Source organism: Seriola dumerili, unplaced genomic scaffold, assembly GCF_002260705.1.
Source record: "Seriola dumerili isolate Sdu_G_001 unplaced genomic scaffold, Sdu_1.0 BDQW01000147.1, whole genome shotgun sequence".
Classification (NCBI taxonomy): Eukaryota; Metazoa; Chordata; class Actinopteri; order Carangiformes; family Carangidae; genus Seriola; species Seriola dumerili.
Genome location: NW_019174402.1, coordinates 241,896 through 308,918, shown reverse-complemented (window position 1 = coordinate 308,918; position 67,023 = coordinate 241,896). Strand labels below are relative to the sequence as shown.

Below are 67,023 nucleotides of genomic sequence, written 5' to 3'. Positions count from 1 at the left end.
GGGTGGTGAAGGGAGTTGCATAGAAAACAGCATCGGCATTAAAGAATCAGCAGAGTAATAGAGACAGTTTATAAAGACTGCCTTAAACACTTGTATAAATATGAATGGATGATACTGGTGATGCATCAATAATACCAATGATAAGTGGTGGTCAGATATAAGACAAGAGTGTGCCGGAGCTAACGCTATGTTTCATAGTGTTCATAGATATGTATAATGATACACACTTAGCTCAAAACATAGCAGTATTTTGACAAATGTACATCAAGTGTGAATTCAAGAAAATTTAGTGGTCAAGAAAGCAAGTAGTCAGCAAGTGTTAGGACAGACCAGAAACCTTTTTTCTTCTTAAATAATGTCTATTGAAAGTCCTTAATCAATATAAGTATAATAGTAATTAAAGTGGGGTCGATAAATAATCTTCAGATTATTTTTTTTTATATTGACTGATTCATTGTTCAGTTTGTAATATATCAGAAAAACAGCCCAAAATTAAGTCTTGAAATAATTTGTTTTGTCCAATCAGCAGTCCAAACCCAAATATATTCAATATAATAAACATATAAACCAGAGAAAAGCAGCAAACACCTTTGAGAAGCTGAAATCAGTGAATGTTTCATGTCAATAAAGTCTCTTTGAATTTGAATGTTTCACATTTTGCCTTGATAAATGACTTAAATTACTAACCACTTATCAAAATTTTAGGTCATCATTAAAAAAACAATAGAACAAAACAGAATAGAACAGAATTTAGGAACAGACAGTATCCAATAGTACACAATTACAGAGCAGATCTCTGAACTAATCCTATAAAACATATCATTGTTTAGTCAGTGAGGCTGCCTGAGTAATTACTGGAGGTTCAGATGCATCTGAACAACTAAAGCAACCTGGCACTGAAGATGGCATCATTTAAAACAACTGACACTGGCATACATCCATGCTCTGAGACACAGGCTGCCAGTGGCTTGAGGTGATGCCTGGCAGACTGCCACTTGTATTTTTTTTCTTGTCCAACTCTCATTTTTTGACCATCTCTCATCACCCCGCCCTTTGCCCTTCTCTTTCTCCAAACTCACACTTCATCTTTCTTTCTCTGCCTTGCCAAATTTCTCCTTTCTTCTCTATTCAATCTACGTCCTCTCATTCCCTGACACGTTTTTCTGTCTGTGCTTCCCTCTGTGGCTCATTTTCTCTTCAATCTTTTTCTTTCTTTCCAACCTCTTTCTCACTTCCCTCTCTCTTTCTCTCCCTCTTTGCAGCCGCCTGGTGCAGTGTGAAAAGGGACTGAGCATGAAGATATTCAACTACACGCCAAGACTCCTGGTCGCTCCCCACTTCCTCTTTGATTCCCCCTCCGTCCCTGAAACTTTTTCCTTCTGCATTTCACCCACTCTCACTCCCTCTCTTCTCCTTTCACTCCTCACATTCCTCAACTCTTTTTGTAAGTACATGTTTACACAGTACAAATGAATGGTGTCAACTGCAGTGAAAATTGAACAGTGCATTTTACAATGTGAGATTACTTAAACGCATTTGCATCTCACCACGGTAGTTTGCTGGCTCAAGATTTTGGATTATTTCATGTTCATGTTTCAAGTAGCTTTGAGCCACTGGTGGTGGAGTTTGTCATGTAGCAAGGACCCCGGGGTTGAGTTTTTCATGTAGCAGTAACTGTTTTTGGGTAGTGTATTTGGGAATATTTCATTTTATTTTTCCACACTTATTAAGATTGAATTCACTATAGAAAGCTCATCTATGTAGCTGTCATTTCATAGCAGCTGCTCATTCCAAATTTGTTCACATACCTGATTGTTCTAATAATTGCATTATTTTGTTTTGTAAATGAAATGCTTTGGACATTATTCTCACATCAGCCATTCTGAACTCACATCGACATGTTGAGTAAATGAGGAGTACAGACAACAGACCAAGTTGCCAGATTAGCTTGCAATCTCAGGAACAAACTGAATGCTTGAATTTAGCTTGAAGGTTAGCTAGCCCACTAGCTAGCTGTAAGAGACTATTGTCCCTAAGTAATTGAGTTTGGGTTGTGTCAAAAAAATTGTTACGGTGAAAAAAAACTAAAACATGAAGGCTTTCCAAGGAGTGAATGGGTTTTTAGAAATGAATAAGTATAAAATGTGTAGTTTTAGATTTTCTGCTCAGATGTGGACAAGAGCTAGCTAGAATCGCATGTCTTGGCTCAGAAACCTGATGTGTAAACTTGGTTCTTAATTTATATTTACTTTATAATGTACTTTATTTGTATACATTTTCAACTTGCAAACAAGAGTTTCACACAAGAACTTAATGACGTCCACCGCTGTTAGATTCTCATAGCTGGCTGTAGTAGGCTAACTACCATATTAGCCTTAATTTAAGCTAACCCTTATTTTGCGACCCCATTTTTTGGGGGGAGGGTGGGCAAAAACATTTTGAAGGTATAGGACCTTGAGACAAGGGAGGCAGATACATCTGACATATTTTAAATGTATTTAATTTAAAAAATCTAATTTCTCCAACATACCAATGAAAGAGTGACATAGCATTAGCTTGATACATTCCCCTATACACTCATGCTATCAGAAAAACATGGTTGTAACCTTAAGTTTTAAATGCCTAGTGACATGTGTTGTCCATGAATGTATGATGCTATTTTTCAAGTCTAATTTCGGGGTGGGAACTAAACATTATCTTATATACTAGAAGCCAGTATTGTTATACAAAAAATGAAAACCTTTATTCCTTCAGTTTCTCATTTATTTTATTGTGTGATTAGCTAGTTTCTGCATCCCAAGAACTTCACAATGGCTGCTGTGGGAGTAATGTCTATGAGGGTGTCTACGTATATAGCATGTGTTAAATTGAACACAGCAGACAATTGTCATGAGCAACAAAAAACCCACGCATATTCCGACACATACAGAAACATTTAGAGTTATATTTCTTTATGTAGCTTTTATTTTGTCACTGGGATTTAGAGTTGAATCTCTGAATAGACATCAGGGTAATTAAAGAGGTGAGATGAATCTATCGTTTTGCTGTCAAAGGATAAATTCTGACTTAGAAAAGAGTCTGCTGCTACCTTGAGACAAAAGAGACTAAGTAGTGAGGAAAAAGGCAGCGCCACTGTTCTCCATGCAGCTAAACATTGTTTTATTTCTGTCTGTGAAATCTTGTCTAAATTGGCGATGGGTAGCCTATATTAGCCGTGTAAGTCTAGTAGAGATTGTACATAATGCAAATGTTGTTCTGATTATTCTGATTATATTTGTATTTATTGACATCTTTTAGTGCTATGGTGCACATTTTTCCTCAGTGGAAGTGGCAGTAGCTTTATAGGTGCTGTATAGCTTCTCTTGACAGTTTCTTTGAATCAGAATACCTACCATCAGAAACAGATACAAACATCTGAATGACATTGAATATAAAGCCTTAAACATCACCACATGCTAGAGGAGGTTTTAAGGGTTTTCAAAAGATGGCTTTCCTTTTTTTGATGTGGTGTCAACTCCCAGTAAGCAGGGAATTACCCACTCGTGGTCTTTCAGTACAGGCCTCTTGGCATTAGACTACGCAACACCAGTCTAATATATTGACATAATACAGCTTCACATTTCAGCATTAGATTTCTGTACACCAGACTTATTCAGTTATCAACACATCACTGAAAAAACAACCTTGACTTCAAAATAAGACTTCACACCACTTAGCGTACTGTAGCTGATAGATCAACCACCTTAGCATCAATACTTCTAACACACAACGATGATGTATATTGCCACGATTGACCCCAACACTAAGTGCAAAAAAACTAAGGGAAAGAAGGGTCTCACAACCTATAACTCAACAGGAAGACATTATAGAAAATCCTCCTTAACCTGTATCCCAGTTGATGTAAATCCAGGTCATCAGAATCAAATGCGGATTGGGTCTGATCACCAGGTCGGGTCTTTCAAATAATTAGGCATACCATCTTCATGAAACCCTACTGATCATATTATTCTTATGTGACCAATAACAATATTGTGTAAAGAAGGTCTTCTGCCTCTTCTGAGTTTTTATGTTGGCCTCAGTTTCTTTCGACAATCCAAATACATGCAAGTAGATTGAATTCGCTGCATGATCATGTGTCTTCGAAACAACTAAACTGGCAACCTTTTCCTGTCTTCAGTCCATTACATAGTAGGATAAATTGGATTTGTTCGAAATTGATCAGACCCACCTTTGCATCTGTTCTGACCTTTCTTGATCTTGATCCAAATCTCACCCCTTCACCCCAGGATGAACTGAGGTCAAAATCAGGTCAAAATCTCCTAGATGCCTCACGTGACCTCACTACCTAACACCACTATGAGCCCACCATACAACAATCAGACTCTCATTCAGAAAGCACAATGTAAAAATGAGTGAATATTGTGACTTAAGGATACAGTATATTAGAGTTTATTGAGTATGATGAGAGTATTTAGAGATATATAGTATTACTGTTTATCTGGTTAAAGATTTGTTGAAGAATCACTCCTTTATAGCTCTTTATAGCTACTTTCAAAGGTGCCATCTTACCATCCGCCTCACTGTTGGCTCTATTTTCTCTCTTATCATTTGTGAATGACAGCCAGTCTGTCTTCTGCCAGTACTGTGGTAGCAGTGAGTGGGGATTACAGCGACACTGATACAAATCTAGCACCATGACCTTCTTTTAGAGCTCTGGGCTGCACTCAGCAGGGCAGGACTGTGTGGAATGTGGAAGTGTTGAATATTATTACATATACTATATGATAATTCGTATTACAGTAGGCTTGTAGAACAGGCATGCAAAGGCGTTGCTGCTTCATCTGTGAAATGTCTCTACTAATCTCTGAGTGTACTCTGTGGAGTTTTTGACCACTAGTAGTGCTTTGGAGCAGTATTTTTATGAGTGGGCCCCTGTTTTTGTTTGTGCATTACTTACATAGACTTTCTTTCTTCCGCATTCTTGCATGCCATTTTGTTAATCAACAGTTTGTGGTGGTAAAGCGCCAAGAAATGTAGCAATGCACCTGCAAAGGCAAAGAAGACAAAGGCTGCTAGCTAGTGAATAAATGCAGGATTTGAAATATAAAAAAGTCATGCATAGAAATGCATCCAACATGTCTGTCAGACCTCAAGGATAAACACGATGGGGCTGTTGCTCTGTTGCTTGGTATATGACTAGCTTAGTTGCGGTTTTACTGCGGGTCCAGATAAACCGGAACTTGCAGCTGCATGCTCAACTGGACCTGATTTCTTTGTCAAAACAAGCTAACCTGCAGCTAAAATCAGATATATGATGAAGTTACCTTAAGACCCACCAAAAACAAGTGTTGACCGTTAAAAGAGCAGTGCGTATCAAGAGGTTAAGAGTTAGAGGAAACATCAGAGAGACTCAGCCACATGTTTGAGCCTCAGTCAGACCCAGACTCATGTGACGAGTTTGTTGTGCATTGAGTTTGGCGACTAGCAGACTTATCAGAATGGTAAGCGACATTAGCATCTTTAGCATCACTCCAGTCTTTAAGTGAATTGAAGCCCTCCATGGTTTGTTTCTGTTATAATTAGGGATTTTTTAATACCTTACTGTGCACTAAGGCACTCTGGTTAGAGCTGCTTGTTGTGTATTTCCTATGCGAGTGTGGGGTAAATAATTAACATCTCTGAATTATTGATTGTCAAAATTGCTTGCTTTTATTATTTTTTCCAGTTAGAAACATTTCAGATGTATTTAATAACTCATATTCATTGCTGCTTCTATAATACCACATTCTGCAGCTAAGCTAAACTCCACAGGGCACCATGAACCTTTCGCTTATTAAAAAATATAAAACTACTTGCACTCCTGTGCCACTGAAAACTGTGTCAAATCTCGTTTGCGTTCGAGAAGGAGCTGCTGTATTCTGAATAGAAACATAAAGCCATATTGCATGGATTGATGTTTACATGTCAGTGACTTTACTACACTGATAGCCATAGTATTACAGTACCCGAGCGCCCAGCTGAATGCAGCCCACATGCTCTAATCGAGGGTTTCTTTCCTGTACATTGTGACCAGCTTGGTTGGGTTGTGTATATGAGGTAGATAGTGAGTGAACTGTATGCCAATACTGTTACCTGTTGATACATTCCTGAATGTCCCTCAGACTGTGCAACCTGTTCTTTTTCTATCCTCCTACTCCTCAGTGCAACCTGTGCTTCGTCATACAATGAAAGAGTTATGCCATTGAAATGTAGTAAGACAGGCCTTGATTGAATGTTCCCGGGCAACATGGAAAGATTTAATAGCAGAGGACATCAGAGCATGTGGAGATCAGACCTCCTGTAGGGAAGCTGGTGAACAGGAAGCGTGTCACCAAGTTTACCTCAAGAACAGTTGTTACATGATACCAAGCCAATCAGGAATTTGCCGAGTTGACCAACATCAAGGCCATAACTCTTCCCTTCTATGGCTGTGTTCTTTTCTATCCTTTAACTGAGTGCATGTCAACTGAATGTCCAGTAACTTCTTTGCTGTAGTATTAGGCCATGCTACTCTTCAATGGGTTTTGTGCTTTTCTTACCTTCTTCTTTCTTTTCTAGTATTCCTATGAAGGAGACAGAGACTAAAATCTATTATATAAAATATATATGACTAGAAAAATGGCATACATGAATGAAGATTCACTTTTATGGCAATGTTTAATGAAATATTAATTCTTAATGTATGTTTCAGTAAAACAGCTTTCTCTTCTTAAGTGTAGAGACTTATTGCAGGGATGCAAGTATTATATTTGGTCTTTAAAAAATATCTTGTTGAAATTCTAGATGATGTAGAGTGATGCAATTCAATAAAACTATAAAACTGAAAACCGTGCTTTGTGGCTTTGATTTTAAATGCAGCTGGCGCTCGCTTCATGCTGAAGGGTTGTCGCAGATCGATGATTAATTCTGATGACGTTTGTGTCCTGATGAAAGTCTAATCACCCGGCACGACAATCCTCAATTCACAAATGTTTACTTTATGGTTTGATGAGCATTACAATTAGGTAAATCATAAACAATCACTTTCGCCTTTCATCTGATCTCAGTCCAACAGAAGTATGTGATCACTCTTTGAAGTCAAGGCTTTTGTTTTTTTAATTACAAGCTGGGATATTCAGAAATGCCATATGCCAATGGTTTTGCTTGTATGTCAACAGCTTTTGACATGGGACAGATGTATTTCTATGATTGAATTTATGAGTCAAACAATAAAGCTAACATTAATGGATTTTGTCATTATCTATTCCCACTATTTCAGTTTTTCCTGCTCCTACTTGGAAGATAATCATGTTCTACGTTTTGGAACTACACATTTTGGGGGATGCAAGCAGGAATGGATTCAGAGATACTTGAGCCCCACTTTTTTTGCCTGTATTTGTTTACACCATAAAAATTTATCTTGTTTGGATTATTACCGTAGATGTAAAGATAAAAACCATAACATTACTTTTAATACTGAAAAAAACTTCTAAACTTGATTATTGTTTGCATTTGATTATACAAATTCATCCACAGTGTTATTGTTGTTGATGGTGATATCCCAGCATGCAACTGACACAGATTTGACAAATATCTGTGTTCAGATTGAACCGAGTTATGACACATAATGGTTTAGGATGAAAATTAATATTAAAAAATTATTAATAATAATAGTAATAATAATAATAATGGAGCTCTAAACCCATCTGATTTCTGTGACATTCTTGTCAATAAAAACTCTCTTTTTGAGATCACGATCGATCATACATACATTACATACATAAACTTATTAAACAAAGGTTTCATATAAAATTATTTTATTTAATTATCTTTTCATTGACCCAATAATATTCACTGTCAACACAACTACTTTACACATCATTACTAATTTATCAAAGATCAGAAAGCAGCTCTTCTTTTTAAACATACAAAATACATATATAGATATAACTTATTTACACACTCATCCAAATACACACACACAGAAACATGAAAACATCCTCCCGCCCCACCACTTGTGTCACCCTCAAGTAACCTGTCATTTCAGTCTTGTATGGCAGTGGAAACCAACAGGTCCTGGGAATATTACCAATCAGACCTCCATCACATTCTAGTGGTTACATGATTGTGCAAATGATAAGAGAATCTATACTAAGGAGAGCTTGAAGCTTTCCTGGACTATGTTTGGCAGACATGATAATATCTTTAATGTTATAATTTCATATTGGAGCAATGTTCTAGGAGTTTTTCTTTTTATGTTACTCTACTGATAATTTAATATTTTGGCTACCGCTACCATTTCAGAGAAATATAGTTTTCAAGAAAACAAGGGAATAAAAACTGTGACAACCGAAATAACACCCTGCTTAATTAGTTCATCTCACCCAAAGACTGAATACAGGCGGGTAGAATACTGATATGCACAATTACGCACTGATACCTGTGACAGCAGAAGATCGACTACAACACAAAGTGCAGAAATACCTGAGGATTTCAATCAGATCATCTCAGCATGGCAGGAGGCAGACAGAGCTTGTCATCAGGGTGCAGCTACAAAAACAATTAACCCAAGTGAAAGTAACATATGGTGACACTGAAGGAAGGAGGGAGGGAGGGAAGTCTTCTGGGTGTCGGCTGTTGTTTTAAAGATTATAGTAGCAAGTTCTGAGGGGTCTTTTGATTGTTCAGGCGTCATGTTCATTTTTATAGAGTCTGTGGTGGCCATAATTCAACATGGGCTCTCTAGAGGACAGGGGAAAGGGGAAGTACAAGTTGAGATCTGGTCACCACTGCCTCCATGAAAAACACCTGGATCAGCGAGGGAAAGTGGAAGAGTCAGATCCTTCCGAGGAGCTGCATGACAGCAATGGTGGTGCTTTGGCCAAAGATGAAGGCTCCAGAGATCAGGGTCACTACTCCCCAAACTGTGAGGACAACTCTGGAGAGAAGACGGCAGAATAAGAAAATAGAAATGGAACTGTGAATAAGTTGTCTTGCTTTTAGTCTACTTTTCTTATTTTGTAGACCCACACCATCACTCCAACTCAGTGTTAGACAATGGTTCACTGTTTAGCTTCTGTTATAGCTATAATAGTGTCCAGATGGAGCCACTACTATCCTCTGTAGCTAGGGAAACCATGGTCTTACACATAAGGATGCAGGGGTAAAGCATCACTAACTGCCCGAATCCAGTTCCACACAAGGGTGAGTGAAGTAGGGCATGACACACGCAGCAGTAGATAGGTAAGACACGTGACTATATTCAGGTATAAGAGACCAATAGAGTTGTCACACGTACAGGTTAAGACTGTGGACTAGCCTTACTTGGGTATGGTACGGAAACGTGTTGTAACCACGTGATATATCCCGTTGGACAAGACATCTTCAGGAATTGGTGTTGGCACTGATCTCATTCACTTGCTGATATTGTATTGTCTCATCATTTTCTTCTTGGTGCATCAAGGCTTCAGTAAATACTTCTGCCTCATACATCTGAATCTTAACTCCTGGTGAACATTTCCTCAACAGTAACAAGACACGCAAATGTTGCAAGCATCTCTGAAATCAGTCAGCACAAAAGGCATCATCCCTTCAGTCTAAGACCCTCAGACTGAAGGTGAGGCAGTTCAGAATTACAGCATCCTACTCAGCTTGTCAGTGTCATTTTTAGCCAATAGCAGCACAGCTCTAGCAGTGTCAGTTTGTCAGTCGGTCCAATACTTTGACTGAAATATCTCAAGAATTATTGGATGGATTGCCATGAAACGTTGTACAGACATTCATGGTCCCCAGAGAAAGAACATACACGAGGGTCATTCAAATAAAAGGTTAAGAAATCTTCCTTTTCTATTGTGAGATATCAAGTAAGCAAAGTTGAAAATCTCACCTGAGGGTCGCACAACAGGAAGTGTGCAAATGTGGAGGGTTCATCCTCAGGGAAGCATGAATTTGCTCAGAAAATGTCATTCTGATTTACATGTTAAATTTTAACATTTAACATGTACACGTGGAGATTCTGTATGTGGAAATGTATATGGGCAGAGGGTTGTTGCTGGACAGAACCTCTCTGTACATGTGATTCTCCCTACACTAAGGAGACAGAACAACTTAATCATAAAAAAGGAAAGATTGTGGCCTGGGTGTGGGAAAACATGAAAGAAAAGAAGATCAGAAAACTCAAAACTCTGGGGAGCAAGAATACACGCAGTAAACTTTATGGAAATCTGGCCAAATGTTGTAGACATATTTTTGATCTGGCCCAAAGTACTGGTGGGCACACTAGGGGTCCAAGAGGCAGGAAGATCTCGCCATCATCAGGCAAAAACAAATTTAATGAGAGTTTTTTTAAGACCTGGTTTAAAGGTTTTTATCAGATTAAAAATTGTACACGTTGAAGGTTTCTGTAAGAATGGACATACTGACAAACTCACTCAGGCAGTCCAACATCACCCAGATGTATATTTACATTAACACTGAAGTTTTCTCTCACCTGGTCTTACAGGACACTGGCTCAGACTGCATGGCAAAGATCAAACACAGTCCTGTCCAAACACAAACACAGGGTGTAACGGTTGCAATGCGTTTGACAGATTATGAAGCAGTGAGCAAAGTGTTACCTGGGAAGATGAAGATGAAAAAGGCGCTGATCCCTCCAATGACACTGATGACCTTGCTGATGTCTGGCACAAAGACGGCGATGAGAAGTGTCACTGTGATCCACAGGACTGTCAGCGCATAGCGGCTGCGGCTTTCAAACTCCACCGTCACCACGCCATAACGCCTCCGCCGCCAACTTAGCAGGGGATCCTGGATCACTGATCTGTACAGAGATGGATGTATGACCTATTTATTTATTGAATAAATCCTGTACTCACATCAGGTCAAATATTACTTTCCATGGGGAAGGACTTATTTGAATTTTATCTTAAAAGGTTCTGTAAATGATCGTCACTGCCACTAGATGTCGCACTAGACCACCAGCATCTCAGACCAAAACAAATGCTTCGTTGGCCACACATCAGGTCTCCCTTCGCCCTAATTTAGTCGCTCACTCACATTACGTAACATTATGTAGTCATTAAGTTACTTACAACATGAGGAGAAGGAAGCTTTAGCAGCTCGTAGGGTTCTCCATCTTGGTAAAGCCAGACTAGTATTGGCTTCGCAGTCGGACCAAGAAAGAAATTCAGCCTTGGACTTACAACTTATCCGCTAGGACTGGCCGCATGAATGACACTGACTGAGTCGGTTTAAACTTTAAAAACTTTATGGCTGTTTTGACGATCCTCCAGCCGACTGGAATTTGAGCCGGTCCTCCCCATGGCCGCTCGTGCTCTGGTCTTATCTCTTTCTTTGTCAAAGGCCTTTTAAAATGTGGTTTCTTCAGTGGAGGGAATTCTGGTATGTTGCTTTCAACCTGAACCCTGCGTACTGCACTGTGGCGTCTCGCGTGTGGGTGGTCCCTGTGTGTTTATAAATGCGCGGAGGGCCAAAAGTTTAACAGGAGGGACTCTCATGCACTAACATGCACACGCTGCCATCCTGGATACCAAAACAAAGAACAGAGAAACTCAGATTACAACATATACAGAGGGGTTGTGACTTTGTGTTCTGTTCAGGACACCATTACTCCACTATAGCTCTGCATGGAAAACAGTTGTTTGCTTCATTATTGTTGTTTAAAATCTCATTTACAGAACCTTTAACATTCCAGATACACTTCAATTGAATTTTAAAGTTTAACAGTCGTCAAGGTCATTGAGTGTTTTAACACTGAAGTGATCTAACATCAATGCGGCCGTGTCCCTGACCTGCCCAGCAGCAGGATGATGGGATAGATGGTGATGATGGAGACTCCGAACAGCAGCCTGGCAATGAGCATCAGAATGTCATCCCCAGTGTACGACATCAAAATGTCGGCCTTCACGTTCTTTCCAAATGTCAAGTACCCATAAACCCCTGCAACAGAGAAAGAAGGGTTATGCTTCCTGTAGCAATGATGACAGCATAGCTGAAGCCAAATGGTGAATCTGACATTTTCATTCACAAACAATGGACAATGGAGCTGACTCAGCACAAACACAATGTGACATGTGCATAGTAAATGTTATTGTGTTGTGCATACAGCTACGCCCAGCCCGCATGAGCTACGAGCCAGATCCATAATACAGGGTATGCATGTTCAAAAATACTACAAAAATAAATAAAGAAATACCTCAAATTATGATCATCTGTGCGCGCACCAGAATATTTCAAGGTTTTGTCAAACTATACTTCAAAAGAAAACGAGTTTCACTTTCCATTTTTCCTACAGGCAGCTTCACACTGCTCACATCTGTATCCGCATCAATATTTCTGAATCTGTCAACCTCAATGACCGGAGGAAGAGAACCAGTTCCCAGCTGTGAAACTGAAGCTCTTTGGCTTCTAGATAAACTAAATGTAACATCATATTCTGAGACTAACCTAAGATTGATGTACGTATACGTCTTTAATTTTGGCTTTGAGGAAAAATGGTTTAAAATATCTTGTCAAAAGCTTAGGTTTAACATCATGTCACAAATTATTCCTCAGTAAATATAGAATATCCACCTCCTCACAGACGGAGCAAAGCTCTACTTTCATGGAGAAGTGTGTGTTTTACTCCACACGAACACATTTTCATTATTCCATCTGCCAACATTTTAATTAGACGACTCCACAGTCGAGAATATTTCACATTTCACTTGTACTGACCCTGATATCCAGCCAGTGTCTCCCTTAATTACCAGTAAAAGAGCAAATTTATGAACCCCCAGAAAACATCATATAGCTCTATCCTGTATAGAGTCTGCAGCTGTAGTTCAGAACTCCACACATATCTCACCGTGTCACCACTTTCAAAGCATCCTCACTTCATCTTGGACTAAAAAAACCTCCTGCAGCCTGTTTCACAAAGTTGATCCAACCAGCTTGAATCACATTCAAATGAAAGTGGTGAAGTTCTTAATTACAAGCAACAAGAACAGAATAATAAGATGTAGAATCAGTGGGAATAACATCCACATTTTCAAAGTAAGGCTAAGGTGTGTTCAGTGGTCTAGAGTGAGAATGAAAAATAATGGTATTACATATAAACGCTAGAATAAGAGCGGAAAAGCATCTGCACCGTCAAGAATCCTGCTGGGAATGAAAGACAGGATCATCTACAGCTACAATCTCCATCCACTATGATTTTAGTGTGTTAACCTGCATGACCTTCTCTTCAAAGTGAGCCAGTTTCATGATACCAGAAAACCTGAGTCAAATCCAATGATAGCCGATAACCCACTACTCCTGCTTCATATCACATGCCCCTGGTGTTTCTTCTGGTGCTTTAATATTGCACTGGAAATGTGCGGAGACAGGTGTGGATGCGTATTAAGGAGGCACAAGAGAGGAGGAGCAGAACCCTTCTCCGACCTGTGAGGGAGTAAATGACGAGACAGAAGATCATGGAAACCACGGAGATGAGGACCCAGTGAGAGAGCCGCTGGTTCGCCATGCTGCTGTAGATGGTGATGGACGCCTCGTGGCACTGCAACACACAGAGATGAGAAATTAGATCCCACATTTGCAACCATGTGCAACCAAAGGCGATGATAATGTAGGTTTTTTCAAATCAGCACAGCAGCTCATTTCATGCACTAGTTCCTCCTCTCTGGTTGAGTGCACCATTAACTGTTAGTATCTAGTGGGAATGAAAACCAAATTCAGACAAACTGCAGGTCCGTTGACAAATAAAGTAGGACATCGCACAGGGACTAGTTGTTGGTCGGACAGATTGTGTCTCCCTCCAGCCACTAACGTTGGATTTTTCTCATCTGTGTGGAGCTCGCAGGGAAGGGTGAAGATCTAAAGGTCTTATTATCTCTGATCTCTCTGTCGGTGTGATGAACCGAGATGAGATAGGGAATTAAATGAAAGCAATGGAGTTAACCCATCGCAGAGGTCAGGATACAGACTCTTGTCCCCACTTGATCCCAGCTGCCATCGTCCGGTTTTAAATCTCGCTTCATCTTCACTGCCTTTGCCCTCTTCCACTGCTCTCAGGATCTCATCAAGTCGCTTTTCAACCCCTTGCACTGCAATCACTCACCCTGAGGGAGCGCGTCTGCGTGTGTGTTTGTGGGAGAGGACATGCATCAATCCTTTCGCACTTTCCCCTCCTTTTATTAGATTCCACCAGCATCCTTCAGGGGTTACCTTGGCAACTTGGGAAGTTACACATCAGTCTGTCCTGCTTTAGATTGACAGACTGATCATTTTCCCGCACTCTAACCTGCTATTAAATATGAAAGGCTCACTCTGCCGAGCTCCTGTGGAGCACAGCAGCCTGCTGACCTTTACACTACACTTAAACACACTCTCTTGAGAAAGCTCATGTCGTAAAGATTACTGAAAATACCCACAATGTACCACTTCTATATGTACTTCATTAGCAACAGAGAAATATGGTGAAGAATGAGATTAAGACAAATATTTTAACATTTTTTCAGTTTTGCCAGTGGATAAATGTAATTTGATTTGTCAAGATTTTGAGATATGGGATATTTCTGCATCCACCCCTGTGCAGTGAAGTTAAATGGAATTACATTATTTGTGGTGCTCGCAGTGTTATAAAATGACATTATAAAAAATTCAACAGCAGTTTGTCTCTCCAGAATCAGACTCTTTTACTCTGGAGTAATCCACAGATGTCGCTGTAACCACTCCTCATCGGATATTTCTACTTCTGAAGAAAGTAGTTCAACTGAAAACTGTTCAAAGTGAGGTCTAGACTATCCAGAGTAAAACCGACGCATCACAACTTCAGCGTTTTCAGCGTTGTGTTTGTGGGTATTTTTTTTCCTTGGCACAATCCTGCTCTGCTGTGTGCAGCAGCCAGTGAACTATAGTGTATGTACTGTAAGAGCCATGATTAAAGGACTAGCTCAACATTTTGGGAAATACTCTTATCAGCTTTCTTGCTGAGATGATGTAAATAGGAGGCTAGAGCCAAGAGGAAATTAGCTCAGGGATGGTGACTTCCTGGACTCTTGTCTTTACCATGAAGTTGCCAGGCAACCGGCAGACTTAAATAAAATTCAATGAATTACTATTAAGAAGGTCAGGACAAATGAATAATATTCTATATTCAAACTGTAGTGGTTTGTTCAAATTCAAATTTACAGGCTATAAGCTCAACAGACTTTTCGAAGTAGTTCGACTAACAGGGCCACCAGAGGGCGCTCTTAAAATTCACTCTCAGCTTAATCTATCAGCGCATGCAATAGAGCTGTCAAAGTAAGCTACTAAATAAAAATGGAGAACACCAGCGAACAAAGCTGTGCTGGATAATCACGACACTGGAGCATCTGAGAAGCGGTGTGTCCAAGTATTTTGGGTTCTTTGTAGTAGATTGGAAAAATACAAAGACGAGCCGTTTTCTACATTAACAAATCTGAGCACCCACCTGCTGGACTGCCACCCATTAGGTGCCTTACACTATATGGATTCCATTCAAATTAATCTGAACAAACCACGTGTAAGAAGAAATTCATTTGAACTTCACATTTTAAAATAGTGACAGCAGTCCCACAGGTTCAATTCTATTCACCTCTATTGTTTAGGAGTGGAGGCAGAAATCTCAGAGAACAACAAGCACCAAGAGGTGAGTGAGAAAAATATATTCTTTATTATTTTTTTAATTGGAGTGAACTGACCCTGCGTGTACTTCGAATTTCGCAGCCACGACTGAAATGTTTTTAACTCCTGAACAGTACATACATAAATACATAAACCCTCCTCCCACACACAACTGCACTCAACTGGCCTCCAGCTTCACCTCGCCATGGCAACACAAGTTAAAGTCTAGACTGGTCCTACGTGAACGCAACTCAAACTGTTGCACTCACTTGGAAACCAAAGCAGATGGTCGGGATGACGCTGAACATGGAGGCCCAGGAGCTGATCCTGCACACAGACAGGAGGAGACACACACAGGACAGTCGTTTTCAGAAGTTCACAAATGCCACAAGAAGAAAAAAGAAGACATAAGATATTATTAGGGCATCATTCGTAATGACATGGCATTTAGGGACGCTTTACCATAATGTTCATCCATCAGTCACAGGCACACGGCTGACAAGGGCAACCGAGGTAAGCCAGTGAGGCAGACAGTGTCCAATCAGAGACACAGGGGGCTCAAGGAGAGGGGGGAGCACAACGGTTTGATCTACTTTGTCTGTCCTGGATTCACAGCAGATTCATGGATAATCTTCATGGACTCAAGACAGTCATATTTCCTGGAGCAACCTCATAACATTGATTAGCTCTGTTAATTAAGTAGATTTATGACATAGAAAAGAAACTAGAAGACAAAGAACTTTACTTTAAAACAAAGACTTGCTGTTTAGCATTTTGTTGTAATTATTTTTTTCCTTCTTTCTTCACTTCCATGGAAACAACTGAGGTGTGAAGGCAGATTATACACCTTGTATCAGTCATGCAGAAAACAGTAAACACAGACTGTTAAGCATATATGCACAGTAAATTGATTCAGACTGAGCACACTCATTAAATACATAACAGAAAAGTTTCTTTGTGAGTTTTAGGAGAAATGTGCAGGTACAAAACCTGTTGCCACCAGATCAAACCACAGAATATTCAAAGGAATAGTTTGACATTGACATTTTGGTAAATACCCACATTCATCTTCTTTTGCTGAGAATTTGATGTGAATATTTGTCTGTTATAGAGACTATTTTCCACTATCATGACTTGACAGAGGCGCAGGAGACCAGCAGCAACACCAAACCCAGAAGATATTCAACTGACAATAACATACAACAGAAAAGCAGCAAATGATCAAGCTAGAAGTATGTTAATCCATTATCAAAATGTTTAGTTGGTCTTAGCATAAAGACTGAACAAAACAACTAGCGTGGCTCCGTTAGCCTTCCAGCACCTCCACAACTCAGGAGTGATATGTATATATGTTATATTTTGTTTGTTATATCAAAGTGTAAAAACCACAATTTGTGCTTTCCTGTGGGTTATCCCTTTAATAATAATAATAATAATAATAATAATAATGCTAACTTTAGGACAACAGAGAGAAAACATACAGCAGAAGGACTTAAAACAAGTGAGTTAACAACAATTCAATTCATCGCACTGTTGTGTCTTTGCACACGTACGTACCCGCTGCTGTAGAGAGGGGTGACTTGAACCAGAACAGAAGGCATGGTGTGGTATTTGATGATGATGGCGACAGTCAGGTAGGTTGCAGCCAGAGTGCCGAGAACACTGTGAGAGGACAGAGGCAGAACGACTGCTTCAGACAGACATCAGACAAACAGTGCAACGGATGAGTGGATTACTGGAAACTGACCACAGGGGTCAGCGCTTTCAGTAGGATCACGTCAACCATTCATCCATACGCAGTACATGCATAGTCGTATTTATGCATGTGTATAAACAAAGGCTAAGGCGGTGTGACACAAACTGAGCATTTGTGACATATAGTAAAAGCTTTAGCAGCACTGAGGGGAAGAAAAGGTAAAGCCTGTCCTGAGGATGGTGCTTGAGAAAAGGTCCTGGGGTCAGTAAAAGCAAAAGGGTTTATCACTATATAGGAAATTATAGTTATCTTGGGAAATTTGATGGTAACCCGACTTGATATGAGGAGTCTCATGTGTAAATTTGACATTTTTGGGGCTGCAGGTGACAGCAAAGGAAAGCTTGTGGCGTTTTCAAAGTGAAAAGGTTTCATCTTCTGTGGAGCAGGAACCTTCTCAGTAAATTCGGTAGCAATCTGCACATTAGATTTTAAAACGGATGGTGGCGCTAAAGTAAAGGAGTCAGCAAAATCATACATGAACATCAACATATTATCTTGCTCTGGACCAACTAAACAGTTTAATCCAAACCAAAAAGTAAAAGTGAGCACAGTAATTGAGACTACAGCTGTAACTGGGTTAACATAAATCTTGAAAAACCTTTATTATACATAGAGTATATGATAAAACTGGTGTGAACCTAAATATACTGTGGTTGCATGTCCTGGTGTGTAGACATGCAGTGTGACTGCACCTGACCTGATGTATTTCTGAATGCTGATCTCTTTGGGGATGGACAGCGGCAGGATGAGGAGGAGGCAGAGCAGCACCAGGGCGAAGCGCTGGTCTGTGTAGAAGTGATACGGCATCTCCGAGTCCGGCAAACCGGTTACCAGCTCGTACAGGGAGCCGCACACTGAAAGACACACAAACAGGAGTCAAACAGGAAAACACACACAACATGCACGCAGAAATAAAATGCTAAATAATCAGAGTTTTAACGCAAACTGTATCTGTTGCAAAGTTAATAACATGAAAAGTCTATTTTTAATAACAGAAAAAATCCTCCTGCTTCAGACCAAATATCTGCAGGCCAGAAAAATTTCACCACAACCTGAACTATTTGGTTGCATTCAACCTGATCCGATTCAATGTGACGAAGCACAGAATATCATTTTGCCTTCTGAGAGGAGAGAAAAAAGCCAAGCAAGGTTACAGGAGAGTCGTCCACTCCAACATAAGAAGAGGGGAGAGATCGTCATCGACTGGATTTCGATTTCAGAGAGAAACGGCCATGGGTTCCACCGCAGCTCTTTTCGAACTCAAGGGGTTATTGACAAAAATGAACATGAATGATGAAGTTCAGGAGGATCTGACAAAAGAGCAGAAAAACTCACACTTCTCCAGTTGGTCGTCCACTATAACCAGAAAGGCCACAGATATCATGAAGAGGTTGAAGACGAAGCAGATCTCACACAGCTGACCGATGGCCGGCCCGCACACCTCTTTCACCACCGCCTGGTAGGTGCACTGGCCGCTGATGGATGACGCGTAGCCCAGGATGATCAGACCACTGACCAGGAACACGAGAGAGACCTGAGTGGATGGAGGGAAACACACTTAAGCTTTGACCTTATAGAATTAAAGTCGAACTTTGCCTCAGTATTTTTTTTTTTTTAAAAAGCTGAAATAACTGCAGACCAATCAGCAAACTTTTGATTCTTGAGCAATGGTTTTCAGATGTATTGTGGTTAATTAGATGACGATGATCAGCTGTGGCAGATGGAGGAGGTGGTGGAGTTTACCTGAGCATGTTGCATGTAGGAAATAAGTGTAGAGCGGGGCATCAGCGCAGTCTTTGACCTCTCGTTCGACTCAGTGATGTTGTCACATTTTATTTTGTTTTAAAGTGAAAATAAATCAGCTGAAATGAGGGAAGCAGCGTGAGTCAAGAAGACGAGCCCCAAGAACAGGCCACTACAAAGTCAAAGAGTCCGGGTCCCCTGGAATCGCAGCTCTTTATTAATAATATCTTACAGCCTCTTCATGTAGGAGTTTTATGTGATCAGAACATCTGCCTAATTATCTTGATGGCTTAAATTTGTTTGTAGAAATCGAGGAACTGATGCAGCGTTGTGTTGCTTTTAGCGACGTGTCGTAACGTGTCGTCTCTGTCTGATGTCCTTTACTTTGTAACGTGAACGCTGTATTTCCACCGTCTACCTTACGATCGTTGCTCTGTTCGACTGTGTTCACCATCTTATTTTAGCACGTTAGCGTGCTTACATTTGCTGACTCGGAACGTTTGACCTGATGCTCACCTCAGATAAAAAAGTCGGGGAATCATAGAAGCTTTTATGATAAATAAATCTGTCCCAGAATATGTGCCAATCCATCCAATCGTTTCTGTCTGGACCAAAGTGACTGAACAACAGAGCGACATTAGCCGAGACGGTTATTGACTCACAATAATCATTTCACTTACTTTTACTTTTATCTTGGCAAAGTTCTTGTTTTGCGTGCTTGTATTTAGACAACATTCAACATTTGAGAATTTTGTCCTCTCCTGTTAAATCATTAAAAAAAAGTATTGTTTAGCATCAACACACAAATGAGCCCATGGCCTGACCACTGGATGGTGCCAAAGATACACGTCTTTAAATCCTACACAAATAGTAGAGGCTTTAACTAAAACAGCTTTGTTCATTCTCGACTGTAGAGAACAATTATTGGTTATTTGATGGAACAAATCTTGGAAACAAAGTTTTAAGTTTTTCCTGTAAATTTACATCTTCCGCCGTCTTCACGTCTTTTTGTTATTCCTCATTTAAATTTCTGGCATCCAGCTTTGATTAATGACACAAGTAACACTAAAAGGAGTATTGAACGCCTGGATGGATGAGTCATTTTGAGGCTATAAGGCAGTGTGACAAGTCTATTTAATGAAAAGCACTGTTGTGAATGAACCTGATGAGAGTGAAAAATGACACTGAGGAAAACAAGACAGGAGAAGGATAGGGACTATCTGAAAGTCTCCCTAGAGGAAAATGCAATCAAAAAGGTGATATAGGTTTTTTTTTTTAGAAATGACTGCTCTGGAATCAGGAGGCCTGGGACAGAGAGGAGGGAATGGTTGCAGATGAATTGACAAAAATAACTTAACTGTATTATCCTTGTCTTGTATTTTCCACAGCTGTCATAACGTAACGTCAAAAGGGATGAGGATGACCATCTGTGACCGTCTTGAACTTTCCAGTCAAAACTTTCAAACCCTTTTACCCTTTTTATGTAAGAGGTGTGCCAAGCAATAATCTTCACAGCCCGAGAGGTTACCTCTGTATCCCTGCTGCGTGTCAGGACATGTCAGGGTCTTCTGCTGATAAGGAGCAGTGACTTACTGCCTGCTAATGAAAGGAGTGGAAGATAGTGTTTCTTCAATGGCTGTAGGAAAACCAGCTACACAACCTAAACAGAGAGAACTGAGAAACTGTACAAAGGAGGCGTCCTTCAGGGTTATAGATCCCTGCTGAACGGCTTTAAGGTCAATTAGAATTAGTCGGCAGGGACGTACGAATGAATGCAATTATTCAAATTAGGTCTATAAAAGACCTGAGAGGGAAAACACCTGGAAGTGACTTTGAAAGAGTGTAAAAGAGCAAACTCTGACACAAACACACAGAAGTGTAAAGTTACTGTCCAGCGTGCACTCAGGTATTCGGGATCACTGCAGTGTAACGGGCACATTTCGCCTTATTGGGATGATTCAAGATTCAAGTTTCTGGCCTCATTTAGCACCAATTACACTGTCCAGAAAAAAAAAGTAAAGGAGATTAGAGGAGGCAGACCACATCAGAGCTCTTTAACAGTGCACAACAAGCTTACAGTTCACTGGCACCAGCAGAGATGCTCCATTACCAATTTTTATTGCTGATACTGATTAAATATATAAATTAAAATTAGTAATTAATAAGAGATGAGCAGTGCAGGGCATCATCCAGATCAAGAGGCATCATGTGCCCCCGACTGTGTGGTGGACGGTTTGAAAGCAGTGTTTTCTCAATTTGCATTACCATTATCAGTTAATCAAGATATTATGTTTTCAACTCAATATAAATGCCTTTTCCCCGTCACAAGTTCCAAAGCGATGCATCAGATTTCTTATTTAGTCTGAAAAACAGTGCCAAACTCAACAGCATTCAATTTAAAGAGACACGAAGCAACCAGGTAGCAATTGTTTTGGGATTTTACAGAATAAATAATATGAAAATAATCAAACCTGCATTAATATTTGTGGTGACACAGAGTTAATGACTGCAACGATGATGACTCATTCAACTACCCGTTAACAATGGCATCTGTTACGTTTGTCAGGTCGGCAGAAACACAACGCTAAATTAATGCTAATTTTGCTACATGTAATTAAGCAACACATTAGCCATGTTAACGATTAAGCCTGTGATTTGTTGTGGCTGTGCATCTGTCAGGCTGCTTCATTTTTCTGCCCCCTAGTGGCCAAAAATGAATCAATGTAGCTTTAAAGACACTATTAAAATGTAATCGCATTGTTTCAACAAAAGATAATTCACTTGTTTTGATTTCACCTCCATCTTTGGAAGGAAGAACCCGTGTGGGTGTGAAATCAAACAGCTGAAAGGCTGTGAGAAAACAGTCCTATTTGTCCTACTTGAGATGAAAAGTGACAAAACAGAGGACAAAGCACTTCAAAACCCATTCAAGCCATGTTTTGTCAGATGTCTGCAGGAGGACAAGTGATAAGCAAAGACACATCAAGACACTGCAGACAAACTGAACTGAATACTTTTCGAGCAGGAACAGAATAGGGGGAAAAATATTGCCTGATAAAACCCCTCTATTTCTTCTGCATTGTGATTTATCCAAAAAGCATGAACAGGAGTTAGAAAAGAGGACAGGTAGGGATAGCAAGAGAATAAAAGAATTGCTTATATTTTCTATCCAACTCTTCGGTGGCAGCATTATTCAAAAAGAAGTAGAACAAGAACACATAGTTTGTCCCTCTTAAAACTGGAGTAAAGAGGTTCCCCAGCAGAATTGCCCCTCGCCCACATGGGGAACAGAAAGAAAAAAGACTGATGCTGAGGTTTATGGGGACTTTGCGAGCTCTTTACACATGAATAAAACAGAGATGACTCAATCAAGTCCATTTCCAGGGTCAGTGTGATGTGATGACCAACTGGGGTGAAAAAGGCTGCACACACACAATGAGTTCAGGATTATGCAGAAGGGGGAAAAGACTGACTGTGTCAAGTGTCAAATAAAAATCCAACACTCAAAAAAAAAAAATCTGCCTTATAGTGGTGTCAGTTACAGAGAGGAGAGAATAGCAGAAGAAAAGTCAGAGTGATAAGGATCAAGTGAATCTAAAATGTGCTGAGGTCAAGTCTAACACGGCCTCTCCTGTCAGGTGGAACAGATCACAATCTCATTAATTGATCTCAGTAGACCTCCGCCCTCAATAGATAAGATACATCTCTCATACGACCAACTTCCAATATAAATAAATATTTAAAAAAAGTTACTTCTACTTATGAGAAATAACCTTTAAAAAGAAGTTTGGCAGCAACAACTTTGTCTATCTCTGCCAGAGCTCCGTCATGCAGAGAAACCCTAACTTTTCCCAGTAGATACAAGCTATCCTCCTTTAATCTTAGATTTATATTTATTTTTAAATGCCCACCAGCTCCACGGTGACTGCGCTGCGGATGCCCCCGGCTCTCTCGAAGGCCCAGGGGAAGTTGAGGAGCCCGGCGCCCAGGGCGGACTTCAGCATGATGAAAATGGCCCCCATGGAGCCGAGCCGAGGAGCGGCGGCAACGTCCAGCGGGGGCTTGGCTGAGGCTGAAGCCAGTAGGCTGATGCTCTCTCTGGCTAACTCCTCCATGCTTCACGGCGGGACACACTGGCGCACACACGGCTCCCAACTGCTCCCCGGGGCACGGCGCTGAGGTTTGTGGGCCGCGCTGGGGTTGGCTGCTGCCTTCAGGTGCTGCTCGGAAAAAACTAAACTAAGCTCCTCAGATACGTGACCTAACCACAGACTTGATTGTGCTACTTTGTAATGAACTTTCAATCCAGAAATGTGAATAAAAGTTTAACTGCTTCATTAAAGTGCAATGGAGTCCAGTTACGAATAAAAAAATTAAATGAAAAGGTGGTGTTTTATGTTATCTCTCAAAAACAAGGTCGGCCAAAACACGGGATGCAGGTAAAAACTATACATTGAAAGGGCGTGAAAAGTGGCAGACTACTAAAAAAAATGTTTTTATTTTTTTTTTATAAGAATTAAAATACTTCACTTTAACATAACTAAATATCACAACAACATTGCACTAATAAGCTATAAGCTTTTTCCATCATCGACTTAATAGCCTAATTATGGTATTTCTAACAGTACATGAAGGCAACATCATTGAGAGCAGTTCCTTGGTCCTTGATTTTTAGTTTGACAGTCCAGTCGCCATTAAATGTGACCATTATAAATTAGGCCAGTTTACAACTAACAGAACATGTGTGCTAAGGAAACAGGTGATTTACAGGGATTTTCTGTATGAGAATTTAAATTGTGAGGCATTTGTTTATCTAAATGTGAGGGAAATTACAGTTAAGTCTTTACTGTATCACAACTCTTTTTTGTTTGTTTGCTTGTTTGTTTGTTTGTAAACGTTTCAGTGGCCACTATATTGAATTTGGTTTCCAAAAATCCTGATTGTTTTCAGAGAATGTATTTTTCGTAATTTTCAACGTTCTTATGTATGTGTATGTATGTTTATGTATGTGTCACCAAATCTGGTGATTTTAATACATGAGGGGGAAGGAAATGAGGGGGAACAAGAATGAGTTACAGGAATGAAGGGAGGTGGATAAACAGTAAAGATCAGCTAAGACGTGTAAAGTTCAATCGACCAGAAAGCCTCATCATAGTGTCACACTCAAGTACAACGAGTGAAGCGAGAGATATAGCAGAGGGAGAATCTGAGGGGAAAGAGAGAGAGAGAGAGAGAGAGAGAGAGAGAGAGAGAAAATGATGAGAATTAGAGGGGGGATGGGGAGGAGGTATGAGGAGGGCGTCGGAGAGGTGGAGTGGGGGTAAAGGTCTGTGTGGGGCCAGAATGTCTTGTGCCCAGGCCATCACATGCAGTGAAGTCAGTGAAAGTCAGGCGTAAGAGAGCTGGGGGAAAGGAATTAGGCGGTTAAGAGAGAGTTCTACGGTGCGCAAGGTTGTTTTTTAAAAAAGTTTAGACTGAAACCAATCGGATTGCACTCCAGGCTATGAAAATGAAGGGGTTAAAAATGTTGGCTATATTTTGACACGAAGCAGAGTAATGTGAAGTAGGTCAGGTGAGGAAGGGTTTCACGCGTGTGTTGCTCATTTCAACAAGATTTAGCCTCTGTTTGAGTGTTGAGAGAAAAGTCTGTACAACACAGAGGCCTGTTTTTCTGCTATTTACCCTCAGACAGGAGAATTACAACAACTTATTCCCGCTAAGAAGTTCCTGTCAGTGGAAGATGATGGAAACTGAACTGCTGCTTCCGGTCCCCCTCATGGTCTCCCCTCTACTCTTTAAGCTTTCATCACTTCTGTCTTTTGATGACAACGGTTGTTTGTGTCCGTGACTCAGTGCTCTGCATCGTTCTCTTGTCTCGCCTGGAAAGAGAAGTAAACATGAGGCAGCCAGAATTATTCAACAGAGTGGGCAATTCTGAATAGTCGAGAAGTGGGCACATTAACTTGTAAATGTCATGCACAGAATCGATTTGGCGGTACAAAAGCCAAAAACGCTTTATTTGAGTTCAACTAAAAAAAAAACTGAAAAAAAAAGCACAAACGTCACCTTATTTCACTTGTGAAATTGGATTTCTGACTTAATTTCATGGATGAAAATGAAAAAGCTACACAAATCAATTTCCTGCTGTACAGTCACAGGGTAACAAATTGTACCCTGTAGGTTAAAGTCGGCTCTCTGAAGGGAAGGAAAGTCATGGACTCAAGCTGCATGTCATTTGTTGATTTGCTTTCATAACCCTTCTGTTTATAATTTACAGGAACACAAAATAATCTCATTAATTCTCTTTGAACAGGAGCGAGCCACCCACGCCTACAGGATTATGGATGGAGATAACGGGAAAGAACTGTATGTATGGAGGTCCATTCACAGTTTAAGTGTTACAGGCCTGTCGGTGTCAGTGGGGGGAAAAAAGTGAGATAAAGTCGCTTTTTTGCAGCAAGTCTCAAATCTTGGCCATAAAGTCCTGAGTCAAGACTAGCAAGTCTAAAAACAAGTCAAAGTCCTAAACTTTGCATTTAGCAACAAAATCCACAAATTAATCCACGATAATTAATGGTTTGTATTAGCAATGCTAGCAACATGACTCTAGGCATTTCAGTGTCGGTCCATCTCAACAACAACTGGATGGATTGCAATGAAATTTAGTGCAATCATTCAGGATGAAACGTAATCCTCTAACTTTTCCTCTAGTGTTCATTTGACCAGTACTTTGGTTTATGACCAAAGCGCCTGATATTCCTGTGAACCTCTGCTGTAATTGATGAGTTGATTCACGGCGCACTTATCATCATTTTTAATGTTTGGGCTCGAGCAGGATATCAAGTCATTCCAAGTCAAACGGCTGAAGTCCAAGTGCAGTGATGAGTCACTGGTGTTAAAGGCAAAGGCGAGTTGCAAAACTTATTTGGATGTTATCATCCCATTCATGACTGGAGTCTGATTCAAGTCATGTGGACCGGAGTCACATGACTCCTTTTTAAAAAAGTTATGTCACATAATCAGTAAGGTTCCCTCCGAAAACTCAAATCAGCCAGCGACACACTGAAGTCTTGAGGGGACACAGGGGAGACGTGAAGGAGGACTGATGAGAGTGGGACATGTGAACAGGTGAGGCAGCAGGAGTGTAGCTAGCCTTTGATGCTGGCACAGACGTTAATGGGTAAAGTGGACGGGGAGAGGTACAGGCTGGTAGGACATATGACGAGGGCGGAACCACAGAACCTGAGGGGGGTTGAGCGTTCAGCTCAGAGCCACCACGGTGTCTCTTTCAACTGCCTGTCCAGGGCGTGAGGAGGCGACCTGATTGGCCCGACAGGAAGTCCTGGCATCTGGGAACCGTGGAGGGAAAGAGGGCATGTGACCTCCACTCACCACCAGCTTTCCCAAATCTTGTTAGCACAGCTAGCTGGCTCCGGGGTTATTTCCCAGTTTCCCAAGGTTCCGAGGGAGATTAGTTCTCCAGTGGGGCCGTCATCCAGCAGGACGGGTGACAGATTCACAGGCTGATCTGGCCTATTAGGCTCGGATAAGGAGCCAAAGCTCAGACCCCTGAGCACACAGACGCACATCACCTCTGATGAAATCAACCTGCATCACTGATTTCAGCCCATAACCAATACTAAACCCACGGGTGAGATGGAATTAGTCCATTCAATGTATAATTAACTACTCCACAGAGAGGAATGCAATAATTTCTTCTCAACGATCTATCAGGGAGACAGTCTGAAAGCGTTTTACGAACCTGCAGAATTAAAAGGAATTAGCTCGTGTCAAATGTAACCTCAGTTTTTTTTTATGCTGAAGTTGCCTGTGGTGACTGTAGCCAACTGTTTAGGTCGGTTTCATCTCATCTGCTGAACAAGCCTCCACGAAACAGCAACAAAAATAAAGACCAAAACTGACGGCTATTGCTGACTGAGCAATTTCCAGTTATTTCTCATTTTAATTCGATAAACGATTCTGCTCAGTCTACACTCTGCAAGCTGCAGCTCTCCACCACAAATAGGTAAACCTTCAGGGCGTCCTGATGGTTAAGACACACACCATTTACTGTAATCACAATGCTCCCAAAGTACCACCAAAAACGTCTTCTAAATGGTTCTGCTCTATTGCTCGGTGGTTGGTGGACGGTTCAATTTAAACAAGCTGGAACAGTTCAAGATGTTGTCTCTTTATGATACCAGTGAAGTCATTGGTTTTCTCTTTTTTTGGTGGTGGGAGATGTGTTCATGCTCACAGGTATTGATTTAACTTTCTGATAGTATTGGAACAACATGGATTTGCACTTTATCCACAGGGGCAAAACAAGAATAAAGACAATGCTGTAATTGTTGCCAGAAGAAAACTAGAAACCATTTTGTGATCGGACATCAGCTGCTGTTGACGATCCGACCCATGAGTACTCAGTAGTCATTACTATATTATCACAAGTGCTCAGTACTCATGGTCAGACCACATCCATCTCTAACCTCGGCCTTCATCTTGCACGGTTTTGACGCTATCACAGCGACAAAATCTGACGGACGGACGGACGGACAGACAGACAGACAGACATATAAACACCTGCCAGAGAAAATCGCCTCTGTGTCTCCAGGACCACAAGGTGAAAACAATAACAGCCACATGCTGTTGCAGCTGGTAAAAAAATAGAAAGCACTATGCCCAGTTGTATGATTGAGCTGTTTGTTTTATACACAAACAGAAAAGTCGGGTTTACTGGTCCCTGAAGGCAACAGTACACACTATACTTTAAATTGTTGAATGGAACAAGGTGCTTCAAGGCACATGTATGTGGTCAGCAAATGTCATGGCCAAGGTATTAAAGCCAGGAATTTAAAAAAAAACACAGATAATTTTTTACTTTGGTACCATCTGGTGGTCAGATCAAGAACGGCACCGTAGCGGACCACTTGTCCCACACAGCTAACATGTTTTATCTATTTTGGATTCTCCAGCTCTCTCTATTCTCTCAAAGGCCAGTATTGTCAAGATAGTTTGCAGTTGGTCAGGTGTGTCTGCCAAACTTCAAAGGTGAACTCAAGTTGAATTTACTGTTAAAGTTTAATTCACTTAAGTCAGCAGATCTGCACTTTACTTCAAGGGGAATCTCCAATGTTACACATCAAAGTGTGTTTACAGGTCTCGGAGTCGATGTAAGAATAGTTACATGAAGCTTTTTGTGGCTCCAGAGAGAGCTGAGAGAAATCTGACAAATTACCTCAAGTGATGTCACTTGAGTCAGCATCACACAGATCTTAGGACTATGGGGAGGGTGGGGGGGGTGGGGGGGTGGAGTTAGAAACGACTACGCTGACCAGACCTCTCCTCATCTTTGCTGGAGGCTAGCAGCTCGCAGCTACGCCAGCCACTACTAGCACAGCACACCCAAATCTCTGACTGTCAGTGGTTGAGTGGCATTGTGGGTAATGTAGGCACCTGAGGTTCATTCTCTATGAATAATGAATATGTAGCCATTTCCAATCTTACAAATCTCAGTTACTACAAAGCCCACTGCAATAATAATAATGTATATATCAAAAACACAAAATGATCAGGAGTAAATAAGAAATGAGATCACTTTGATAATGCTTTTTTAATTGATGAGATATATCTGAACGAGTCTGTCAATGCTACTTTGTTGACCGTGAGATCATGAAGGAGGGTATCAACAGAATGCCTGGCCAGAGTTCATTAATCATAGAAAATACAAAACAATGAAAAGACAGTGAGTTTAAGCAGATATGGGCAGGACTTACAAAATGGTGGAAGATGACAGAGGCGGAGACAGTTTGATCATCCAATGGTTCTCATGTTGGAAACATGACTGCATGTGTGTGGGGTGTGTTTCTGTCACTGTGTATTCCAACTGCTTCATTCTGTGTACAGTATGTAATGTATTTTTGTGTGCGTGTCAGAGCATGTTTGTGTGTGTTAGGGTACGAACAAATTCAATAAATATAAAAGTCAGACACATTTCATTCATAAAGAAACAGTTTGGTCAAAGAAGAGAGAGGGAAATGTTGACAATATGTCTGTCTGAAACAGGCTTTTTTTTTTTTCTTTTGAGCCAGATGTGTAGTGTGTGTTTTACATCATGCGTGTAACACTGTCTAATACTGTTCATTAGTCCACAAACACACAAACACCCACGGACAGCCTTGAACAGACAAGAGGCACAAAAACTGTTTCAGCATCCAAAAAGACACCTGGACGCTGTTCAAGTCCGGCAGGCTCGAGTTTAAGAAGTCACACGTCCGCCTCAACGGTTCATTACGCTCCATGTAATTCCAACCCTCCAATGTTGCTTTTCAACACAAGTCGTCCTTTGAACAGTTTTGGAGGTAAACCCAGCTCTCCATCCAGCAGCAGCTGAGAGTTGCAGTTCCTGGTCAAACGGTGGGGTTTTTCCCGGTCGTCGTCTGCTGCTGCTGCTGGAGGTATGTGGGCCGTTTGATGCGAGGTTTCCTGCGCTTGGGTTTGCTCTTGGCCTTGGTGAGCTGGACCACGAAAAAGGACAGGACGACCATTGCTCCCAGGAAGGCAAAGACAGGGATGGTCTGGCCCACTTCTTGGTTGTAGTGACCAGGCATTATCCCTAAAGGGGGGGGAGGGGCAGAGGTCACATGGGGCAGTCATACCATTACATTAACTAATTCATACTGACACATTTAAGGAAACATGCTAAAGTTTATTGTTTTGTAGCTTTGTGTTGTTACAAGAAATGGTCTTTGTCTATAAAGCTTTTTGCTGGAGGGAAATAAGACCGTTTAGTGCTTTACCTTTCATACATTCTCTCATTAATAATAAAAACCAACCACTTAGATAATTTAACAATGAGTGACAAATTTATCCTTCCATGTCTTATATCAATACAATTTCCATTGCAAAAGCTGCTGTTGTACAGAAACCATAAACACACTAAAAAACACATTAATGCAGCTCTGAAACACACAACTTCCTCAAGGTTATAACTGTGAACTGTGTGTTACCTCCAGGGATGTCCCAGGCCCCACTCTCTCCAGGAGACAGAGGTCTGACCTGGGGACGGTACGCCCTCACGTTAGGCAGAGCCACCTTGTCCAGATCCACTGAGAGAAGCTTCTGGTGCTTCCACAGGTTACTGAGAGCACGAGAGGGAGACATAAAAGAGAAAGAAATGAGAGGGAGAGAGAGACGGTGAGGAAATTCTGCATGTGTTCAGTCTGCTTCAATGATTTAATAGTGATTTGACTCACTTTTTTCACTGATTCACTCGGGTGAAAGGTTGGAAAACAGGGATTTCTATGGTGTGGAAATTTTACGTCACGTGATAAGACATTCTCCGACACTTTCAGTTTATAACTGGAGCGTCTGACTAAGTTTTGATAACTAGTACTAGAACTCTTTGTTTGATGAACGTGGGCACTACTGCTGAAAAGGAACCAAATGAGTTTTATGTCTATAAAAAAAAAAAAAATGAAAAGAGACGGTGGGGACGGTGGCCAAAAAAGGCACTTGGCAACAGCAATGCACTGAAGGTGTGTGCCTGACTGACTACTGCGGCAACCGTATTGGCAAAAGAATGTTGCTGCCAGGAGAGACTAATCCATGTTAGAAATCCAAGACTGTGCAAATCAACAGCTTCAAAGTATCATGTGTCACTGAAATATGTCTCCCCTCTACTGGGGTACATGCCCACCTCTGTATAGAGCTCTGACAGCAGTTTGCACAAGGGGGAAATACATTATTGATCTCTGGATTTGTAAAGAAACATGACATGTGGGGAATTAGCATTGAGAGCAGAGAGTATCATGATAAAACCAAGCTCCACATACAGAAACTCAAACTTCAGACACAAAGGCACTGAGTGCACTGTCTGAGTGAAGAGTGACCTCTGGGAAATGTACTTTAAACGCTTCTTCAGACCTACCTGGGTGCTGTCTCGTTGACTGGCTGTGGCTTTGCCCAAGACAGGTGAGGGCATGCTGGTAGTGGGCGGGGCTTAGGGTCTCCAAGGTGAGCCTCCAGAACCTTGGAGTAGCGGTAAAGATGGTTGCCTGGAGGTAAGGAAGGAAGGAAGAAAAGAATGAAGGATAGACAGATGATGCGGGGAAGGAAAGAAAGAAAAATTACAAAGAGGTGCTGTCGGAGCCATTTGGCATATTTGCATATCAATAATTTATGTGCTTTTTTTTTTTATTTGAATCAAACACATGCTAGGCATATCATGTATCATATTGCTTTATCTTAAATTTATTGTGTAATTTCCTTCCTCACCTTCCAGTCTCTGTGGCAGTGGGCGCTCAGTGCCGGTGGGAGGTGCTACCCTGCTGTGGGAGTGGCTGAGGCTGGGAGGGGTCATACTGTAAGAAGTGTACTGAAGGAGAGCGTCCAGCAGCCAGAAGCAATCTGAGAAATCATCATATCACCAAATATTATTCAATCTCCTCAGCTGTACATGTTACATTCACACATCATCACACACACGAGAGAGAGAGAGAGAGAGAGAGAAATTACCTTTCTGCCTGTGGCTGTCGTCAATACAGTTAGAATCTCCGTACAGGGCGATACGACCTCCCCCGTCAGATGGCGTTTGGTAAAGCCCGAGAATGGGAACTCCTTCCACCACTGCTGTCTCCTGCTTTAACACTTCCAGACCTGTGAGAACACACACACACACAGACACACTGTTATCCTGCATGGCTACGGGCCAGCTGTGTGCCAGCCAATGCACAATACACTATGCTCAATGCACCAAACCCATTACTCTAAGAGGGGAGCTGGTACCTTGGTCCTTCAGGTTCTTTGCAATGACTATTCCATCCTCTGGGAAACGGGCGATGCTGCAGCCTGAGGCGTAGTACACTGAAAGAGAAAGATTTATATTTTCTAAAAAACTGTCTGAAACTAAATGTACCAGAGATGAACAAAGAAAATGACAAGAATGCGTGCGTGTGTGTGTGTGTGTGTGTGTGTGTGTCTTACTTTCATGATCAGCCAAGGTGAAGTCTCCCTCATACAGCCCGTCACTGAAAGCCATCCCCCACACTGAGATCAGGTCGTTCAGAGCTGGTATGTTAGCGCCCCCTGTGTCCGGCATCCACCACTGCCTGCAAGTTACACCAAGAAAATCATTTCCACAGCCATTCATCCAGTCAACAAAAACAAAGATCTACATGATTGACAATCAAGAAACCATCCACTATTGCCAAAAGTTTACACAAACAGAATCAAATTTCACTCAGAAGTTGACATCCACCACAAGCAGAGGAGTGATTGAGGAAAATAAACATGAAAACAAAGTGAATTTCACATTAAGTCAACACAATCTGACTCAGAATAACTCCAGGTTGTCAGCAGGTTTCATTAGGATGAAAATAGTAACTATAAAAAAATCCTACAAGAAAATTTACATAAAGACACCTCACAGCAGCGGTACATTTATACAGTGACAGGCTGAGTTCCTAATTCAGTTGTTATGTGTCTGGATCAATTTGTCCAGAAAAGGCAAATGAACCATCTCCATTCAATTAAAAGTGAGTTACACAGCTTAATATTTTGAAGCTGTAAAGACTATATTTAACTGTGTTTAAGACTTTTAATCCTGTGGACACTGTGTGACAGCTTGGGTGGGATAGGAATGGGGCAGCAAGGAGTGGTGAGTAATTATTAGCTCTGCATGAGGAGGCCTGAATCGGAAAAGTCGTGATATATTACATCTATTACAGGACGAGGAGGCATAAATAGAGTCCAACACTGCAGAGATCTATCGAGTCCGATAGAAACTGTTAACTACACATTGCAGTATATCATGCTATCATTATAACACAATAAAGCTTTGAGTGAGAGCACTGTGGAGGTAATGGCTGTTTAATCATTGAACTGTCTCATAACCGAGGAACGGGACACATAGATCATTTTAAAGAAATAGATACAGAGAACCCACAGTTGGAGAGAACCTTAAAGCACTGGTGCACTACAATACCAGTCAAGCTCCTTCCTACGACTCATAAAAAACACCTCTGCATTACTTATTGAATTTGTCTGGAATTGCTGTGGCTGCAAAATCTGTTTTTTTTTTTTTTTTAAGGATCAGTGCTACTACAGTTTTACACTTCTTAAAAATGTTCTGCAATGCAGTGATATGCAGAATGCTGCTCTACAAATGTAATGACAGGAAATCTTTTTTAAAACATGAGGCATTGTCACTTCAGTCAGCGAGAATTTGTGCCTTTCAAAAAATAATCCCAGCTTTCCACTATTTATATATTATTACTATTATCATTTACTATGAGTGAACAGATTTCTGCCTTTCATTATTTTTCTCTGTGCTCTTCTTTGAAGTGGGCAGAGTCCACCAAGTTGAATACAGATCTTTTTTAGGACTTTTTTAATACCACAGAGAATATAATTTAATACTCGTTTCATGGTCATACCGGCCAAAGTGTGACAGTATGTTGGAAAGTGTTTAGCAGTATGTAACAATTATTCCTAATGATATAATTCATTTAGTTAATGGGACCTGGAAAAGTGGCACAAAATGATTAATTCATCTATGTTTTTGCTAAAATCAACAATGCCATTACGAGACTATGAGCTTCCTGCTGTAGCTAGCACTAGTAGCATTGTTTGCTACAGGTCTGATGGTGCCAGATGGTGACTAAGCCTCCACAAAAAGGATTGTGAGCACAATCCTCTGTTGTTACAATCTCACTTTTAGTTTATTGGTGTGTAATGTTGCCTGACAACTGGATGCAAACACGTTTTATAACTAACATTACTGCTACTTTGATGACAGTTACTGGGCTGTTTGGTCACTGTCAGTCAAATCTGATCAAAAGCAGCTGTGATGAAGCGAATAACCTTGATTTTTGCTTATTTAGTCATGAATATATAATGTTCTACAGAAACACTAAGATCTGATGCCCAGTTTTCATAGGCTTTAATATTAAAGTAGAGATTTGCAATGCACATTTTTATGAATATGAATGAAAGACATTGCTTTCCAAAAGAAATTAGACACAAACAACTTGTATCACCTAAAGATAAGGACTAAATAAAAGCAAAACCCAACAACCAGAGAATTTGGTTCAAATATTGATCAATTGTGGTTGTTGCACAGAATAACATCACTTTTTTGTGATGCCACGTTGTGCTAACGTAGGACTCCATCTCTCATAGTGAGAACAAAGAAGTTAGGTTTTTACCTTGTGTTTTCGTCATAGAACTTGACCTTCCTCATGACCGAGGTGTTGTACCAGTCGCTGAAGACAATAAGTGACAGACCGTTGTCAATGTCTCTCCTCAGCTTGGTGATCTCTTCAGGGAAATACTCCTCCTCACTGTCCACCATCAGCAATGTGCCTGCAGAGACACAAAGGCAAAAAAACCCATTAGTTTATTATCTTGTGCTCAGGCATGAGCAATCAGCACTGTGAGAGGAAACGCTTCATTAACCGCCTGCAGCTGCGTCAATCACTTTGAAATCTTCACATCTGTTGTTGCTTCTTAGGTCCCTGCATTCTTACCGTACTGGCTGGCATCAAAGCAGGTGATGGGAGCTCCCAGCACCTCCACAAAGTACCCCATACTCCTCAGGTGCTGGTACATGTCCCTGAAGTTAGTGTGGATGTGGTCCCCATTCCTGGAAACATAAAAATAATCCAATAATCCACTGATCTAGGACAAAGCATGTATCCAGGAAAAGTATCCAAGGCTAGTTTAATGAAAAGACTACAGACACGCACCAGTCAAGTGGGTCGTTTTTCATACGGAGGTTGTCTCGGGGAAAGTAGCCCGGTGGGTAGCGCAGGTTGTGGTATTGATCCCACAATACCCTCTTACTGCGCGGGGGAGTTGGCACTATCTTCACCTTGATGGGCAGTTTGACTGTAGAGGTCAGCTCCCCGCCCACCTCAGACTGGAAAGAGTGAAAGGTCAAGAGGATGTTTGGGTCATAACTGAAGTGAAGTCAGTAGTAGTTTCCATTTACCCCCTTAAATGAGCTAAAGATAAAGGGTGAATGATTGAAATACCCAAAATTAAATCGATAAAAAGCTGAATTAGTTAACTAAAAGAAATCCATAAACCGTTGAAAGACTTAGCCAAAAGTAATGGATTAATGGCTGAAAACGGCTAGCTACAACTAATCCATAAACAGTTGAAATAATTAGCTAGAATAATATAGACAACTGAAATAGTAAGTTAAAAGTTATGTGTGAACTGTTCAAATAACAGCTGAAGTATTAGATTCATGGTTAAAATGGCAGCAGCGTGACTATAAACTTGACAATACTAACCTAAAGCTCGACAACTGTATGAAAAAAAAGAAAATACTGCAAAAGAAAACTGTGTATTGAAATAAATTGAACTAAACACGTGTGGAACATGACGGATGCTGGATAGGAATGTGGATGTACGTCAGATAAAAAAGCCTGGGAACTACTGCCGAAGAAAAAGCTAAAACAGAGCTCTGGTGTCGCTGAAGTGACTCACATCATTTTCTGCAGGCGATGCCACTGTGACCATCACATGACCCTGCGCGATCCCTTCCCATGATGCTGCTTTCTTGGCCACAGAGATGGACACAGCCAAGTAGCCAGCCCACGGCCACAGCACCGGTGAGTAGGAGACGGCCACATCAATGTGATCGCCGTTCTGGGGGAGGTAGGGCTGCCAGATGGGCTGAACAGGAGAGAGCAACCTTTAGAAGACTCAGAGGCAACTAAGAGTCCATCATGATGCAAAACCAGGTCAGACAAGGATGAAACTCGTCCTTCACTTGTCCTCTTACAGCACTTTAGAAAGTAATTTTTGGAAAATCAACTCTCCATTACTGTTACTTTTAACATTGTCACATTACCTTGTTTTTACTGACATCTATTCTTCTTTTATTGCTATTTGCATCTTGCATTTACTTCCCTCATTGAATGTCTTTACCCCCACTATTGAAAATGAGGTTTCTCCCTCAATGCGTCTTCCAAGGTTTTAAATAAATAAAATGATGACGAGGATGATAACTATCTCATCCAAGGAACCTGAAACATGATTTTTCTCTATTTGTGTCGTCACCTTGTCCACAATCCTGCCGGTGACACCCATGCCGTTAAGAATGGTCACATTGACGATAGTGGGCATTCCTCCATAGTAGATGGGCTGAGAGCAATAAGGCCACATGTATGGACACTCTGTCAGGTCGATGTAGCTGGGAGACAGACTGGGAGAAGACAAAAACAGATTACGAAAACCCGTAAATACAAAAGTTTTTAATGTTTTTTTCCAAAGAAGGAAAAATCAAAATGCACATAAAAAGCATTAAGATGAGAAAGCACACTATACACTGGAATCAATTGTAACTGCTGTGATTTAAAACTAACTATAGCTGCTGTTCTCCATGAAGCTGTAAACTTTTCAGAACCACATTTCAAGCGTCCGGGCGGTGAGTATTTAATACTCAAGAGAAGGATTTTTTATGGAGAATTCCTTTAAAAGGCAACTCTGATTATGTAAGTTTGTCCCTTGTCTCCACCTTTTCCTCCCAAGAGTGAGGGCTGTGACAGCACAGGGTTGGTCTCCTTCAGTGTTAGGTAATAGTCGGGCATACGCCTACATTCATGGACACTGTCGGATCAGTGTAGCTGAGGAACAGACTTTGCCTTGTCTCGTGTGCATGGGGTTTCTGCATCGAAAAAACTAGTGTCCAATTCCCGTCGATGCTCATTGTCGTATCTGTGTGTACTGAGACATTTACCTTGCCTGAGGTCTGTAGCTGTTGAGAATCTGATAGGCTCTGATCAGGTCTAGTTTCCCATGGCCCTGCTCAAACATGTTCACCCCTGGCAACCTGCGGGCTGAAGCGATCAGAGCCTGCTTCATGGATGCTGGGTTCACCAACTCCCGGTTCAGGACAGTGCTGGAGGACAGAGGAGGACAGGCTGTGTTAGTGAGTGTGTGTGTGTGTGTGTGTGTGTGTGTGTGTGTGTGTGTGTGAGAATCTGCTGGTGTCAGATTCCTCATCTTATAATTCAGAACAGTGCTGGGGGAAAGAAGAAGGATGTGTGTGTGTGTGTGTGTGTGTGTGTGTGTGTGTTGTGGTGTGTGTGTGGTGTGTTGTGTGTGTTTGTGTGTGTGTGTGTGTTGTGTTGTGTTGTGTGTTTATGTGTTTTTCACAAATCGGCTTAGTTACAGCTTTGCAACAACGGGTCTTTCACCGTGTAAAGACAGGATATTGACAGACTGAGAATAATACCAGACATTAATCAGTGACACACCTCCTTCCTCTGGGACACATTTCACTGCCTGCTCATGAAGGATTACAGCACAGGAGGTAATTAAACCACATCTAGCTTCTGTATTATACTACATGTATCATCTGATGTCACACTCCTCTACAGGTCAGCTGAAACAGCACCCTCGCTTGGACACATTCACAATCCTCCACGACAGGAGAGCCTCAGAGAGCTCCACACTTCATCTAAAACTACTCAGCAGATTGTCCGGTGACTCTCCGCCTTACAAATGACATGTTTTCATGACTGGATTGCCAGAATATCATTTCAAAAGATTATTTTTTTTCAATGTTTTTGGCTGCTTGCTAGTGGTAAGAATCCTGGAGCTGTGATGTCTTGGCAGACAAATAATAATAAAATCATATCACCAACAACAGCTCGCACCTGCAGCTAAACAACTTACCGCATGGGAAATACACAGACAAAAGAACTTCTAGATAAACACACAGTCGAACAAGTGTAAGATTCTTGCCTTTGTAGCCAGAATGAAAAGATCAAACTCTGGAAACTTTATGACGAAAAGAGTTCAGCCTGATGAGACTCACCTGGCCAGGAGAGTGACAGCACCAGCCACCACAGGAGAGGCCACGCTGGTGCCGGACAGAGAACGACATCCCTCCTTCATCCCTGATCCGCGAACACCAGAACCGTACGTGACGATGTCAGGCTTCACTCTGCCGTAGCCACCAGGCAGCTCCTGCACAGAGACGGGACGCAGATACAGAGGATGACGTAAAGTCGAGAGTGACCGAGGAGTCGGTCAGTGTAATTAACAGTGCTATTTAGGTGTTTTACAATGTCTGTAAAGCAACACAGAAGTGTCGTCTATTTAGAGCATTTTGTTTCTCTGTTTATACACACGTCGGGTGTTTTCTGGACAGCAAGCACTAAAGCTGTAATTCAAAACTTAAAATAGCTCTTATTCACACTTTAAATGTATGTTCATGTTCAGTTCATGTCATTACGCCTACATCATGAAGTCACACGACACTCTCTAAGCTCTGCTACTGTAAAAAAAATATGGGCGTCCCAAAGTCATCAGCTGTCGGATTGTGTATGTGCTGATGACTGACAGCAGCAGGTACCCGACAGGAACAGAAGCTAGGGTCTGAGCCGAAAGTAAAAAAAAAAAAAAAAAACACCAGAAAAGAGAGGGAGAGAAAGAAGATCTTAAATGGCTTTGATGCGTTCAATTTGGAAAGTGGAGTGGCTGAGCGAGGGCCTTTTCATGGCTGGCTGACGGCGGCTGAGAGGGCAGAGAAACTGACTGGATCAGAGAGTGCAGTCTTAATAAGATTCTAAACCAGATGTCTGCTTTGGGCTACGACAGATAATAAAAGTGGTGTGTGTGAGTGTGTGTAAGAATCTGGCTGATGGGATGTGGATGAGGGATCAGGAGCCTACATTACGGTTGACTAGCTCAAAAAGCACAGAGTAGATCTCTGAGGTAGATGTCTGCTCTAAAGTTGATAAATGTTATGCTATGTTTCTGTGCTGGAGTGTGTGGCAGAGTGTGAGCTCCTGCAGTTGCTCACCCAGGTGGTCATGCCTCTGGAGGAAAACCTGGCGATGTTGTCCTCAAAGTCAATTCCTCCAACCCCGATCACGTCCATCTGGTCTGCTGGATTGTTTAGGGTGCTGAAAGAAGTGAGAAAATCACTTTAATTTAGTTTACAAGGCTTAAAAGAACAGTTCACAGTCTCATCCCAGCAATACGACATGAAAGTGAAACAACAGTCTCTCTTTCCTGTTGTGTCCTTTTAATGATTTTTACGAAGGAGGAAGAGTCAGCAGATGTTCAGCAGGGTCATAAAACCCAGTTGGCCGGGGGTCGTTTAGATAATTGAAACGGTCAAAGTGGTCTGGTGGAAGTCAGCATTTTTGTGGAATTAAATAAGGATTTCATTAAACAAGATTAATTCTACTACAATGAAAACACTTGGAAATGAGGAAAATATCCACGATATGGCCACAAAACAAATAGAAAATACTGAAAGACTTCAGCATCGAGACTATGAAACTTTTGCTGAACAGCGGCCACTGAGGCTACAAGTGGCAATTAAGGGATAATGCTACGACTATTTAGCAATTAATAGCAGCTAAACTCTTGTACTGAACTGATCAATGGTGCATTTATTGCTTCTGAATTGAACTTCTCAATGACAAGAGAAAGAACGTGTTTTTTCTTCTTTCAAAAGTTATACAATTTTGAGTAAGTGATCTGAATTTTCCTGAAGAAAACCAACATTAGTGGCAGCAACCAACTTGTATCTTTGGTGATATTTACAAACTTTAACATTATAGTATCCACTGAAACATGTGAGACGGTTGTAGATCATAGTTTGTGTATTTTAGGATTAAGCAGTATGAATCCCACTGTCTGGAAGCGGTTAGCATACCCATAAAGAGGTCCATCGTTGCCGATAGCAGAGACCATGATTACTCTGTTAGCAGTCAGCTCCCACACCTGTCAATCAAACAGGGAAATGAACCAAATTAGCGTGGGAAAAAAATTCATTTTCCAAAATGGGTTACATTTAATCAGTACTTCTGATTTATTTCACTGGGACAGCAATAAGGTCACATAGAGAACAAAGTACTCTGAGTCTGGCGGACTTCAATCCTTTGCCAAGGAGATTTCCGAAGGCACAGGTCTCGTCACAACAAGTAATCTGACTGCTTCTTTCACACTGTACATTTAAATCTTAATAATATGCTGAGCCACGCGCCCAACGTTAAATACATGATTCAAAATAAGCCCCATTAATCAGGGAAAAGCATTCCAGATGACAATTTGTGGAGACAGAATTAGATATTTTAACATTCAGTGTTTAATGCAGCAGATGGCGTGTTGCTTATGTGCTCATCTGCGAGCAGAGAACACGGAGCGGAGCAGAGTTCAATCGTTGCTATGCGTGCGTCTATGTACCTGGTCTGACCCATTCACAGTCACAGCTGACCTGCTTATTGCTCAACTCATTACTACATTGTAAAAAGGGGTGTGAGGAAGGGTGGCTTGGGAAATATTTTTATGCCTAGACAAACATCAAAACATCAGCTCACAGTTGACCTGGTTAAATATCGGTCACAGTTGGCCAAATGCCGCCGTGTGATGATATCATTCATGGCTCCATCACCTTATCAACAAAGGGGTGGTCCATGAAGTCAGGCCCACCGATACTGAGATTAAGAACGTCGATCTTCTTCAGGATGGCGTAGTTGAAAGCATCCAGAAACCATGAGGTGTACGACACCTGGGAGGTGAGGGGAGACAAATACATTACATTCTCCAATGCATCCAAAACACAGTTTCATCTTACTTGAGAGAGATTTTGATAAATTATTGACTTGTGAAGAAGACTTAGTATAGTATAAGTCTTACCAGTGCTTCTGGTTATTTTGTTGTTTGGTCAGACAATATAACAACAGTGTACAAAGCTGCACTGGAGCACTTAACAACAAATTAAATATAGAACAGCCTTATCATACAATGAAGAAGATGGACGACAGTGGAGGGATTGGATGACAATGCTTTAATAGAAGTGAATTCTGAAATTTGCAAGTAGTAAATAACACTGTCTGACAATAGTATCTGAATGAATAGGTCATCATTTTGGGAAACACATTTATTTGTTTGCTTGCCAAGATGTAGATGAGAAGATCGATACCACTCTCATGACTGTTTGAAGCTACAGCCAGTTAGCTTAGCAGAAAAACTGCTAGCATGGCTCTGTGAGAAGGTAAAGAAGTCTGCCTAGCCCTACTAAATCTCACAATCTCCAAAACAGAAAAGTTTGTTAATATTTCTTGGGAGGAGAACTTTCCAAAATCTTTCAAACTATTCTTTTAAGTAACCAAACACAAATTTTCGCCTTCTTTGACCTTTTATTTCTTTCTTTATTAAAACTCTGAACCACTTTTTGTGTGACTGGTATGCAGAGGGCATGTGCTTACCTGGTTGTTGGTGAACACTCTGAAGATGTGCAGCTCTGAGTCGGGAGCGAAGCCCTGACACTCCCTCATACTGGCTATCACTCCTGCTACAAATGTACCATGACCCAGGCCTGGAAAACAGAGCAAGAGGTTGATCATTATCTGTCTCTCACTCTCTCTCTCACACTCACACACACACATACACAGCAAGTGCTTAAACCAGACATAAAATGTCTACCACTTCCAGCAACATCAGCCTACTTGGGCTTCCACTACCCTTCCACACACTAAACGATATCAGTACCAATCATCACCAATAACATAGTTAACACAAATGCCTTTATCATCGTGATTAACAACAGCGTTTTTATCATCATCATTACATTCTTCCACCTCACCATCATCCAGTGTCTTTTCATTAGTCCAGTTGGTCCTCTCTTTAACATTTTTGAAATGCGGGTGCTTCTCACTGAGGCCTGTATCAAACACTGCAACCTTCACGCCAGAGCCTGCAAACATACAAGGGGGAGAATAAATCTGTTTCATTCAAAGCAAACGTGGTGCCACCAATTACTCCAGCAACTAATACTTTTACTAAAACCGAGAACCGAGAATATTCATCTCTAGCCTCTTTTATTGGAGGCAATCCTGAAGTACCCATGACATTATATGAAATTGGGAAGCAGATGTTTACTAAGCCGAAAGGTCAAAGGTCAATGTCTTACCGGTGTGTCCCATCTGCCAGAGTACGTCTGCCTGCAGGATCTGGGCGACATGGCGAGGGATGGCCCGCAGCAGACGCCGGCTGGAGTGGCGTCCAGTGGCGTGCCAGAAACCTGAACCAAGTGACAGGCTGGTTCGTCTGAAAGGGCGGGATGACTGCCACGACTGCCATTTTTGCGTCCCACGGGTGGCATTGCAGGGTGCGGCAGGTTCAGGTGCTATGGGCACAGAACACAAGCAACTGTGTTAAAAGCAGAGCTAAATTTAAATGACTGTAAATGTCTTTTACATGCAAGACTCAAATACCTTCATAATGGAAACATCTATCTTTCAGTTTACTATAGGACCAAATAATGAAAACAGCAGAGTCCCCTCTCATCAACATGCCCTGTTACTGCTGTGTGCCAGTGTAGACCCTCCTGCACACAGCAAAATCTTATGTTAACTTAATCATGCTCATCACGTTCTGATCCCTCATTTTAAGTCTCTCTCTTACTTTCCATCTCTTTCTTCTGTCTCTCTCCCTCCTTCCATCTCTTGCGATGTGCTGTGATGTGAGGCTGATCACACCAGGCTCATTTGAGCTAATCTTATCACAATTTGCCTCACTTGGACAGAACAAATTATCATTAGATCAGGCAGCAGAGCCCAAAGGGACATTTTATGCCTTTAAGTCGGAGTGAAATGCAGAGGCGAGGTCTTTTCTCTTCCTACCAGTTAATTACCTTGGCAGGTAGCCGCTTCAAGTTTTCACAAGTTCTGCTTCAAGTTCTCAAAAATTGACTCTGCACCACAAACACGGTGAACGAGGGCTTGAGTTTCACGGATATTCCACTCTATAGCCAAGTTCAAGTCTTATCTAAAGAAATCTACATTCCCAGGAGCCTGAGTAAAAATAGACGCTACAGACACTTTCACACCACTGATCCCCTCAGGCGACCACACTTTCTTGGTTTCTACTTTGTTTTTCAGTCCAAATACTCCCCACCATTAACAACACATTACAAGCTCCACACTACAACTTTATATATGCCATATGCCAAAGACACAGACTAGGAACATTCCCTTGTTTCTTTTAAAGAAACCCAGGACATAAAACTTTTCATGCACTACACATAGCCTCCATACTGATACTGCTTGTGTATATGCAGACCGGGGGCACAGTGAAGTCTTTCATCCAGTGCCAGGCACAAGGCGTGTGCCCCCGTGCAGGCAAGCCCCACCACACTGACTCACCTACTCCCTCCCAGGGTGAGCAAACACAGACATTCTCTGTCCTTTCTCCCATCCCCCAACATGACACACGAAAACACACACACACACAATCCGGCATCAACACCCCCAAGTCGGCCTGCACTACAAATTAAGATATACAATCCTTCTATGCACCACAAACACAGTGTAGAGAGAAATGCATCCTCTGACTCCACAAACAAAGAGATATGCTGTAAGGCGTAGCAGACAAACGGCTTTCTGTATTATTCTGAGTTTTGTATTTCTTGGGTGTGCCAACCTCAGAACTCCTGAGATGCCTTTCCCTACACAATGACACCACATTATCAGACTTACAGGGAATGTATTTTAGCGAGCGGAACACTTTGCGTTGCGGCGTAACCCTCTTAATGTAAGGGTGGTCCTCTAGGGTCAGCAGACTGCTAGGCGACGCTTGACGGATGTGGACCAGCTCGAAGTCACTGGGGAAGTCGGAGGCTGGGTTCTCTCTGGGAACGATGTGCCACTCTAGAGCTCGGTCCCCGGCGTTCCTCAGGGCGCTGCTGATGTACAGGCTGCGAGCTTTGGCCGAGAAATACCCTGTAAATGCTACAATGTACTCTGGGGAGACAGAGAGGGGAGAGGAGAAAGTTTTTTTTAGAATAACAGGCAGGACACCGAGTGACATTTCACTGGACCCACAGTCCAATTAAAGACAGTTCAAGCTCTTTTTTGGCCCACATCCACACTCATGAAAAGTGCCTGAGCAACAGATGAGGAAAAATATGCTTAAAAAATTCAAAATCTCCTCTTGAATCAATGAAGTGTTATAATCAGAGAAATCATTTGCAAAGCAACAGCTTCCTCTCTTTGTCAGTTATTATGAACAATTTTGAATCAGGTGTTTTAAACAAGGTATTTAGTCTCTGAATCCTTTCTAAGACCATGAGACAAGTGACTGATTGAAAAAAACAACAGAACCGTTTGTTGATTTGCTTTGCAATCAAGAAAAACTCGTCAGGTTCTCATTCCTTCATGGGTATTTATATTATACAGAATCCTACAGTGTGAGGACAGAGCCTGAAGAGCAGGTTGTGCAGAATAGCTGGATGGTGTGTGAGCTCTGAACAATACACTGCTGTTGTTTTGATTTGATATAACTGACACAAGGGTTTCTTCCTATGGCAAGACGTTGCGCTCATGTCAGAGGTTCTGTGGATAAAGGTGAAACTCAAACGCCTCACTTTCAAAGACACTAACTCCACTGAGTTCTGAACAACTGCACGGCCTCTCCTCCTCACCACATCTCACCTCTATTTTAAAATGAAACTATTAAACTAGATCCTCTCTCACTACGACAACCATCTTCTTGTATGCACAGCAACTGTACGTCTGATCTCACTTTGAGTTAATTTACTTTGTGAAAAGTTTTCACTGGCACTGCTAATACTTCAACTGTACTGGATCCAACACCAGTGCTGAAGGGGGTGGAAAAAAAGAAGGTGACAAGGACAAAGTGAGAGGCTAGATAACTCAATTACCCTGTGAAAACAGATGGGACAGCATCTTGATATTCATTGGACAAAGGTGCATACTGATTAGGCCTACCTATCAAATTGCTTATGACCTTTGTTGTGTGTGATCCTCACTGATCTCTCACATTTCTGTCATGTCTCTAGTATAAACAGCTACAGGACAAATTAAAAAATGGATTCACTGAATTAATTTCAATCACATGTATCTAAAAAGTTGAGACGACCTGATTTTGAGTTTTAACTTTTCATTTCCTTCCGAATCATTTTGCTTGACTGATTTTTGGAGAGATGCATTTCAACATCTCAAGCGTGTCCTCATATCTCCATTAGCGCTGTCAAAATTGGGCTGCGAACTCTCTGCCATCATTACGACACGCTTGTTGTTGAATTATTCGCTCATCTCAGCTTGACCTACATTTCAATTTCAATCGATGAAAGTGACATTGTGTGTGACTCCTCTCTGTCATGCGACGCATTCAGCGCAGCGGCCCTGGCGTGAAGTCGTGAGGCAGAGGTAGAGCTGCTTTTTTTGTTCTCAATCAAATATTAATTTTCACAGTCTAATGTCTGTTTTTTCTACAACTTTATTACATAGAATCTTCACTGACAGCCCTAATTTCCATTGTGTTTTTATTGTATTACTGTCTTCAACAGTGAGATGGTCAACTACAAGCAACTCCACAACTTCAGTTTTGGTTGAGGCATCATACCCATTAAAGTTTAACAGTGAGTGTGGAGAGACAGAGGGCGTTAATGCTTTCTCTGCCTAGATATGCCCTGATATTTTATGGACTCATGTCAGCAATAAAATTGGAGAAAGAGCAGCCATTTAAATTGAAAACCAGTATTCGCATAATGATCTCACTCTCATAGGAATAGTTTGACATTTTGGCTAACTTAGTAAGAGGACTGAAAAAAAAAAGTGGGAAATAGCTCACCTGGCTCTGTCCAAAGGTAACAAAATCCACCTACCAGCAACTCTGAAGTTCATCAATAAACTGATTATATCTGGTTTGTTTAAATGTCTAAAAACAGGTTTTACAGGAGGTTACATGTCAGGCTGTAGCCCAGATATTCCAATTTAGCAAAATCTATCTCACATAGAAATTTCAGTGGGAATTCAGGAAGTGTTTTCACAGCTTATAAAGACACAATTAAAACATATCCAACAGTTTAAACAATTTCTTACCATGTTCCACCACCTTGGAGGAAAACTCCAGCTTAAGGGTTAACTGGGAGCAGTTGGAGCCAGGCGATGAGGGGAGGGAGTCTGAGTTTGGGGCATGTTCTGAGCCAGATCTGGCCCCTCCCGTTGACTCCATCCCCACTACAGGCAGGAAGCCTGATAGCAGCCCCAAAAGCATGGATGCCCACACAGGTAACAGGATCATGTTGAGTTGAGAAGTAGCGCAAACCATCAGTTTGACCAAGCTCTTTAAACTTGAGCAGCAGGTATGCTGTTTCAGATGAAAAATGAGCAGCTAAAACCTGGATCTGGGTCGTCGGTTGGGACAGAGCATTTCAGGTCCAGAGCTCTAAAAAGGAGTCCATACTGCAAACAGCCTGAGCAGCTAAATTAATTTCTTTCTGCGTTTTCTCTCCATGGTGGTAGTCCAGGGAGGAGATCAGTGGCACTGCCAGAGTAGGAACATAGTTGCCATGTTGAGAACTGGAGGAAGCAACCAGTAGGAACAGTGGATGGATGGGAGGAGGGCAGGAGCAGCGACAGAGGAAGATGCTGGTGTCAACTGAGAGTTCCAGTAGAGTCCTGTTTTTATTTCTAGAGAGAAAAAGAGACAAATCAAACAAAGTGAATAGTTAGAACAAAGCTCACTGACATTAAAATTGAAGTACATGAGTTTAGCACAAATACAATATCCTGGAATGATGAAGGCACTCTGATAGAACAACATCTACCAGCACTTTCAAACCTCCTACTACATCCAAAAACATTAATTCCTATCACTTCAGATTAGTTGCATATAGATTTTTGACTCTGCAAACACGTACTCGCTTTATATGGAATCAAGTCTCCATTAGTTTCACAGCTGTGGCTGCAAAACAATCTGCATCTGATGGCAGAAATCCAAGATCCAGATTAGAGCCCATCAAGGGTGTTGCTGTGAGGCCAGTTTCCAACAATCAATATTTAGGAATAATGAAAATATTATGACAATTAATCATCTGGTATTCATTTTAACATTAAAAACCTCACAAACATTTTTAGCAAAAAGTTTGACCACCCAGCCACCAGGGCACTCCTGTGGATATTGTAAGTTAAACAATATTTTTTTATTATTACAAATGAAGTAAATATAAGAGAAAAGTAAATAGTAAGGTTACTTGGAAATCAAATCATTCTAAGAAATGAACCGAAAAAAAAAAAAAAATATATATATATATATATATATATATATCAAAGTGAACCTATGCTAACCAAGTGGCACCTCTAGGATAATAAATGCCAAAACACAGTCATCAAAAAAATACTGAAATAATAAAGCCCCTGAGTGTACTGATTCTAGAAAGGGGTAGTTTTATTGCTTATTTGTTCAGCTTTTCATTTGTAAAAGGAAGATTGTGTTATTAAGACCATATACCCTCTAGACCACATATCCAAACCCTTACAGTCTGGGCAGTATACATAACGATATAACCTATAAACATTTATTGCTGCACTTTACAGCACAGCTTTTATTTCCTTTTGCATATCTTCCTTCCATATCTTCAATATCAGCCCTGATATAATCACTCAGTTCTGTTGATATGTTTTTGAGATCTGCTGTTCAGTGATAAACCAACTGCAGAAAAAAATAACAAATGAGTTAATTTTCTAACCCTATACATCATCAAGGTTTAGGAAAATAATATCACGTAGGCTTTGTTTCCGTCTCTATGCCTTCATGCAGTGTTCATTGAAATGTTCTTGTTTCCTCTGCTCTGCCAAGGGGAAGGAAGGGAGGGGTTGGGCGCAGCCTGCAGATGATGAGATGTATAATATGGTATTAACCACTCCTTCCTCATTTAACAACTCATGAGGAGCATGTGGTGCCCTCTGGGAACAACTCTGTTGCTAGATAGAGCCTGTACACCGAGATAACGCTTTATCTTACCTGCAAGGATGACATGGTGTATGGAGTAATACAAAAACAGCCAACAACAACCAACCACAGATCCCAGCGGAGTCAGCATATAACCAATACACCATGAGCTGCTATAAGCAAACTTTCAACAAACATAGTTCTGCTATTTATGCTGCAATGAAACTCATCTTACTTCGCACAAAGACCCGTCCAGGTAGACAGACAGAGAGACCAACCACTACAACAACCAGCTAACCAGCCTGAACTGACCTGAAACTGTGTATGATATACGACTCTCCAACACACACACAACTCTGTATCCTCCTGGGCTGCATCAAAAAGGAAATTCTTCTCGGCAGGTACAGGATCATTTCCTTCTGACCCCAGGCTTGGGCAACCCAGTAATATAATACACATCAACAGGCACACAGCTACCAACAAAACATAAAGGCGTGCGTACACACACACACACACACACACACACACACACACACTTGGAAAAACTCAACACAAGAGCTCATGCGAACCAGCTCCAGGCCGACTGAGGGTCCAGCCCAGGTTACATAAGATGACCTCCCTTCCTGCAGGGCCGGCTCAAACCTTTGACCAGATGAATAAACGAGACAACTAATACATGTTGTTTTGTTTATTTATGAAATTACTCTTTTTTTTTTTATGTTTCAGCAGTCACCCATCCTGATTTTGGGGAACTGGCTTCATCAATTAGCCTTTACATAACCCACTCACTTACTGTTAGTTCACTGTGGACCAGCTACTCTCTAGACTGCTAAGCTTTACTGCTGTACAGAGCACGTGTGCAACATGTTCCAGAGCTGAGCGTGCAGCTACGCAGTAAGCAGCAGTATGTGAGTGTGCGTGTGTAAATACTTACATAGTCAGACTTTTTTCATTTAATGCAGTCAAACCTCTATTGTCAGGCTGTCATTAAAATCAAACACTCCCATCACACAGCAAAAACAAGTTAAACACCCTTGATAAGCATTTGTGTCCTACCTGACAGCACTTAGTCCAATTACAGACTTGGTTCAACAGAGAAGCACAAACAAGCAGATTAAATGGCTCAGTAGTGTACAAATAAATCCAGATTCAAGACAGACCCATGGCGTTCTTGTGGTGATGATATCTAAACCTGCTTTTAACTATCAAGTCAACTGAGTATAATTTAAGTCATCTGGTTCTCCTGTTGATGCCCTCATCTCCTGTATGGAGACTGTAACCCTAGCAAAGAATACTTATGGCGGCCTTTCAAGTTAATTGATTAATGAATATTATGATCATTGTGTGACAGAATTGAAATGTGTAGAGGAAGAGACAATTGAACTTTTGTGAAAAATCACTGAACATGTACAGCTCGTACTGCATGTACTGCAGATGTCTCTATCCCTAAAGTTTTAGCACCAAGTTGCTCATTATGCCTTCAGTTGGAAAGTGCTCTGTCTGACTAAAATACAGTAAAGATGGTGACAAAGCTTTGGTGGAAGTTTAGAAACAAAGCAGGATATAACTACAATTGTTTAGAGGGCTCAAATCAAAGGGAGTTTTCTGGGAAAGATAAAAAAAAACACAATATTTATAAGAAATTACACAATATCCCCATCTTCACTTTCATATTATGTGTGTGGTCACAAGCCTCCCCCCTGCTTAGTGTTAATGACACAGTAGATAAAAACTTCAGATATGGGCTTAAATAAGTGATTCAAGTGTAAACAAATCTAATTAAAAGCCCCTGGCTGGTCTAATCAAACAAGAGGGGGTTCAATCACTAGTTCCGGCTCGGGGCAGGATCCCAGTCTGTGAGAGAAAACAATACAGCTAATCACTACTGGTTTAGACCCAGGGCTGTAAAAATAGTCCCACTGGTTAGGGCAGGGCTGTAAAAGACAAGCTGGGACCACTTGTGTCAATATAACACCAAGCCACAAAAATGGCATCCTACCTCAGGGCGAGCACAGATTAGTAGCTAGAAAGTACCCCCAACCCAATCAATCTACAGACACTGAAGAATCTGCCTACAGTGTCTCACACTGCGCCGCAGGGCACTAAACAGCCCAACTTCCAATGTTTCACCAATCAAACTGACTTCTGTTCTATGTAGTGCTCGTGGTTAACTCCTTGAACAAACCGAACACAATACAAAATACACACATGTCTGAATGCCTATGGTTTACATTAGTGGGCGCATAAAGGGTCCAGTGTTAGAAGGATTTAAATACGTCCGGCACAATTTCACCCTCGATGGGGCCAAAAGACTAAATAAGTTTGCTGCTTTCTGTTGCGACACAACCTCTATTCAGAAAATTGTATCTTGAAACTTTACACTTTAACCGGTGAGTTAATTAAGTCAATCAACAAAACAAAGCTATGCAGCCACACAGAAGTAACGATTTCATAAGTATAAACATTGCGAGCATTAGCAGACATATGCTGGATGCTCCGTGTAAATATCTGTTAGGACGACAATTATTTTATCGACAGTAAAGAAAAAAAAACGTTGATCGAAAAGCATTAAAGAACGAAATAACGTCGCGAAGGCTACAAGTCGCCATCTGAAATGGGTTTTGTAAACAAGGAGACATGCTAATGGGTTTTTTAGAGCAAGCAGTCTATCACATGTACAGCGTTAGCTAGCTAGCTTGGTAGTATTTTTCAGTATGTGCTGGTGTCTTATGTGATGAATATACTCACCGAGCTGAACAACGTCTCACACTTGTGTGTATTAAAGGCAGGTCTGTATCGTTTACACTCCGTAAATTGATGTGTTGATAGCTATTCGTTAGCTAGTTTAATGCTCCTCGAACAAAAGCTAGCAGCAAACTCACTAAACGTTACAGCCGCAGACCACTGACGTCTGGTTATGACGGGGCACCAGGTTTGATTGATTCATCCCCCTAAAACCCCGAGCACGATTTAACTCCTGATACATTTCGGATGATAGACGTCGTAAAGAGACGACCGTTTTCCTATAATACTTCGTAGAAACTGTACTATAATATAACCCACGTAATGAAATTGTTATCTCGATTACTTTCGACTTGCCTTTCAATGGCACCTTTAATCGTAGTAAGTGAAGCTTGGAACCATACCTGGCAACCCGAAGCACCTCAGCTACCACTTTAGCCCAGCCTTCCCGGTCACGTTGCGTTGTTGCCAGCAGTGGGCGCTGTTTACCCTCAGGAAACAGCGCTGTAAATAAGACAGATTCAGTATCAACAGCATTATGATAACAGGACCAGGACACATTTGAAGATTTATTATGCTTAATTCACCAATTGTTACCTGTAATACAAACCCAATAATCTTCTACTGTTTTAATTGGTTTAGCTAAAATAAAATACAGCGGGACTCTACCAACAGTTTGGTTGTTTTCATTTACATTCAGCCTTACTTTCATCAACCACCCTTGTTAGGTAATGTGCATCAGCATATTTCTGCATTCACAAGCAAAACCATATGCTGTCAGTTATGCCTAAGGCATATAAATTAAATTTCAGTATAATTGGATGAAAACATTAGGAGATAGCCACAGTGGCAGCCTGCTTATGTTAAAAGTTTTCTTCATTAGAGAAATACCTGTTTACATTTAGCATCAGGTAAACCTTGATACCACACACAGTATTAGTTAAAGTTGCTTTTCAGTTGAGCCATGCTCATTGCCAAAGTGGCAGAATGTGGCAGTCATCTTCATTTTCTGTGTCTGAGGGGTCTTTGCCCATTTACTAACAAGTACACAAATCTTAAAGCTGCATTGGATTTTTCAACCACTTGGGGGCAGAACATCTCCACATTAAGTTGACAACTTATAACTTATATATATATATATATATGGCTAAAATGCTACCAAACAGTTGCCTATGTGCTCATCCAACTGACACCTTCTAGTGCTTCAGATTTGTAAGTTACAGTACCACAGTCAGAGCAAATTAGTAATTTATAGTAGTTACAATAACTACTGCCAACCATTTCCAAGTAATGCTACATTTGAAGACCAGCTTTGTACCATTCTAGTGCAAATATGTACCAAAGTGGAAGAAGGAAGAAAGATGGTAAACCAATAAACCATAAAATAAACTAGTTCCACAGTGTGTTGTCTTGCTGACTCATTAACTAACACATAAATTCCTGGATCTGGCTCAATCACAACGATGCCTCCTTATCCCAGAAAACCGTGTAAAACTCTGAACGCATTCTAGCAAGTCAGGTTTGGGTGTTTTATTGGCACATACAACTCACCATTTAAAAAAATAAAAAAGTTAATGGTAGAAGAATCAAAGTGTTATTCATTTTGACACAGTAACAAAACATGAACAATTGGCTACTTCATTTAGGACAGCATTTATATAAAATCACATATATATATAAAAAGATGAAATGAAAATGTGCTGACATTTTGCAAAACTGCTGATACACTGATTTGGTTATTCATTGAACATTGTATACAACAGGCACTCAACATCTCTGCAGACTAATTCAACCACTGCAATTCCTTTGAGTCCAAATGATTACTTTGTGACAGTGATTCTTATATCTGACATTTCAAAACAGGTTAAAAATGTTTATTTCAGAAAGATGCTATGCTCTAGAAGAACTAACGACCAGAATTAAGGCTACCTCATTATACTTTATGTTGTAGAAAATGACATTTTTAAGTTATACTTCACCCAAAATCTGTCTTTAAATGACAACCACAGGTATTTCTCTGTGGAGAAGGAAACAACAGACTTTTTAAATGCAACTTTTCAAGCCTACATTTGCGTTTGATATTAAAAAGACACATTTTGGGTAAAGATATGAAAGTACTGATACCAGGTATAATTTAAGCCTCACTTAAGAGTCTTTAAGATATAAGAAATTTACTCCCACCAAGAGGTGAGATATCAGATCAGATGACAGCAGTGGGACAAAGAAAACACAAGTTCAAAAGGTACACTGACATTAAGGAAAAATGAAAGAGTAGCATCAGAAAGATGACAGAGCATCCTGGAACAAGTGACGGCCAAAAGACAAAAAGAGAGGAAAAACTGAGGTCAGCTGACATGGCTCGGTTAGCTTTCCAGTATGTGTTAAAAAGTTCACAACAGCACACTTTATGACTCTGGGGCAGACCACAGCAAAATAATCATATAAAGAAGAAAAGATGACACTGTACCATCTGATTTACTCTGGGAGTCTTCTGAAGGGACGAATACATAAAAACACAGTGAACAGGTCCAATAAACAAAACTCAATTAAACTTTATACATGAAGTGCTTTGCCAGATAAAAGAAATAAAAGGAAAATGAGACCCAGAAATTATCCTGAATCTTTGGTTTGTGTTATTTCTGGGCACAATAAAAATCTAATATCAAATTTTTTGACCAATTTGGGAATGAAGATCATTAGATGCAAGAAATGTCTGAGAATCATTTGTAATCAGTCGTAAACCCCTAACATCCTCTTGTTCACTTCACGTTTAATCTGTTTAGTAAATTCAGAAAATTCGTTTAACTGTGATGCAGCCTTTTACTCTTTAAACTTTACCTCAATACTACAAAAACTAAAATTCCTAATCTAGCCTCATTTCAGAGTACTGCTATTATGTCAACAGCTATGAGTAGTGCCGTGGTCACAACACCTTATCACGTGAGGATGCCAACTATCCACACGATAGGTGTTGCACATATTATGATTCAGACTCAAATGGACAGAATTGATTGGAATTAATTCTGAATTAAGTGCACTTAAAGAGAAAAAATAATGTCTCCAAACAAAAAAAAAAAAACCTTCTGCATAAGACTGTGTAGTTGCATGTGCTATGTTTTGTAAATCATCTTTTGAAAATATATGTATTCATGGCCATTTGATTCACTGCTACATGCTCCTCATTATCTTCTGTGGTTTCCTTCATTTTGATCTTGAGTCAGGATAGAAGTTTAGGGACACAATCTGCCCAGCCTAAAGTGACTGTACAAACAACCACCGAAAACTGAAGAAAATGAGCTGTGCCTCAGCCGCAGGCTCTGTCAAACTACTGAAAGTCAAAGTCCCCTCTGCTCCTTGGTAGCCTGTGACTATGACTATGTCCAAACGGGTTCACCATTCTGAAAGTCTTTATGTCTCTGGGATATTGTGTGCTATGTAAATATCTACTACCTCTTAAACTGTCTAGTAAAATCTAATTTTCTCTTGTCATTTTAAGAGAAAAAAAAAATCCAATTTAACAATTACTTTGACAGCGTGCCAGTGGCTGAGTCAGGTGGGAACAGAGGCTAGCTAGAAAAGATGGCAGGTCTTTAGGATTGGGTTGCACCAGCTATTCATAAATCCATGAATACATTTGTGAGTAAAGTCCTTCTTAAGTGTTTAGCAACTACTTGCTAGTGTCAAGCTAATTGGGTTGTACCATTTAAACTAAGACGGTAAAATTACGTCAACTGCTAGCAAAGTCACTAGCATCATAAGTGCTAATGTAACTAACAAAAATTAACTAACAGTTAACAGTAAAAACAGCATTATGATGAAGTGTTCAGCCACATTCAATTTTACCTCTTTTAATCATCAATCTAAACATGTTAGCAAGCTAACATTATGTATATGTACATTATGTACACATGCTAACTGCATAACAGTTATACCTGACAGTTACTGTGTGTAAATATTTAGTCACAATAAATCTCTACATAAGAATTAGTTTCTGTGGCACAACCCATTTTAATTTAGTCCTGCGTAAATCTCACTCAGAATACGCCAATTAGGCGAAGACTGAACTCACAAAGAGCTGGTACAACTGACATCAGTAGCTCTCTATAACTAAGCTTTTTGCCTTTATTGCTGCTCTAAGAACATGTGTCATTCTCACTGTTACCAATAAGTAAACTGTAAGACTACTGAACACTATCAAGTCTAATGAAATGTTTGAATACTGTAATACAAGCACAGGCTCATAGCTGATACTTCACGAGTGAAGTCAAATAATTCGGAGTGGGGCTCTGTGGCCTATTATCTAATACAATACATTTAAGATTAAACACGGATAGAAGACAGCTTCACAATCTTTTGACAGCTTTAGAACAATGATATTAACAGAGCAATAATTGCAAGATTAGATATGCTTACAGTTGACTAATAAAAAATATACCTTCATTTTGGCCTTTAAGGGTGTGGTTATGTTGCAGTGTGTTTCCATCACCCATATCTTTAAAAAAAGGTCTGTACAATTAGTACAATAATAAATTCACAGCAATTTTCAAATCAGGAATGAGTGACGGGGATTTGGTTTCCCCACTTCTCAAAGTATCCCATTCTTCTTAGAAACTTCAGTACCCAGAACTCTGTTCAACAGATCCTCGTGGAAGGTCATTATCCAGTGACCATTTGAATGGAGACTAATAATCATGTCAACAATAATAAATAAATATGTAGAGACACAGGAATTGAAAGACAAAATGAAAGTAGTGGAAGGCACCATCCTGCCAAAGGAAAGGTGAAGGAATGGATGGAGAGATGATGTAACCGTTGCAGTACAATACTTTACTGGTGTGTTCTTCTGTGCTCTCATCAGGAGACACAGTGCCATAGGAATTCATTGATTTCACTGTCTTTATGGATCAGGAATCTTTTTCGACTTGTTCTATAGTCTCAACAGGCAGCAGTTAATTTTCATCCTTAATTTTTCTTTTGCTTGTAGCCACTGATTTAGTCAAGTTGTTTCCCTGTTTTTTGTTTGTTTTTTTGATGATTTGGGACTTTAAGCCATTTTGGCCTTTAACACTGGCAGCAACTTAGAATGGTGGTAGTCATTGTAAAAGGTTCAGTCATTGCAGTGCTGTTTCCCTTAAAGTATAAGGGCCGCTACAGTCATTGGCCTCACGGTCCCCATTTCAGCCATTGTACTGCTGCTGATAGCGACGGTTCAACTCGCGCAGCTCCTTCTCTCGCACCCGCCGAGCTTTGTTGGACTTGGTGGAGCGGCTGGAGCGCGTGGACTGGGCTGACTTGGTGCTGTGGCAGCGTGAAGACGCCCGCTTCAGGAGGTTCTGAGATATACAGCGCTGTAGGTTCTTCATGGAGGAAGATGCGGCCATGCTGACGATCCAGGGGTGCTTGAGGGCCTGGCCAGCTGTGAGCCGCTCGCTGGGGTCCACTGTTAGAATTCGTTCCACAAAGTCTTTGGCCAGGTTGGAGACGCTGGGCCATGGCTAGAAGACAGACATGAGACAAGACTGTAGTTAACAAAGTGAGTAAAATGAGATTTCAGTGCCAGTAATATATATAGGTGTGGGCACAGAGCCATGTTGCACAGGTGTAACTAATATCGTGCCTAATTGCTGCATCGCATTGCAACAATTATTGGAGAGGAGACATCGTTAATGTTATAAATTCCACCTGTGTCTCTTCTTCTATTAAAAAGTCAAACTGTCTAAAGTGACAATACATGAAGAATGTAAAGGAGATAACACAAGAATAAAGGTGAAGGAAACAATAAAAGGCAAATGAAAATAACAGGTAATTAAATGGAAATAAGAGAAACTTTCTATGTTTGACAGAGTGAAGAAAATAGAGCAAAATAGCAGAAAATATGAGAACAACAATTTTTATAGTGCAGGAAGTTTTGTGGATATTTTCTGAAGATACCCTCAAGGCATACTATATATTTAGACATAAAAAATACTCTGCTTTGAATAATAATTTGTGTCTGACATGTTTTTTCCCACAGAAAATGTGCCGGAAACTAGTTAAAAATTCCACACATCTACTCCTTTCTCCCTCTTTGAAAAAAATCTATGAATATGCAAATATTGTTCATTCCAAAAGTTAAACTGCTGAGCATATGCACGTCTCCTACTTGAATAAAAAGTCAATTCTCAATGTATGTGACCTGCAGGTGTAAGTTACATATTGGCCCAAGATTGTCTTCCAGTTGGGATGACACAAAATTATTCCTGTACGTACACGTGTTAAACTGAGACTGAAGGTGAGCACAGAGAAACTTTCACTCTTCAGCAGACGAATGTCGAACAGGCTTCTCGTGTCAAACACATACATTCTGCACAAGGTCAAACATCAAAATGAAGCAATACATTTTTGAGTCGAGGGGGACTTCAAACAATAGTTGAAAATCTATAGTGAGCTCTGTCCACTGAACACAAGAGGGCAGCAGAACAAAGTAAAGCTGATAGTATGTTGAGCCTGCAACTGATACAAAGTTTTACACCATGTTAGTTATTTTGGCTTATTATACATGCAGTGCCTTCTTTAATATTGTCAGACTCAGTAATGAGTCTGAATTTGACGTGCCTCTGCTTGATTCTTTGCATACATTCTGCTTGAACAGAATGACATGTTCCTAAAAGATCTAATGTAAAATAAAATGTCCTTTAAAGCAAATGTTTCTGACAGCTGCTGCTGCCTCTGTCCGAGACTTGGACTCTATTCAGTATGAGTGACGGGTAGTGGGTCGAACTCTACCCCCTACTTAGATAGGAATTGGGAATATCAACGCTGCATGACTTAACACACAAACACACAACACACACACACACAGTGTGTGTCCTACATGATGTCCTGCTTGGCAACCAGCTGTGTTTTCAGTCTCCCAGTAGACAACTAACCCCCTTCCCCTCCTTCACACAGAAGGTAAATCACCAGTGTTGGCTAAAGATACATGACACATATATGACCCTCAGACATACATTTCTCCCCCACTTACAACAATGTCCAGGCTGTGATTCATTCTTGGGCTGCAGCTGTAAATGTGAACGTTATTTATCACAGCTGTAAAGACATATGTCCCCAAGGGAAATGCAGTCAGGTCTACTCCACCTCAGCTTCAACTCTCATACACCCTCAGGACAGGGTTTTCTTAAACTAGACTAAAACATCACAGGACTCCCCGCCATCCATTGTGATGTAATAATAATTGTGAGTTCTTGTATTGCATGTGACGCAGGGAGATAAAATTACCCCTTTATGAAATGAATAGTTCTAGTCCTCAGTTATGACTGCACAACCATCATAAGAACATAGCACACATTTTTTAAATATTATGTTTATGGTATTATTTGCAACATTAGAATTAAAGAGAGGAAACACATGGATGAGAGGAAGGGATGTGACATGCAACGAAGCTCCCCTGCCAGAACTGAACTAGACATGTTGCCTTTATATGGTGCATTTTAACCACTAGGCTACTGAATGCCCCAAACAAAGCATATTATCCAAAAAGTATTCATCCCAATTTCTCAGAGCTATAGATGATACCTTCAATATGATTGTTTTAACCACTCCACAGTTTAAAGTCCAAAGATATACAATTAACAATGATCTAAAACAGGGAAAAGCAGCAAATCCTCACAGTTAAGAAGCTGGAGCTTACAGATGTTCATGCAGATGTGTCATGCACACAAGAAGAGACATGCGCATGCACAAGCATGAAGTGCCAAAATACACATATCTGTGATTTTACCCTAGTCCAGTGATTGGCAGTTGGTGATAATAATGTGCCAAAAAATCGCAATGCACCACAAAGGTAAGGAAGAAGAAGCCTGCCAGCTAGCAAACATGCATGTAAACAATGGTACTGTTTGTTGACAAGAAACTCTACAGGGCAGGGCTTTCTCTACCAAAGCCTCAACAAAGAATAAATTAAGTGAGTAAAGGGAGTAATTCTTTCGGATCTTAACAATAGCAATAGCAGAAAGAGAAAAGATAAAACCAGGGGTTATAGTGGGATTTGGCAGGTGGGGAAACCTGACTTGTTGCTTGAACTTGGATTTTAGGCATACTCGTCCTTGTGAGCTGCTTACAACCTTGTTAAGTCAAGCCATCATCTTGCCTTCCCTCCCCTGCATTTCAGACAAGAATATGATGGATGATCTTTACAGGAATAATGAACCTGTATTGACAGAGAACAGGGACTTCTCTGTTTTAACTCTCATGTGAAAAACTGTCTTTTATGTGACAACCAGATCTAGTCAATACCCACTGAATCATCCTAAAAATGCATGATAGTAAGTTTCAATGAACTCTGAACAATCTCAAAGACAACTCCCTGGACGTATCTCGTTTTCATCCAGCAGCTCCGCTTTACTATTTGCAAACCTCAGCTAAAATACAGGTTCTGTGGTAGAGATTTACCTTATTAAATGTGTCAGATTTGACCTTATCTTACCTGCCAGACAGTTGAGAAGTTCAAATCTGAACTCATCCACAAACTACAATTAACACCTTGCAGTTTTATGCCTCTGCCAACCAGTCCAGTTGCAGTTTACATCAGTGTCTGTCCAGACTCATGTAATACATGGAGTGAAGAACTTTGAAGGAACTGAATATGAACTCGAGTTCACGTGTTTTGTGAGGTCACAGTGACCTTGACCTTTGACTAACCAAAATCGAATTAGTTCATTCTTGAGTCCAAGTGGACGTTCATGCCAAATTTGAAGAAATGGCGTTCCTCAGATATCACGTTCACGAGAATTGAACAGACGAAGAGACAACCCAAAAAATATAATGCCTCCGGCTGTCGCTTGCGTGGAGGAATAAAAACTGAGATGATTCAACTGCTCCTTAGTACAAAACCACTCAGCTATTATTTGTGCTGGAGTAGCTGTATGTGGGGCAAACATTAACCAAGGGCCTCTTTTGTAAAGCTCACTGGCAACATAAACATCCCACGCTATGAAACAAAGGAAAGGACAACTCAGCATTCTTCCAACTACATACACAGATAGAGAATAAATTATTGGGCGCACACTGAGGGAGGGCTTATTGACATAGAGAGAACAAATAAATGAAAGTGAGTATGGTGAGGGAGAAGGTACATAAGATAGAAATGGACATGCACTGAGAGATGAGGAGTTAAGTGCAAAAGGTTGGTTGTGTGAAAAAGTGTGTCTCTCGGTTAAAACCATGTCACCACACAAGAAAAGCTGAACTTCTTGGAAATCTGTTGACAAAGCCTCATGCGGTGTGAGGAATGTAGTCCAAATATGGGTGAAGTCTGCTGGAGTGGGTATGTGTACGTGTTTGAGAGAGAGACAGAGAGAGGGAGAGGGAGAGAGAAAAGTGTGACACAGATCTAATTCCTCACCTCTCCAGAGAAGCTGTACTTCCCCTTGAGGATCTGTCGGTAGAGCCTCATGCGGTTGTCGTCCTCGAAGGGCATTGTTCCACTCAGCAGGATATATGATATCACCCCCAGCGCCCACATGTCCACTGCGTTTGTATAGGGCTTCCTCACCAGGATCTCGGGCGCGATGTACTCTGGTGTGCCGCAGGTGGTCTTCATCAGACACTCGTCTCCCTTCTTCCTGCTGCTGGCCAAACCAAAGTCGGTGATGATGATCTTGGAATCGGCCCCAGGGTGATAGTAGAGCAGGTTCTCCGGCTTCAGATCGCGGTGAGTGATCCCTAAAGTGTGGAGATACTTGACGCCATCCAGCACCATCTGCAGCACTCGCGTGGCATCCCGCTCTGTGAAGGAGCCACGAGCGATGATCCGGTCAAAGAGCTCTCCTCCAGTGGCAAGCTCCATCACCATATAGACGCGTTCCGCCGTCTCAAACACCTCCATCAGCTGGATTATGTTGGTATGACGAACGCGTCGGAGAACACACAGCTCTGACTCGCACACCTCCCTCCCCTCCCGGTAACGGGTCTCAATCATCTTGATAGCGTACGGCTGCCGTGTGCTCTTGTGTTCCACACGAACGACCCGGCTGAAACTCCCTCGCCCTATCAGAGCTTTGATGTCGTATTTGGCTGTGACCCGGGGATCAAACTTGGCTCGATATTTTGCCACCTTCTTCCGCTGAGGGTCCGACAGTTCACATGGGTCCTTGGGTGGCTGGGCGGAAGCGGTGGGAGTGGCAGCTTGTGCCTGGGCCTGATATGGGGAAGTGGAGTCAGCCTTGTCAATGCCCCCTCCACCAGCCCCGCCCATCTTGCTTGCAGTGCCATCCCCTCGTATGAAGTGCTTAAAGATATCTGTCTGTGGGGGTTGGAGAGGATCAACCTGAAAAATACATGAAAACAGTTCATCACAGGAGGAAATTACAAATCAGAGCATAAATATAACAATGGATCAATTTTCTGTGGAGAAAAGATTAAATAAATTGACAGATGTATAAATACTGATGTATAGACGCTAACACTGTGTACGCAGGAGGTGCAGAGTGTGATGGCGCAGGTGCTGTGTGTGTCTACACAGGAGGTGTTCAGCAGCTCATCACACACATCACTGTAGTAGACTTATAATAGATTTGAAGCATGAAAATATGCTGTGGGTCACATTCACTCCGGCCTTCTGTGTAGACACTAGTCTAGTTTGTACAGCCCCATACTGGAGTTTTGAAGCTGTATTGCGGTGTCTGTGTGTAGTACGGCTGAATTTGATCATCTTTTTTTTGTAAACTTATGCGCATTGTCTTTATTCATTGAGTAAATAGTAAAATATGGCTGTGATGATTTCCCAGATCCCAGATGACATATTCAAATGTCTTATTTTGTCTGACGAACAGTCCAGGACTCAGCTGGGGAGCGAACATGCTTGAGGTTTGTTCAAGCAACCACAAAACTATCAACTTTCTATAAAAACAATTTTCTTATTGCTATTGATGAAGTCAGTCAATATCATTTACCGCCCAGGCCTAGTTAATATCTCAGACTCAGAAAACCAGCAAACATCCATATTAAAGAAGCAGGAACTTAAAATTATTGTTAATTGTTTTGAAAATCGATGAATGATTTAAGTTGTTCTTCCAGCAAAAACACTGAACATTTTTTGGCTCCAGCTCCTCCAAAGTGAGAACTGCTACTCTTCTTTGTTTTATGTCACTGTAAATTCAATATCTTTGGGTTTTGAACCACTGGCCTGACAAAACAAACATTTGAGGATGTCACTTTGGACCTTCGGAATATGTGACAGGCCTTTTTCACTGTTTTATGATATTTCAGAGACTAGGCAATTAACTGATAAACACAAAAAACAATTACAATATTGTGTTTTACTGACCTTTTTGACCAGGTCCAACTGAACATCCCCTGGAGGCTCAGGGAGGACCTTACTGTTCCTGCACCCCATCACATCACCTTGGGCCACTGCCCAGCCAGCCACACAGGCCACCAGGAGCCCTGCCTCATCACAGCAACAGCTGATTCAACACACTCAGGGCATCCAACATCCAGGCTATACCCAGACTGAGACAGAGGGTTCATGAATAAAGCTGATTACACCCACTCAAGTCCCAATGAGCTGGCATCAGCAGTCAAGGTTCATGAATACAACCAATACATCCACTTAAGTCCAGTTTAAAGTTCATGAATGCATTTTGGCAAGCACGTTGTGTGTCCTGGCTGCACCCGCAAGCACTTTATCATTGGCTGTATTTTTGTTACAGTATTCTTTTATAAACCTGTGCTGATGACTCTTGTACACACACACACAGCCAGGCTGCACTGTCAGCAGCCAGGGGGTGCCTCAAGCCCCTTGAAGAAGCTAGCAGGGCCCCATCTCAGATGCTGTAAAATGTTGAAACTTGTGGAGAAAATTGCATGAGCTGAATTAGAATGGATGCTCACTGCACAAAAAATGATTGATCAAGGGAGGGGGAAGGAGTGTTGCACCCGGGATATCGAGCCTCTCTGAAACCGGGTTTAAGTGGGGTTGCCTTTAGGAGAAATGCAACGTCATCTTCAGGATTCATGCAGAGCTTCCACAGAAAATAAGATCATCAACTATGCTTGAATCCATCGGCAGAAGCTGTAGTGTCAGCAGCGGTCTTGCCACAGATAAAGCAGCTCCCCAGGAGAATCACGGGCTGGATAACAGCAGAGGGAAGGCTGAAATGCAGAACACAGAATGAAATATGAAACTTAAGTGTTCATGGTTAGGCTCAACAAATACATGGACACTATGTCTGCGTATATGCTGAATGCTGACATGACATGAACAGCCTTCTAAGATTTAAGTTAAATACACATTACCCATAACCAGCAACTGACCTAAACAGATTTTGCATAAAGGTTGTGTGATGAAGAACATATTATGAAACTATGAGCTAAAATATGATCACAGCTATCAGGACATGTTTTGAAATGGCCAAAAAAACAAGGGAATGCTTTGGCATTGTGAGAAATGACAGCACTGTCACAGATGGCCACATATATCCGAGTATCCAAGTTGTAAGTCTGCTTGATATATTTTTAGAAGTATTCAGTACAAAATATTTATCTACTGACTTTACATTGTCAGACATAATAACAGCAAATCAACTCTAAACATCCCTCAAAATACAGTGGAAAGTATTATAAATGACAAGAAACCATGACAAAGTAAATGTATATAAGAAACTTTATCCACAACTGAATTAAGACTTTGTTAAGTTAAAAAATGACCAGGCCCTACTCATGTCAATGTTTTTTTCTATAGCCAAAAACACATTTGACGGTTTTATTCGACAACACAAGCTAACATTAGTTCAGTCTATGAAAAACTTTCACAACTAACCCCGACATTATAAGTGTAAAAGTGACTTTCAGTCTCACCTCATAACTTATCCGAGATAGCGAAGTGTCTAAGCATGCTAACTAGCTTGCTAGCAGCAGGGCAGGACTCCCAACTTTGCCAAATCCAGCCTCCTCACCCCACTCTCACTCAGCTGAGCTCTCCATTTTCACCTCGTAGTTTCCAAACTTTATTCCCGAGGACAAACACGTAAAATCCACCACTTCCTCTGTTGGCATCATTTTGTGTCAGTTTTACGAAGTTTCGTGGTTTTGTTTTTGGGAGATGTTTGAAAGTCTGAAGGGACTATACAAAAACATGCAAAGTAGCCCCGTCGGTTGCTTTTCTGGACGGTGTTTTTCGACCGGGACCACCTTCCCATAGCCAGAGAGAAGTGAAGAGACATAATGCGACACAGGTTTTCCGGTTTACATTTTCAAAATAAAACGCGGGTTTAAAAATCTTTGCTGCTTTTTCTAGGAGGTACAAGCAACGTAGAACTAGAATTACACACCTGAGGTCGTAAGACTCCATCAACCACTCAAGTTACAGGAAATACGGTCACAATCCCTCACAATCTCCGTTACTGAGTTACACCAGTGAATAACTGACCTTTCACCATTTGGATATAAAATGTCATCATTTATCCAGTTAGACATTTGTATTAAACTGTCATAATTAGCATATTAATTCTTGAGTTATGGCCAAAAACGTGTTTTGTGAGGTCGAAGTGACCTTAACCTTAACCATCCTCGAGTCCAAGTGAACATTTGTACATTTGTAGAAATTCATGTCGCCAGTGCAAAGGCAGAACAAAATGCATTTTACAATTCCTTATCAGGTTATTTGAATTAGCTTCTCTATCTTGTTTTATGTGATTCTTAAAAAATGTTAATGTTGTTAGGGCCTTACTAAAACCAATGACAACCATGAAGTCATGTCATAGAGGCTAGTGTTCCCTGTATTGGCTCAATATCTGTTAAAGTTAAAGGGCAATGATTTTACATATGAAGTCCAGTTTATTCATCATAAGGAGTACTACTCAGTCTGTGAAAACCGCTGTACCTCTTCTGCGAATGCAGGGCCCAGAGGGCTCCTGTCCCATTGTGAAGTGGTTTGTGTTACTGAAAATATTTTAGGAATATGCAGCACTGAAGCACAGTAAATGACATGATTCCTAGTAATGGGTCCTCCTTGTGGACAGGGTGTAACTGTATCTGCTCATTGTCAGATACAGATTTGTGCTTGTAGGCTATTTCACAGAAAGTGGGAGGGAAGACTGGTCCAGCAGCTCATTTTTGCTTTTTGTTCATGGGCACCCACTTTAGCTATCAGCAGAAATTTTTGCCTATATGCATTTTTCTAGATGCTGCATGCCAAAGGTTATTGTTGAGTACATATAATAAATGTATATTTTTCCACTACCCAGGTTGTGCGCTCTTATTTTGAAGGTTTAACATTAAAACTTCCCGTATACGTCTGTCTGTCTCTGGCTAGCCTGACGGAGCTTCTCTTCCACCCAACTTCTTTTGTAGGGACTGGACGACCTCCCTCGGCTTGTTTCGACCCCATTAAGTCCTCGCCGTCACTTCCTGGATACAGAGAGAAGTCCCTCTGACAAAGTGCTGACTTTTCTCTTGGAAAAGTACTAGAGGCGCGTTTCCAGCTCCCTCACAAGTCCAGGTTAGAGTAGTTACACATGGGATGACTCTTATCTGACCCTTATTTGATATGATCATGCCTCAAGTAACAACATCTGAGGGAATGTGTAATGTTACAGCTTAGTTCTACACTAGCTACAGACATCTGAGCAAAATAATCTGATATGGAAATAACAACATGAAAATTATAGAGTGCAGTTAATATTTTTATTCCTTTGTTATTCTTTTATGTGGTGGGGTCCCGCTGGGACACTCTCTGGGACCCTGGGGCATTTAGGAATCAACTAAGCCACTTAATTCAGTGCAGACATGCAGATGGATCACTTTTTTTTTATCGTAATACAGTAAAAACCAACTTAAATTAAACACCAAGCCACTTCACTATGCCTCTGGTGTAAAAAAAAAAAAAATATATATATATATATATAGGACTCAACCATATGATTAGACACATGTTTCATAATGTATGAAATAGCTTATGCTTATACACATGTTTTTATTTCGAATATATTACAATCGGTCAAAATCTATATTATTTAAAGGTATATATTTACAGAAGAAGATAGAGAGATAGAGCAAAAAAAAAAAGAAATGCTTTTCAGATGTTCCTGCAGCATGAACAGCACATTGTGGCATAATGGTGTTTAAATCTGTTACAGGGCATATCCACATGGTGTCACTATACACATAAAAGTCACTTTCAAGGCCATCTCAGGCTGTAAGGTTACTTTTTAGACATTTTATTAAGCTGGCTGTTTCTTTACATCCCAACACCCATACCTCTCGTATACTTGTAAAACAACCTGGGATGAGTAGCATTTAGTTTCATCCCGCTTGTTCATGAGCAAGGTAATAAAGAATACATGGCCTTGGCTTCAGTATTGATGTGATAGAGTGTATTGGACTCACTGTTGACTGGCCATGACTTGTGCGGCCCTGTACAGGACACAGCAGAGTTTTGTGGAGTAGCATCAAAAGTGGAGAATTAGTAAGAGGAAGACAAATGTTCCAGAAAGAGAGACAGAGAGACAGTAAAATTCATCTTATGATGCCAATAAAGCTCCTTGAATTGGATTGAGGGAGTGAAAATGAGTGGGAGAGGGGGGTTGGGGTGACAGAGGAAGACAACGGATGACAGATGGTGGGTACCAGACAGAAATATAGGGAGAAAGAAAGGGAGGGAGGCGGAGGGGGCAGAGAGATGAAACAGCAGAGAGTAATCAAAATGGAAAGAGGGGGATACAAAAAGACAGAAGAGGCACGGAAGACACAATGCAGCCAGGAAGGAGGGACACAGAATGAAAGCAAAGAAGGAGAGTCTCTTAGGTCCAGTGCTGCCCAACCAGCCTCTCTGCTCTATCTGCAGTGCAGCTGAGGTCAGGGCCTCTCCAGGCTCTGCAACTGGCTGCTTCATCGTCATCCTCGTGATTGATCACCACTTCGTCGCATTCTGATTAAGATGCTTTGTCTGAGCGCTTCGCTTCTATTGACACTTGTGTGTATCCCCCTGCATCGCTGCTCTCTCGGCTCCGTTTCTTTCCTCTCTGTCTCACTCTCTCTCCATTTCTGCTTGTGCTGTCCCGGCGCTCACTCTTTCTTCCCTTTTCCTCCCCCAAAGGTCAATATCATCTATTAGATCTAGATTTGCTGACTGCTGTATTATTTATCCATAGAGAGGAAGAGGAGATGCTCTATTAAAAGCTCAATTGACTCCGTCTGTGTCTCTGGCTCCATTAATATCCCCATGATGGTTCTCTCTCATTTTGTGTGTGTGCGAGGAGGAAGAGTTTTAAAGTGTGTGTGCCAGCGGGTGCCATGTGTCTCAGTGTATTTGTGTAAAGGCTGCAGAGGATGCATAAGCTAGTGAGATTACAGTGAGTGGACAACTTGATGCGTGTGTGTTTACACGCAATTGGGTGCACTGGGGA

General features: G+C 41.1%; 4 protein-coding genes across 4 annotated transcripts in view; 1 reads left to right on the top strand and 3 right to left on the bottom strand.

The window, feature by feature from the left end:
* The window catches only part of necab2 (N-terminal EF-hand calcium binding protein 2), a 119,343-nt gene extending 117,695 nt beyond the window's left edge, over positions 1–1,648 (top strand). The window contains exon 13 of the mRNA XM_022750016.1: positions 1,263–1,648. Within this exon, the coding sequence (XP_022605737.1) occupies positions 1,263–1,291 (29 nt within the window). The 3' untranslated portion in view covers positions 1,292–1,648. The remainder of the gene's footprint in view (positions 1–1,262) is intronic.
* A 6,329-nt stretch (positions 1,649–7,977) lies between these two features.
* slc38a8 (solute carrier family 38 member 8) lies at positions 7,978–23,277 on the bottom strand. Its single transcript, XM_022750000.1, has 10 exons — positions 23,074–23,277; positions 18,755–18,953; positions 18,117–18,273; positions 17,221–17,325; positions 15,933–15,990; positions 13,459–13,573; positions 11,829–11,976; positions 10,635–10,837; positions 10,508–10,559; positions 7,978–8,956 (listed from the first exon to the last, which is right to left on the bottom strand). Exons 1-10 carry the CDS (start codon positions 23,275–23,277, stop codon positions 8,854–8,856), a joined length of 1,344 nt encoding a protein of 447 aa, XP_022605721.1. The 3' UTR covers positions 7,978–8,853.
* A 5,924-nt stretch (positions 23,278–29,201) lies between these two features.
* On the bottom strand, positions 29,202–50,794 carry mbtps1 (membrane bound transcription factor peptidase, site 1). The gene is made up of 23 exons (XM_022750012.1): positions 50,642–50,794; positions 46,042–46,632; positions 43,675–43,938; positions 42,108–42,323; positions 41,781–41,891; positions 41,404–41,513; positions 40,587–40,703; positions 39,849–39,916; positions 38,985–39,087; positions 37,995–38,146; positions 36,912–37,073; positions 36,233–36,377; positions 35,657–35,845; positions 34,909–35,081; positions 34,690–34,805; positions 34,369–34,525; positions 32,147–32,271; positions 31,949–32,026; positions 31,679–31,819; positions 31,439–31,570; positions 31,092–31,218; positions 30,172–30,302; positions 29,202–29,777 (listed from the first exon to the last, which is right to left on the bottom strand). The coding sequence occupies exons 2-23, from the start codon at positions 46,268–46,270 to the stop codon at positions 29,572–29,574; spliced, it is 3,252 nt and encodes a 1,083-aa protein (XP_022605733.1). The 5' UTR covers positions 46,271–46,632; positions 50,642–50,794; the 3' UTR covers positions 29,202–29,571.
* Positions 50,795–52,150: 1,356 nt separating this feature from the next.
* On the bottom strand, positions 52,151–63,809 carry pskh1 (protein serine kinase H1). The gene is made up of 4 exons (XM_022749893.1): positions 63,476–63,809; positions 61,944–62,770; positions 60,021–60,944; positions 52,151–56,130 (listed from the first exon to the last, which is right to left on the bottom strand). The coding sequence occupies exons 2-4, from the start codon at positions 62,010–62,012 to the stop codon at positions 55,813–55,815; spliced, it is 1,311 nt and encodes a 436-aa protein (XP_022605614.1). The 5' UTR covers positions 62,013–62,770; positions 63,476–63,809; the 3' UTR covers positions 52,151–55,812.
* Positions 63,810–67,023: the final 3,214 nt, after the last annotated feature.

Excerpts from the sequence above, each read along its gene's own strand:
- slc38a8 (XM_022750000.1), bottom strand. The coding sequence starts at position 23,277 with ATGGAGGAGTTAGCCAGAGAGAGCATCAGCCTACTGGCTTCAGCCTCA. Across the intron at positions 10,560-10,634 it reads TTTCATCTTCATCTTCCCAG|GACTGTGTTTGATCTTTGCC; the intron begins GTAACACTTTGC and ends GTGTTTGGACAG. Across the intron at positions 8,957-10,507 it reads CCAGTGTCCTGTAAGACCAG|AGTTGTCCTCACAGTTTGGG; the intron begins GTGAGAGAAAAC and ends TCTTCTCTCCAG.
- mbtps1 (XM_022750012.1), bottom strand. The coding sequence starts at position 46,270 with ATGGTTTGCGCTACTTCTCAACTCAACATGATCCTGTTACCTGTGTGG. Across the intron at positions 32,027-32,146 it reads CACCTTGGCTGATCATGAAA|TGTACTACGCCTCAGGCTGC; the intron begins GTAAGACACACA and ends TTTCTCTTTCAG. Across the intron at positions 31,219-31,438 it reads ACTGCCACAGAGACTGGAAG|GCAACCATCTTTACCGCTAC; the intron begins GTGAGGAAGGAA and ends CCTTACCTCCAG.
- pskh1 (XM_022749893.1), bottom strand. The coding sequence starts at position 62,012 with ATGGGGTGCAGGAACAGTAAGGTCCTCCCTGAGCCTCCAGGGGATGTT. Across the intron at positions 60,945-61,943 it reads AGTTGGACCTGGTCAAAAAG|GTTGATCCTCTCCAACCCCC; the intron begins GTCAGTAAAACA and ends TGTATTTTTCAG. Across the intron at positions 56,131-60,020 it reads AGTACAGCTTCTCTGGAGAG|CCATGGCCCAGCGTCTCCAA; the intron begins GTGAGGAATTAG and ends TCTGTCTTCTAG.